The following is a 72,089-nucleotide window of genomic DNA, read 5'->3' as shown; positions in this document are numbered from 1 at the left end:
AACATATTTCAATCTTATTTTCATTTTATCCAGTTTAGTCTTTTCAAAATTAATTGTACAGTCTTAAAATTCATGATATAAATTATGAAAAATGAGCATAGAATATTCACAGATACCATCAAGAGGCAATTTGTCACAGAAAATCTGTGACAGAGATTTTAACATTTACATAACACTTTGAAATATAGTTGCAGTTTGTATCAGAATCTCAATGTCCTGTCACTGATCTTTTTCTAGAGAAAATTGGTAAATATTTTGAAATTTAGTGTTTGGGTTTTTTGTTTTGTTTTGTTTTGTTTTGTTTTTAATTTACTTGCACTATAAAGTCATAGCAGGGGTACAGGGGTGTAGGAGCACCCGGTTCCAGGGGTCCGAAACACACCAGGTTCAACCACTCACCACTGACAAAACCCAAAGGCAGAGAAATAAATAATGATGAAACTAGAAAGGAGTTTTTTTCAGTGCAGCTAGCACAGAGAAGGCAGTGGACTTATGTCTCAAGGATGGTCTCTAAAGTGCTGAAAATTCTTCCACATTTACATAAGGAAAGGGTGGTGCAAAGGTGGGCAGGTCTGAGAAGATGGGCAGAGCAGGTGAGCAGTGAGGTAAAATCTGTCACTGTCTTGAAGCCAATCTGGGGGGGTGGGGCCTTGCTGGCTCAGGGCAGTCCTTATTGTTTAAGGGGGTAGTTTCGGTTCCTGTCAAGGGATGCTTTGCCCTAATGATTTTGAGGTCAAACTGGAGGCAGCCAAAGTTCCCTTTTATCACAAAATGAAGTCTTTTTATCTTTGTTCTCTAAACTAAAAAGAACATTCTTTACTCTCTCTCTCTCTCTCACACACACACTCAAAGCATCACTGAAATGTCTTCTTTCCATTCTATAGTAAATATATTGCAAAAATGGACCAAATCCTTTGCCCTTTTCTTTATCATTTTTGTATGTTTTTCTTGTGGTTTTGAGGTGCCCTAATGAAACTGCTTACAAGCATAAAGTTGAACAAAAATCAAAATAGCAGCAGTAATGCTTCAGCAATCCTCAACTTTAAAGTTACCTTTTTCCTTTCTTTGGCAAATCTCTCCCCCTCCCATCTTAGCCCTTTGTTCCAGGAACCTGGTACCACCATAAGACATGATGAAGAAGGCTGGTAGTATGTACACAATTCTTGTCAAAATGACTAGATCCTGTATTTGTCTATAAAACCTTCAGCCCCTTCTTCCAGTCTAGTTTTTGAAGGACATACCCTGCTGCAGCCTCCTTTGCCCAGCAAAACAAATAAAGCTATTGTTCCTCTTTATCCCAAACTCTGTCTTCAATTTATATTTTGGCTCCAAATCATGGAGGTCAGTTTTTGACAAGACCATCTGACTCTGAACTTGGCCATGGCACTTGCATCATCCATTAAGAAGTTAGTAGATGTGACTCAAATAGAAACTTGTAGAAAGTATGTTTGGTGTTTTCCATTTTGCTCTTGTCCTTCTGCCATTAGCATGAGAAATGACAAGACTAGCTTCCTAGAGAATGAGAGATTTAAGGAGCTCATCAAATTGCCTTAATCATTTCCACAAAGGCCATTGCAGATCAGTATTAGTCAAATGGTCATGAGAAGTGCGTGATCCCCGCCAAGATCAAGAAAGTTGAAAACATGGAGGAAGAAAATAATTTTCTCTCTACTCTTCTAAGTTCTTGGCTGAGAATCCCTCCCCCCTGAAATAAAAGACAAATTAACAGGAAAAAAAAAAAAAAAACAGAAGGTCAGTAACATGTAATATAATAACATGCATCTACAGGGGATGTGGGGGGTGGTCACCAAGTGTGGGTTGACCCAATTGGGTGGAGGCTTCAGGGAAGGTGGTAAAAGAATGCACACAAGACAGAACAAAGGAGATATCAGTTTATTGAATACATCCCAAGGGAGCAGCAGGCAGGACACAAAGGAGAGACTCTCTGCCAGTATGCAGTGGTGAGGGACTATAGTTAAAAGGAAAGTGGGGGAGGTATCAGAATGTATGGAATTTTCCTTTTTTTGGTGTCTGTGTCTGGGTGTAAGTAACTCATTAGTCAGCTGGGGCTTATGGATATTTTGAGGTGGGTCACCTAATGGGCCAGTTTGTTTAGCTGGGGGTAGGAGGACACTGTGGGCCCTTCTACCTTACTCAGATGTCCATTGTTCAAGTTGGTTGCCTGAAAGTGGTCTCTGTATGAAATACCCAGAAAAACGGAGTAACTAACCTACATGCCTTTAGATTACAGCAAATACAATCTCCAACTAGGATAAAAGAAGATGTCAGAGGGTTTGGGAACAAGTTATGGGAGATTTTCAGGCAAAACACTGTAAACAAAGGTCTGACTGTTACACAGATATAAGTCTCTACCTCCTCCATTGGTAAGAGTTTCTAGGGATTTAGTCATCCTCCTCTTCCTGCCAGAGTCTGGAAGACTTCCTTAGGAATGGACATTTCTGTTATAAATGTAAATATCTCTTATAAAAGGTAACTTCTACTTGATTTTCAGAACTTTTCCTGCTCTGCTATCTCTTAAAAATAACCTAAAATAAACCTATGCCAAAGGCATATTTTAGAATGACAAATTCTGCCCTTCAAGAGCATCCTGGATAGTCAACTAGCATACAGAAATACTTAGTTTCTTTCTTTTTTTTTTTTCCTTTCCTTTTCTTTTTTTTGTTTTAATATTTTATTTATTTATTTGTCAGAGAGAGAGAGACAGAGAGAGTGAGTGAGAGAGAGCACAAGCAGGAGGGAGCAGCAGGTATAGAAAGAAGCAGAAGATGTAGGACTAGATCCCAGGACTCTGGGATCATAATCTGAGCTAAAGGCAGACACTTAGCCAAATGAGCCACTCATGCATTCCCAAAATATTGTTTCTATGCTGTTGAGGTTTTATTATCATTTTTTTTAAAGATTTTATTTATTTATTTATTTATTTATTTATTTGACAGTAGACAGAGAGGCAGGCAGAGAGAGAGAGAGAGGGAAGCAGGCTCCCTGCTGAGCAGAGAGCCCAATGCGGGACTCGATCCCAGGACCCTGAGATCACGACCTGAGCCGAAGGCAGCGGCTTAACCACTGAGCCACCCAGGCACCCTTATGATTATTTATGACAATTAATAACCTATATCTGTTCCTTTTACATAATTTGAGGATCTTATTGAAAGAGGACTTCAACTACCTCCATTTTGACCTCAATGTGTACTTTCTTTTTTTTTTAAAGATTTTATTTATTTATTTGACAGACAGAGATCACAAGTAGGCAGAGAGGCAGGCAGGGAGAGAGAGAGGAGGAGGAAGCAGGCTCTCTGCTCTGCAGAGCAGAGAGCCCGATGCGGGACTTGATCCCAGGACCCTGAGATCATGACCTGAGCCGCAGGCAGAGGCTTTAACCCACTGAGCCACCCAGGCGCCCTCAATGTGTACTTTCTAATTAAATTCTTCTTTCCACTTAATCTCTTAATTTAGGAAAAAGACCCAGTGAGCAAAGCGTCCCATGATGGGAACCAAAACTACTCCAGCAAGCAACAACGACTGCCCTGAGGCAGTAAGAGCCCATGTCATTGACCCCAAGATAATGATCAACCTGACCTTTACTGTCCACCTGCATGTACCCACCAACTTTTGTCCCACATTTTCCTTAAATAAACCTAGAAATATTTTCAGCACTTTGGAGACAGTCTTTGAGCCAATGGTCTGATGTCTTCCGGTGCTGGCCTCACTGAAATAAATCCCTTCCTTGTTTTACCACCACTCCTCTCTTGCCTTTGTCAGTGGTGAGTGGCCAAATCCTGTTTGCTTGGGAGCCCCTGAGCCAGGTGCCTTTTACCCCTGTGTCCTGGCTACATTATTATATTTATCTAGGCTATAATTATATTAATAGGAATAATTTTTCACCAACATTCCTCATCCAATTCATCCTTCCCACCACTGGGGTTCATTCTTTTTAGATAAGATGTCCCTGCTCAGAACCTCTAGTAATCCTCTGTGCCTATCAGATCAACCCAAACTCCTTTCCCTGGTATTAAAACCCTTCAAGGTCAGCTCACAAATGCCAATATTTGTGACATCTTTTCCACTAGAATGCTCTCTCTCCTCCACTCCCATATCTACAAATATTCCCCATTCTGGAGAATGGAACGGAAATCCCACTACTTTCTTAGTTAACCAGCCAAGAATAATTTCTTTTTTTTTTCTCTTAAATGATCTCACCTAGTTCTTTGTTCATGCATGTCTTACGGCACTGACCACATTCTTATTTCTAAAATAGTTGACATATGCTCAAATCTCATCTCACCTTATACCGGGCTCTACAATTAAGGGCAAAGATCTGGGTCATCCCTCTCTTTTCCTCAGTCACCCTTTCTGCATGTTCTTTCATCTGTCTTATCAAATCCACTATCAAACTCTTTCCTGACTTGAATTGCAAATGTCCCAATCTCAGGAGACTAGTTCCTTTCTTCCTAGCTCATTTTTTCCGGTCCCAGATCCCAGCAATTCCACCATCTCATCAATCTTCTACTTTTTCACTACCCAGAAACATCTTTTCATCACACAAGCTGGGTGACATTCTTACGTTTTATTCTCTCCTCCTTTGGACTTCCTTTCCTCTCTCTATCTTAATCACCTGGTAAAACCTCAGCTCAAAATAAATCACATTTTCTCGCCCTTCCATGTCTGCATCTTATAGCTGTCTATGGCAGGAGAAATCATATACAACAATTGTGTTGCTTAATTTTATGTGTCGACTTGAGTAGACTATGGGGTTCCTATATATTTGGTTAAATATATTTCTGAGTGTGTCTGGGAGAGTACGTCTGGATGAAATTAATACTTGAATGGATCAACTGAGTAAAGCAGATTGCCCTCCCGTGTGTGGGTGGACCTCATTCAATCCATTGAAAGCCTGAATAGAGCAAAAAAGATGAGTATGAGAAAAATGTTTTCTCCCTCTCTCCCCCTGTCTCTATCTTCAAGCAGTCTTCTGCTTTCAGACACCGACTTGGACTAAAACTTGTACCATCATCTCTTCTGGTTCCAAGGCCTTCAGATTCAGACTCTAGAACTTTCAGTGTAGGCTCTCTTGGATCTCCAGCTTGCCAACTGCAGATCTTGAAACTTCTCAGCGGCCATAATCACATGAACCAATTACTTATAATACAACTCTTTTCCTGTATAGATAGACAGATAGATAGATATCTAAAACATAGAAATAGATATGTTTTTATATATATTATTGGTTCAGTTTCTCTGGAGAGCACTGACTGAAACAACCTTGCTGACTCATCTCACTTTGAACTCATGACCATTAACTTCGATCTAGCTCTTAGTACTACATAAGCATATATTCCCTTTGTTAATTCACTCAGTTTTAGATAATGAAATTATGCCTCCCTCCTCTTTTTAGTCATCTCAAAACCCTTTTCCTGTCCTCATTATCAGTTATTAGCTTTGCTTCTTATTTACTAAAAAAATAGAGACAATCATAAATGAATTTCCAGTGGCTCTTGCTTCCATTACATCAATGTATTTGTATCTGTATTGTATATTTGCCTAAAGCTTACTTTCCCTTCTAAAGGTAAACCCTCTCCATATTCATTGTATGGAAGCCCTTACTCAAATTAATCCTACAAGTAATCTTCATATTTCTTATACCATCAACTTTTCCCATTCTACCAGATTAAGGCCATCTGAGTACCATGCTTCAATATTTATGTTTATTACCAATATTAATTTGTTTTTTTTTTTCCCAACAAGCCTTCCTCAAGTCTCTGTTCCCCTTTACAGATAAACTCCTCTTCTCTGCCCCTAAAACAATGCTATTAGCTAAGAACAGCTTTTCAAAATCTCTGCCTTGGTTTCTTCATCTGAAAAATGTGCACAGTTATAGTCTCTATCTCTAAGAATTCCCGTAACAATTAAATTAATAAATCACCTGGTTGGCACATAGTAAACTCAGTAAGTGTTAGAAATTTTGTAAATAATTTTCTTAAATTTTATTTATTTACTTTTGAGAGAGAGAGTATGAGAGGAGAGAAGGTCAGAGGGAGAAGCAGACTCCCCATGGAGCTGGGACCCCGATGCAGGACTTGATCCTGGGACTCTGGGATCATGACCTGAGCTGAAGGCAGTTGCTCAACCAACTGAACCACCCAGGTACCCTATAAATAATTTTTATACTACATCGTAACATAATAAAATATGATACAATAAAATATTGCCTTCTCTTTCTACTCTCTCTTATTGATAAGAATTTGTTACATGAGTGTGTAAGAGGGTCCTGATCAAGGTCCAGTTAAAAAATAGAGAAACCAAGCTAGATATTTCAAAAAGAATGGGCTTAATATAGGATGTTGGTAATATAGATACTAGAAAACTGAAGGAGTGAAAGGAGGAAGTAAAGTAACCAAGAAACTGCAGGTGACAGCTACCATCCCTAGGGCTACAGGAGAATGAGGAAGAAATAGTGTTACAAGAACTACAACTCGGGAGGAATTGCTAGCTCAGAAGTTGAGAGATTGGAAGAGACACTCAAGAGACACAGCCCCCAAGACAGAGGAAGATAGAACCAGAGATGAAGAACTCTTGGTCTTCGGTGTTTATGCCTTCTGATCTCCCATTAGTGCCTCCAAATGGAGAAACCCAAAAGGGATCCAACAGGAAAAGTCATCTGGGAATTGTTTGCGCATGGATGGTTCCTGAATTTTCTAGCAAAGTAGGAGTTCAGAGACATTAAGTAAGTTTCCAGTTAAGAGGCATTTTGATAACTGTGCTTATACAAAGAAATATAACTTTTTCCTAATTCTAAAGAAGTTAGAAAAAAAATCACTGAAGATCATTTCATGATTTAAGAACTAAAGTTTCACACATTATACTAGTCATCCATATAAATAATGGCACAATGTTATAGTGGAATTCTCTGCATGGAAAATGATGCTATCTCTGGTTGTAAGGACATGGAAGTAGGTAGTATTATAAGATATCCAGAGATGATGGATGTTTCTTGTTTGAACAAGAATCCACAATTGTGGGCGCCTGGGTGGCTCAGTGGTTAAGCCACTGCCTTTGGCTCAGGTCATGATCTCAGGGTCCTGGGATCGAGTCCCGCATCAGGCTCTCTGCTCAGCAGGGAGCCTGCTTCCTCCTCTCTCTCTGTCTGCCTGCCTCTCTGCCTACTTGTGATTTCTCTCTGTCAAATAAATAAATAAAATCTTTAAAAAAAAAAAAAAAAAAGAATCCACAATTGTTTTCTAGGTGGAAAGGAACTTGTTTCCCCTTGCAAGTGGCTGTCACTTTTTTCTTTTTCCAATTGGTTGTTGTAACTGTGTGTGCATGTGTATGTGTGTGTATAGGATCATACAATAGGAGGTCAAACTGATGCCTGACAATTTGGTTTTGAGTCTTAGATTTGGCTTTGTTATCTGTGCAACCTCAGGTAAGTGAATTCATCACTTTTGGCTTCAACTATCTCACACAAAAAAATGAGGAAAATGTTAATACTTACTCATAATGTTGTATTCAATGAGTTGAAGCATATGTAAAGTTGTTTAGATCTATACCTGCCACTGAATTAGCACTACTTAGATGTTACCTATTATTTTTGTTGTTTCTGTTGGTTGTAGGTTTTTAAAGTTTTCTTCTGTTGTCTATTTTATCACTTACAATTTTTTCCAGATTATTTAGATTTCCATAAATTAACATGATATGTAAAGGTTATCAAATATTCCATTCCATGTCTTGATATATAATTTCTTCATCCCGTTATTTATTCTAATCTAAGTTTCTCAGTGGCAACTTAGGGTCACTCAGCTGTAAATGAGCCCATATGAAGTAGAAATAAAAACACAAAATTTGGGGCACCTGGGTGGCTCAGTGGGTTAAAGCCTCTGCCTTTAGCTCAGGTCATGATCCCAGCTTCCTGGGATCGAGCCTCGCATATGACTCTCTGCTCAAGCAGGAAGCCTGCTTCTGCCTCTCTCTCTGCCTGCCTCTCTGCCTACCTGTGATCTCTGTCTGCCAAATAAATAAATAAAATCTATAAAAGAAAAACAACAACACAAAATTTGCACTGATTTGAATACCTGATTGAATATGTCCATCATTCTGTCTGAAGACTGCACCACAGGATACACTCTTCCCCCTAACATCTTGCTCAAATTTTTAATCATGTAACTTAGACATCTTCCTAGGAAACTTCCCTGAGTATTATGGGGCCTGTGGAAGAGGCTATCCCTTTCCCATCAATAATATGCTTCCCAGAAGGAAAAAAAGTGGGGTCCAAATAGAGCTTGTATTTTTGTTCTCTCTTTTATAACCTCTACATGTGTCAAGGGGGCTCTAATACAGTCAGTCACTTCACTACCAAGAACAGTGATTAAAGTATAAATTGCATGAAGTTCACAACTCATCAGAGATTTTCACAGATGAAAGGAATTGATGTTGTATTTTTTATTGGCTAACCTATAGCGCAGGAATAAAAAGTGTGCATACTTCACAGATAGAAACTTTAACAAAATCATAGTGAAATGTGTTTAGATTACTTCTAAGACAATTCTGAGAACATTTGTGTACAGTGTGTGTGTTGTATGTTTTTTCAAGTGATAACTTTCTATCAGAAAAAAATAAAATAAAATAAAACCACCTTCTCAGAATCTTCCTATTCCCCAACCCCTTTCCAGTATAACTCCTCTTGGGCACCTAATTCATAATTATTGGTTATAATAATTAATTTAGCTGAAACCTATTCCTATCTCTCCAGAAGTGTTAAGACAACAATATCCAATAACAAACAAATAGATGTTCAGCCTTTTTACTGTAATCAAAAAGTTATATATATATATATATATATATATATATATATATATGTGTGTGTGTGTGTGTTTTATTTTTTTAATCTTTATCCAACAAAATGCATAGATTCTAAGTGTTCAGTTCAATGCATTTGACAAGACACATTTACTGCAGAGTTTCCTTGTCTCTTTCAGTGGGAGAGACCCATCCACGTTATTGCATGTTTCAGTAGTGGTTTTTCTTTATTGCTGAGTAGTACTACATTAGGCAGGTTTGCAACAGTGTGCTTATTCTCCTGTTGACAAGCATTTGGTTTGTTTCCAGATTTAGATTATTATGATTTATAGTTACTGATTATTGACTATCAATTTGTGGTGATATGAGTGTATTCATATATGTGTGTGTGCTTCCTAATAATGGTTTGCTAAGCTCTAGTCCATTATCTTCATCCTTGGTAACATTTGCTGTTGAATTACCATTTCTTTAAAATAAAACTCTTTATTCTCACCAGAAAAACAAAACAAAACAAACAAATAAAAAAAATCCAGTATCAAATGTATTCTACCACTGGGCAGACTGTAAACTATTGATTCATTTCCTAAAAGAAAAGATCGTTTTTCAAAAGAAATTATTTTTTTTATTTTTTTTTTGAAGATTTTATTTATTTATTTGAGAGAGGCAGTGAGAGAGAGCATGAGCTAGGAGAAGGTCAGAAGGAGAAGCAGACTCCCCGTGGAGTTGGGAGCCTGATGGGGGACTCAATCTCAGGACTCCGGGATTATGACCTGAGCTGAAGGCAGTTGTCCAACCAAATGAGCCACCCAGGCGTCCCATTTTTTCTTTTTTTTTTAATTTGCCATTTTTTTCCCATTATGAGTGGTTATTTTGTATCCTATCTGCAAAACATGTGACTATCCCTATGGTCACATATACTTTCCTATATTTTCTTTTACAAATTTTATGGCTCTTGCATTTATACTTAGATCCATGACCCAGTGTGAAATAAATATTGTTTATAAAATGAGGTAGGGCTTGAAAAAAGTGGTTTATTTGTTCCATGTGAATATCCAGTTAATTTAGTACCATTTGACTTGGTGCCCACAAAAAAAAAAAAAGATTTTAATGATGTTCTAGGCATAACAACTTTGGAGCTTGATGTCTCTTAATTAAATAGGTTAGTTTTGAAAATCATTTTTCATATCCTGGGACAGGCATTATATTACATTTACCTCTAGACTATCTTTACTTAAAGATTATAATATAATATAATATAATATAATATAATATAATATAATAATAGTTGTATGGACTGAACTCTGTCTCCCCAAAATTCATATATTGAGTCCTAACTCAGAATATGACTTTATTTGGAGACAGAACCTTTAAAGAAATAAATAAGTTAAAAAAGTTTGTTAGGGTGGTCCTTACTCCAATGATTAGTATTCTTATAAAAAGAGAAAAAAATACCAGTGATGCACACAAAGCAGAGGCCATGTGAAGATATGGTCAAAAGGTGGCCATCTGCAAGCCAAGGAGAGAAACCTCAGGAGAAACCAAAAATCTTGACACTTTGATCTTGGATTTTTAGCCTCCAGAACTATTAAGAAATACATTTCTGTTGTTTAAGCCATCCCGTCCTCATTATTTTGTTAGGGCTACAGCAACCTAATAAACTAATACATGGTGGTAGCCAGGAACAAATATTCTGAATATAGGCATGGTTTGGCCTGAGAACAATCCGTGGGGAAAATTTGTTCCTTAGATTCAAGTTCTAATTTTTGCCCATTTTAATCATCCAGAGCCAGACAGGCTAAGATAGCTAACATAACTTTTTGTCATTGTAAGAAGCAATGGACCTACCATATTCCTTTCCTGTGCACCCATTGTGTCCTCTTCTTGTTCCCTGCCTCCCTACAGCAGACGCTTAAGCCCAGATTCTGAACATTTGTCTTTGGAAAATTCAAGTTCCAAAAGAATATTTTCCATCATATTCCTGCCAATTGGTTCACTTAGGCCCAAACAAAACAAAGCAAAATTAATATCAATATAACTCTCACATTTTCCTCCATTTATGGCAGATTAAAGGAATGGGGAAACAATAAAGAGAACAACAAAGGAGAGAAAAGTCTTTCCCCCTTCCGTCTTCCTGCACAGCTGATGAAAGTCAAGGAAAAAATAGTAGAGCAGTATAAGCTATGTCAGTTTGTATTCTATTCATGCCAAGTTAAATAACAAAAATTATCATTTCACAAGTGAATATAAACTACTTTGGGGAAAAAAAAGGACTACAGTAACCCAAGAAGATCCTTTCCATGATGGTTCCATTATCCTTAGTAGTGTAATATTTTCCTTTAACAAAGAATGAAGTTAAAGCTTCATTTTAAGCCTTGACTATTAAATTTTATGTATCTTGTATTTTAACTTAAAATACCTTATTTAGGGGAAACAGTATTCCAAGTCCTCTAAAAACATCCTGAATGTCAAGATGCTCTTGAAAAATTAATTCTGAGTGAAATTAATATAAACAAATGAATGTAAAGTGTCAGTTTAATTGGATATCAATTCCAAAATTAAAAGCCATCAAAAATACAGAAGTTGTATAAATTAAGCTTGTTACCTAACTTAATATTTATGACTGAAAAGGTTTAGTGATGTAAGTCTGCAACAGTCAAGATTTTTAGCCACATCAGCTTCTTAAAAACTTTTGCATTGTTTTGATGATGTCTCCTTTTGTATTTGTTTAATAAGTTTCATTTGAAATGTTACCAGAAAATATTATATATGAGTGATATTTTGACATTATGATTTTAGAAAAAAAGCACACATACCAGTTTATCCAACACCATGGTTTCCATTGACACGTTTTATGAAATAAAGTTGAATTGTATTTCTTGTTTGGATGAGCCCAAACAAGTTTTGTGTACTTACATAAAATGGGAGAGATGAAGGGATACCAAATGCTATGACTTTGGTCAATTGTGTGTATTCGTTTCTTCCATGGTTTTCCAGGGCCTCAGTGTTTAACCTTTACCTTGCCCTAAAACCTGAAAGGTATTGTCTCTCACTAATTGTGTGTTTTAAATGCATTTTAGTTCCTAAGAGATTGAAAAAATTTCAAAGAACCTGGTAAAAGAAGAAAAAGGAAAGAATACATGAAACTCTACCACATTTCATTTATGTACAAACTGCATTTAATTTCAAATTACTTATAACTTATATAAACTTATTTTCAGTATTCATTTGATATATATTTCTGTCTGAAAATGCCTGGGAATTTTGAGTTAGGAACTTTTTAATTAAAGTCAAAACATTTTTTTTTTCAGTTAATCTTTTTTTCACTTAGGTACAGGGTCTTCAGGAATGAGTTAAAGTCATAAGAAGAGATATGGGTACATTATGATTTTAAAAAGTAGTTTGACTTTTTAAATATTTCATAAATGGGAACAGAATAATTCAAAACTATCTTTACTAAGTAGTGGAATCCATAGCACTAGTGTGATATAAAACATGTTTGCTATTATTTCTTCTTTGAATGGTCATAGACAGCTGGTGCTAGAGGCATAATTTGGTTCCAGTGAGGTGAAACCCAGCATTTGAATATAGAAATCCCTTGTAAAATGACACCTCCATCAAATCTAAAGGCTCCAAGGCTGTGTTTTATTGTTCCATATATTGTCCTAAGATCTCAATAAAAGACTCTTAGGGGTTTGGATTTCCCACAATTCCTGATGGTGATAGACTAGCACAAAATACACCTGTCACTCAGCAAAAATGTTACTCAATGTTTTTACCTCTTTAGTACTCTTTATGTATGTTACAGATCTCAGTTTTCAATCTTTTATATGACATGCCAGAATGATCGCTTTCATAAACTGGTTAGCACAAGAATCCATAGCATATTAGCTTATCCAACGAAGCAAATAATACAAGTTTATCTATCTTCCTGTTAAAAAATAATTCAAATAAAACAAAATGTTTTCTATTTTAAAAGCTTAACTTTAGACTCTAGCCAACTCTTTTTTTAATAGTAATCTTCAACATAACAGTAATGGTGGTTTACTCTAATATCCTAGTTAAAGAAGACATTTGTTACATCTTTGTGCAGTTTGAGATTTTTTTATTGAAAAAGAATTCTGCAAATACCACTCAGCAAACTTTCAATTTAGAGACCTGACAAAATATTATCAAATTCTTAGATTAAGAAATCTTTTGTTGATTCTTCAAAAACAAAGTAGTATCCAATATGTTTCCTATTTTACATACCATATAAATATGTTTATATACATATCCATTTATATATGCTATATATCATATGCTATAATTACCAAATATTTACTATGCATGTGATAAAAACAAACAAATACTAATAAATTTGAGTGTTTGCATATTATCATAGAAATGAATTAAAGGAAAAACACAATTCCAGATGGTATTTAAGCTTTATTTCTTTTAATAAATGGGGAGAAGCTAATATTAATTATCCTTACTAGGACATAAAATTTTCTTCCAAAGAACAAATGTTTATTTAATCCTTCCTTTTGAAACTGAAGGTAAATAGAGACCAATATTCTGGTGACTTTAATAAATATTTAAAATGTAATGATGTTTTGTAAGGCACAACAGAGTTTGGTGTCTAGTTTTAAGGTCATTCCTCACATCTCATTCAGTTTGAATACCCTCAGGTCTTGTTTGTCTTAATCAACAGATTTTTTTCAGGTTGTTTAATATCTTTATAATGACAGTTATCTGATCTGTAGATTAGTGCCCACCTACAAACCATTATATATGCGTGGGTTTACATGGTTTTACTAATATTAGACTATAAAGAGAAAATAAAAATAGGTCAAAGATATATATCAACATATGCCTAAGTAGTTATATTAATTGAGCATTTAGTTCTGGGCATTCTGGCAAGATAAAAATGGAAACATCATAAATTATCTGTCATGATCTGATAAAAAACAGTATACCTATCCTTCAAAGGAGATCATTTTTCTCCTGGTATTAAATCATCCAGCCAATGTACCAATTTAACAGATATTCTAATGCTAAGTGGAATTCTAAAGTTGTATCGTGATGGCTTATTTGGGGACTCTATCAATATGGAATTGAAGACAGATCAAATGAGTCTATTTCTAATCACTTAAATCCCATGATGGGGCAAAAGAGTGGCCCTTTGGTTTAAGAAACTGATTTTGGAAGGTATTATTTAAACAGAAGTAACTACATTCAGTTTTATTTCTAAATAAGTACATTTAATATATAAATTGACATCTTCAAGTATTGTCAAAAATATTACAATGATTTCCACACTTTGACATTTTGTTTTATTTTGTTTTGTTTCTTTCCGGGGCAAATTTGCAATCTGTAATCTGTTTGATCTTCCTTACATATGTAATTCAATTCATCAAACATTTATGAAGCAACAGATATGTTTTCCAGACACTTTGCTAAGGTCTGAGGACAGCAGAAATTGGGCACTGCCCATTGTTCTTAGTTACGAAGCTAGGTTTGGTTTGTCCTTTGTGCTGACAACACTCACTGTCGCAAATGTGTCTTTGCCAAAAGAGCTCGATGCTAATCTCACTGTGACCACACCCTAACAGAGTGAACATTTTAAAGTGTCATTCTTTTTGCAGGAAAATTTGTAAACACCTACTGAAAAACAACACGTAGTGTATGTTTCTAATTAATTCAATTTCATTCCCAAATAGGAAGTATACTTATGAAAATGCCAACTTGACATTCCAAATGTGCCTTTTATCACAGACTTCACATAGCTTTCTTTCCTGCATTATGCAAATATATACAAGATCTATCAGAATGAATATTTCTAAACTCAAAGCAAAGTTTCATCAGTGTTTTCCCAGTGTCCAGGTGCACAGCTGGATGTATCTGTCATTTCTCTCTATCAAGAATTACTTGGCCTACACTGGTGGTTTCAGTGTATCAGCATCAGTCATCCTTAATCCCCCGTATATAACATTGGGAAGAATGAAATAAATCAGAGACTCTAATCCCTCTTTCTGTAGTATTGGTCATTTTGAGAGTGAGCAGATCAGCCTTGATAGTGGATTACTGGATGCCATATGCTCTCATTGGAACATCACAGATTGAATGTATCACAAAAATATATTTTTCTGATCTCTGAACAGCACCAGCTGAATCCATATTTTCATGAATGTCCCTCCACGACACTTGATGTTCTCTTAGTCATGTAGCCAGTTTATTAATTTCCTTTTAGCACAATTTCCAAGAATTTGCATCTGTCACTTGGAGCTGAGTATTATGAGGCTTCACCATTGTTCTAGGCAGTAGGAGCATGGTTGCGTTATTGCTGTCCTGGATGCCAAAGAAAATGTCTTTAAGTTGCTTTAAGCTAGTTGGCTTCAACTTACATAGAGAAACTGCAACCAGCTATCTTTTGAGAGTTTATCTTAAGCCTCAAATTAGCAGCTTGAGTTCATGTGTTTGTAATAGATAATGACCCTGACTTTTAGAGCCATTTTTGACAACATTCTATCATTATGGCTAGGTGTAAACCAAATGGAATTGGTTAGAATTACTCATTTTCTCAAAGTCATGTATTTTTGGTTAAGCAACAAAGAATTGGGTCCCCCCAAAACATTATCTGACTGATGCAGAGGAAAGAAAACTTCACTTAGTATTATCATTTTAGTATAATCACGCCAACTCAAACTCAAACATATTCAGATGTCTGGTCTATCAAACCCATTTAGCCAGCCAGATACCATTGAGAGAGGTTCTAATCATCTCAACTGAATTTTTTTTTTAAAGATTTTATTTATTTATTTGACAGAGAGAAATCACAAGTAGATGGAGAGGCAGGCAGAGAGAGAGAGAGGGAAGCAGGCTCCCTGCTGAGCAGAGAGCCCGATGCGGGACTTGATCCCAGGACCCTGAAATCATGACCTGAGCTGTAGGCAGCGGCTTAACCCACTGAGCCACCCAGGCGCCCCTCAACTGAATTTTTAAAATTGCCTTTATTCACCTATTCACTCATTTATTTGGAAACTATAAAACATTTTAAGGAAAAGTGAGTTTAAGAGAAGACCTAAAAGATGAGTGAGTCATCATTTCCTCAGTCCAAATGGTCCTACGTTTCAACGTTTCAACGTTTCATCTCAAAAGCAGACGCTATGATAGTTATCTACTCTATATTCAGAGATCAATCAAGTCTACTCAGTATTCTCCAGAATTGTCCCCAGTGACAGAAGAGACAGGTCTCTGAAGAATAACAGCAATGGAATAACTCTTACAATAGAAATATCAGTAAGAGGTTATTGGTGTGCACAAGAAGAAGCACTTCTGCCTTGATGGGACATGGAATATTCGTAGAGGAGGTGACATGAGCTGAGTTATTCATTCATTCATTCATTTTAAAATATGTTTTATGGATGATTTTTCTGTGCCATGCACTTAAATTTTCTCTGATAACCTTCTTTGAAGTGTTTGTTATGTTTACATTATGAGCTTTATTTCTCTCCCCAGGAAAAGGGTAACTATTTCCAGCAGGTCCTTGGGTAACAGTCACTTTAATCTCTTATCCAACAAACACCTCCTACAGCTAAATTATGTTGGGATTTAATCCTAAGAGCCCAACAACCAAGGAAGGAGATAAGGATAGATCTTGAGGATGAGACACACATGTTCCTACAGCAGAGATACTCTACTGAGGAGGAAGTATGCCAGACTTTAATAAGGAAAAGTGGGCTACTTCTTATTTTTCTTTTAAGATTTATTTATTTACGAGAGAGAGAGAAAGAGAAGGTAGGGAGAGCAGCAAGAAAGAGAGAATCCCAAGCAGACTTCCCACTGAGCACAGAGCTTGAAGTGGAGCTGAGTCTCACAACCGGGAGATCATGACCTGAGCCAGAATCAACCGACTGAACCACCCAGGTGCCCCAGGAGTAGGCTGCTTCTGCATGAACAGGTGGTTGGCAGGCGGGCATGATCTGAGAACATAAGATTGTTTAATGTATTAACCCAGATGTTTGCATCATATGACTAAGTCATTTTATTGCTCAGTCAGAGCCTTGACTTCAACATAGAACTATCTTGGTTCACTGTTTAAATTTCTTTGAAGATTTAGTACTTCATTCAAAAAAAAAAAAAAAAAAAGTCTTTGGCCTGTTCTTCCATTTTCATTGTTCTCTGGCTCTAATTAGAGCCTGCTGTATTACCCAAGGAAGTCCCTTAGCTTTCACATTTAATTTTTAGTTGCTGTCTAATCACTGCTATCCTTTAGTTAGCTTTTTTAAAGTATCTACTGCACTTAGCAACAATCATTTCATTTCACTGTCCTTTATGTCAGTAGTTACTTACCCCACATCTCTCAAAGTTGTAAAACATTGCCCTAGCTTTTCACTTATTCCTTTCCACTGATACCATATTTCACCTTCCACTGCCATTTCACTGTGAGAGAAAGTTTTAACAGCAGTTTGACTCCCTTATGCCAGAGTCATCTGTGCTCATCCAATACTAATGATCATACCTAGATGTGAGCTAGCAAAGGATTAAGTTCCTAAATTCTATTTCTTATTTCTCTGAACAGTGCTGGCAATGATGACTGCAGGTTGGGGTCCTGGAAATCAGAATCTAATAAGATTAATATGCAAGAACTTTATCAGAGAGCACATGACTATCTCAAGAAGAAATGCCATCAGCATGATTGACCAGAAGGAGAGGTTGAACTGTTATGTCCTCCAAACAAAACCCTAAGTAGAACCTACAAGGAACTCTGCAGCTATCATGGTTCTTTGGCATTACGTATGTTGTGGTAAGGTATAAGTTTTGTATTATTGCAGCTATCATCATAACATGCAGCTTATCTCTAGGAAGGGGGTGTGACCTTGGCCAAAGCAGCTGATTCCAGCTTGGGGCATTTTCCAGAGAGAGCTGTCACCTGAGAATATTTAGATATCAACATTCTGAGAATCTGAGGGACTCAGTCTTTTTGTCCTGAAGGGGAGTCTACGTGGTGCATCACAAATCCACTCTGGAAATTTCAGAGGTAGTACTAGCCTCTAGTATAGGCAACCAATTTCAATAAGTTAGAGAATAATAGCATGCCAGAAGCTATGACAGACAGATATACCAATCTCAAGCAGTGTACTCAGGTCCCTAATGTTTTCAGGGCATTCAGATTAACTGAATCCTCTGGATAAAACCATAGGCATTCTACAAAGGATGGTAAGTCTGCAGAGATGGAGGATCATTACAAGAACTGTTCATAATTTAACAACATAGAAAATATCATTGCAAGGTCTTCAGGACCAACTACCAAGACTTGGGCCAAACTTCAAAGGTTAAGGGTGCTGTCCTCTATAAGACTACTCTTCATTCAGATACCAGCCATAAGCCTGTGAGTTTCCAGGGCCACCGTCACTTCTGACAAACCGGCTAAAAATTTGAGGATTCTCATTACGCCCTCAGGTTTGATAATTGCTACAGTTGACTCACAGAACTTAAGAAGGTGTGTACTTACTATACAGTTTTATTACAGCAGAAAAGATTCAAATCAGACAAGACACATAGATCAGGGTCTCAGAGGATTACAAACTCAAAGCTTCCAGTGTCTTCTCCTTATAAAAATCAAGATATGTCTCCCTTTCCACACATCAGTGTGTAACAAAGCGCACACAGTGTATTGCCACCCAGAGATGATTTTCTGAGATTAGGTCTCCAGAGTTTATTAGGGTTTCATTATGTAGTCATGATTGATTGAGTCACTAGCTATACAATTAAACTCTGTCTCCTGAGTTGACACCACGTGGCTCAAAGCTGTATTCCCCTAACCATATGGTTGGTCTTTCTGGCCTGGCCAGTCCTTATCCAGAATCTTCTCTCAGTAGCACTATCTAGACTCCTATCGTGAGTCATCTCATTAGCATAAACCATCATGTTCCACTATAAGTAACTCTTAAGTACTTGGAAATTTTTCAAGGATTTAGAAGCTACTTCCCAGAACTGGGGACAAAGGCAAACCAGATTCTTTATTACAGAGAAACCATGCACTCGACTGAGCCAATGTGATCCAAAAGACTTCATGGCTTAGAAGAATACTTTTGTTCATTCTGTATATGACTCAGTACACTCCTTCATATGATTATTGCAAAGAGGAAAAATAGTATGGGGAGTGTGTGAAAAGCAGGAAAGACTTAGAAAAAGTGATCTTCTCCATAAATTACTTTAATACCAGTCCTGAGACCAAATTGAACTTGGAATATATAGTGGGGGAAAAAATAGCCTTTTTTTTTTCAATTCAAACTTAAGTTTGTCTGATATCCAGTGGAATTAAGGTACCCAAGGGAAGTCATAGAAAATGAAGAAATTTGTTTCTTCATTCATTAAAAAATAATATGAATGTATTTGAGATGACATTTTATATTTATTGAATATATATCAGCCACAAATCTAAAAGCTCCAGATACAATTCATGAACAAACTTAAGTTCCCCCTCATAATTTTCACACTCTAGTGTGAAATATAAACTTATATATAGATAGTTATAATAAAGTATGAAACTTCTGTCATAGTGTAGTAAAGAGTCCTATAGGAATATATAGATAAGGTGCCTAACCATTTTTGGAAGGTGTAATCAGCAAGATCCCCAGAAACAGTGTCTAAAATGAGATGTGAAGAATGAATCAATATTCTATCAGTGAATGGGGTCTTAGAATTATACACAAACCAGAAGCTTTAGTGTTTCATTTCAGAGATATTGATTATCTGTAGACTCTGATCCAACAATGGGAAAACATCTGACAAAACTTTCCAAATTACACAGATTTCTCTCATGTATCCAGTTTAAATACACATGGCCAAATGGTGTTAGTATGATTATAGGTCTTCTAATCCAGGACACAAAATTTTCTCCTTGGATCCGTTTAGTTCTGAAGTTCATCAATAATCAATATAAGATTTAGAGAGTATAATACTAAATCTATGATTAGCACAAAACTGAAAAGAATAATTAGTACAGTATAAGACAGCATCAAAATCTGACATGATTTTGAGAGGCTGGAGTAATCTAATAATGAAATAAAATAATTAGACCTTGGTTCAAAGGAATAACAATAGACATAGAAATACTACAACATATAACTTAGCACTGTAGGTGGTGAAAGAATATAGACATTAAGTATTTAGTTAATTATATACTTCATAGGAAATACAATATGTCTATCAAATGCCAAAGCAATCTTGTGGGCTTTATAGTAAAAATAGGATATCTGCAATGTGAGAATGAAAGCTCTTTGTTGTGCTCTGTTTCCAATGTTAGATTTGGTTCTGGCACTATACATAATTTTCACAAATTGGTTCTGCCCTCTGGTTTAAAGAATTAACTACATAAATACAACTCACGCAAGATATGAAGCACCATATGTTGGGTGATAAAGTCAAGAATTTTGTCAATAGCATATTCAGTGGGAGTTCATTAACATAATACACATTTCATGGGGTACTTCCTGTATAAATCACAGCGCCACAGATAGCAGACACACAGCCTCTTGATCTTAAAGAGTTCATATTCCTGTGTATATGTGAAATTTAGCCTGATTATGGACTAAGAGTCAAATATAAATCAGAACAGAAAACTGTCTTTGGAATACTTGGGTCAATATTAAGGATGGCTGCAATTTGAATAATCAGCAGTGACTTATAGATTAGTTAAGCCAGGTAAAAAGCAATTAGAAAAAAATTAAGGGTTTAAGGAAGGTGTAATATGTGTTAATTCTAGATTCTCTACAATGATCACATCCCCTCAAAAGGAAAAAAAAAAAAAACAAAAAAAACTATTGACCAGTCAAAACTCAGTTTATTAAACTTATTAGCACACTTGGAAAACATGACCTTTATAAACTCCTAACAGTATCAAAAGGGGAAGAAAGGAAAAGAAAGGGAAAGGAAAGAGTATTTATAGGTTTTACTTCCTGGACTCCAGGGTCTTAATATAAGACTTACAAGGCAAGAAAAAATGATTGAGAGTTCATGTCAGAGTTCATGACATACTGGCCTAAGATTGGTGGACATAGCAAAACCAAAGTCTTAAAGCAAATCTTGGTGAGCTATTGTCTTGACCAGCAAACTATTTGTCCAAGTGAGCAGACTATTGTGCTGATTAGATAACTATTTGCCCATGTGAGCAAACTCAGGTAAATTGGTTTGCAGATTTCCTGAAGTAAATAATTTTTCACCAGTTTGCCGTCTTATCTACCTAAGAATTTCCTGGTACCCAGATTAGGTCATTTTTCAAGTAAAGCTAGAGAATATATATTTAAAGATTTTATTTATTTTTTTGAGACAGAGAGAGCACACAACTAGGAGGGGAGGGGCAGAGAGAGAGGGAGAAGCAGACACCCCTCTAAGTAGGGATCCCAGCATGGGACTTGATCCAAGAACTTGGAGATGACCACCTGAACTAAAGGCAGATGCTTAACCAACTGAGCCACCCAGGCACCACTAGAGAAAATATTAATGCCATCTTTGGTGGCCGTTCTGTAAATACCCAATGGACCCCACCCAAAACTTGATTTGGGTATCGAAACTGATGACACACACATATGCCAAGAGGACTAAAGGGTTTATGACTTGATTTGGGGTCTCTGGGTAGAATAGAATAAACCTCTTAAACAAGTCTTAAATGTCTTGAAAGAGCAAGGAAAGAAGATTGGCTCAGATATTTTATTGTGGTTAAATAGTAGGGCTGACCCGATTAGATGTTTCTCTAAAGAAAATATATCAGTGATCAACAGTTATATGAAATCATGTTCATTGTCACTAGTCATCAGGGAAATGCAAGTCAAAACCACTGTGTGGGGTGCCTGGGTGGCTCAGTGGGTTAAAGCCTCTGCCTTCGGCTCAGGTCATGATCTCAGGGTCCTGGGATCAAGCCCCACATCAGGCTCTCTGCCCAGCAGGGAGCCTGCTTCCCTCTCTCTCTCTCTACCGGCCTCTCTGCCTACTTATGATCTGTCTGTCAAATAAATAAATAAAATCTTTGAAAAATAAATAATTAATTAATTTAAAAAAAAATACAGCACTGTGAGATATCACCTGACACATGTCAGGATGATTATTATCAGAAATTGTAAAGAAACAAAGATATCAAGTATCGGTTAGGATGTGGGGAAATTGCAATCCTTCCACACTGTGATAGGAATACAAAATGAAAACAGTATGGAGGTTCCTCAAAAAAGTAAAAATAGACCTGTCATAACAATCCCATTACTGAGCAGATACCCAAAAGCATTGAAATCAGATTTCAAAGAGATATTACCATTACATGTTCATTGCAACATTATTTACAATTGTCAAGATGTGGATACACTGTCTATCAACAGATGAATGGTTAAAGAAAATGTGGTATATACCTATAGTGGAATACTTACCTTAACTTAAAAAAGAAAGAAATTATGCAAAATGCAATAACGTGGATAAGCCTGGAAGACATTATGGTACCAGAAACACATCAGTCACAGAAAGACAAATACTGCATGATCCCATATACATGGGATATTTTAAATAGCCAAAATCATAAAGTCAAAGAGTGGAGTAGTGATTGCCAGGGGTTAAGAACAGGGAAGTAACATGGGGAGTTACTAATCAATGAGTGTATAGTTCCAAGGATGTAAGATGAATAAGTTCTAAAGATCTGCTGCCATAAAATGTTGTACCTACAGTCAATAATAATTGCATTATACACCTGAAACAATGTATTAAGATGGCAGAACTCATGTTAAGTTTCTTATCACAGTAAGATAAAGTTGTTTTTTTTTTTTAATAATAAAGAAAGTGCCAAAAGATATGAAAATAAAAATGAACTTAAAGTGAGTTTCCTGAACAGGAGCAGGAAATTGCATGATCTGGATCTCCCTCCAGCACCAAAAGGAGTGAATTTCTTTCTTTTTTTTTTTTTTTAAGACTTTATTTATTTGACAGACAGAGATCACAAGTAGGCAGAGAGGCAGGCAGAGAGAGAGGAAGATGCAGGCTCCCTGCTGAGCAGAGAGCCAGCTGCGGGACTGGATCCCAGGACCCTCTCGATCCCAGGACCCTGGGATCACGACCTGAGCCGAAGGCAGAGGCTTTAACCCTCTGAGCCGCCCAGGCGCCCCAGGAGTGAATTTCTTACCAGTTTGCCTGAGGGCGGAGCAGAAAGGCAAAGAAGGAGGCTTGAGGTTTAAAAGATGTTAGTAGTCAAATACCAAAAAGTGAAGTAAGACTTCTTATTATGTCCTGATCCGTTTTTAACCAACACTGTGACTTTGGAATGTTGAAAAACTTTGTAATGTTTAGGAATTACTCATCAAGAATGGTACAACCCCAGGAGATAATTTCATGGTAACCGTGTCAGTGGAGACATTTAAAGGAAAAGTGGGAGACTGAGCATAACTGGGACATCGTTTTTTGTAAGCTCTATAAAAACAATGCACACCATCAGTTCCTTAATTATCTGCCAAAGTTTGATTTGTTTTGGAATGCACACCATCAGTTCCTTAATTATCTGCCAAAGTTTGATTTGTAAAAGTTTGGTTAAAAATCTGTCAAATAGGAATTTTCCGCATGGATTGTGTCAGTGCAGAAACAAAACTCCCACCTTAGGTATATCATAATTTCTGGATCTCTGGTCTGTTGTGTTTGCCATATGAAAAAATCACTTAGAAAACCTACAGATTTATTACAAGAAACTGGTACATGAGGAAAAAAAAGAAAACACCCAAATGAAAGAATACAAACTTAATAGTCTGTTTCATGACATACTGTAGCCAAAGTGTGAGCAAATACTCTTCAGATATTAAGATGTATATCAAGGAGTTACTAGGGATGGAAAGGCAATATTAAGAACAGGGACTTTATTGGGGCACTTGGATGACTCAGTCTTTTAAGCAGCTACCTTCAGCTCAGGTCATGATCCCAGGATCCTGGCGTGACGTCTGCTTCTCCCTCTGCCACTCCCCTCCTTGTGTTCCCTTTTTTGCAGTCTCTCTCTCTCTGCCAATTAAACAAATAAAAAATAAATAAAATCTTTACAAAAAGAATAGGAACTTTATCATTGCCAAGAGGTATTATGTGTCTATAAAGAAGGCACAAATCTTAAGCAAGCATAAAAACGAAAAAATAATCTTGCCATTTACAACAGCATGGAGTGACCTAGAGAGTATTAACTGAAATAAGTCAGAGAAAGACAAATAAGTAGTAAGTGAAATAAGTCCAAGAAAGACAAATAAGATATGATTTCACTAATACGATTTAAAAACAAGCCAGGGGCACCGGGATGGCCCAGCTGGCTAAGCAACTGCCTTTGGCTCAGGTCATGATCCTGGAGTCCAGGGATCGAGCCCCACCTTGGGCTCCCTGCTCAGCAGGGAGTCTGCTTCTCCCACTGACCTCTCCCCTCTCATGCTTTCCTTCTCTCATTCTCTCTTTCTTTCTCAAATAAATAAGTAAAATCTTTAAAAATAAATAAATAAAAACAAGCCAGAAACAAACTCTTAAATACAAAAAACAAACTGGTGGTTGGTAGAGGGGAAAGGGGGGAGTAGAGAAAGTAGGAGGACAGGTGAAATAGGTGAGGGAACAAGAGGTACAAACTTCCCATAAATAAATAAATAAGTCACTTGTGTGTAACATACAGCATGCGAAATATAGTCAATATCTGAATAAGTTTGTATAATGACAGATGGTAACTAGATCTATTGAGGTGATCATTTTGTAATGTATAAAAATGCTGCATCAGTACTCTGTACCCCTGAAACTAATATAATATTGTTAGGTTAATGCTAATCAAAAGACAGCTTATCTGCAAAAAAAATAGGGATTTTTCACTATTAAGAGGCATTATGTGTCCATAAAATAATTACATTTTTCTAATTTGTCAGAGAGAGAGAGCACAAGCTGGGGAATGGCAGGCAGAGGGAGAAACAGGCTCCCCACTGATCAAGGAGCCCACCATAGGACTAGATCCGAGGACCCAGCATCACAACCCAAGACAAAGGGAGACACTTACCTGAGCCACCCTCATGTCCCAAAAAATAACAAATCTTAAATAAGCAAATGGAAAGGAAAATATCTAAGAAGATATAAAGGGGCACCAAAAAAAAAAACAGAGATTAAGCATAAAAATCAATAGCTCTGTTGATTTTGTTCTATGGAACTTGGGCAGAAATAGTCCACTTCTAGCTGTCAGTCAGCTGCTTGGTTAGTATCAGGCAGAAGCTGTCTCTTTCCTGCTGTCAGATGCTTCTGGAAGCTTCTCCTCAACCCTCAGTTTGAGTTCTTTTACTGACACAGTCTCTGTAATTTGAAAATGACTGATGTCTATTTAATTGAGGGATATGAATCCAAGGATCAACACCCCAAGGACCACTCAAGGTTCAGGGCAGACATTCTTGAATGTGTTTTCCAGGCTGTAAGTTGTGAAGAAATTATTTCACAAGATAATTCACAGAAAAAGTTTCTGATATCTTTTAGTAATATGATCACATGAGGCCTTTAAAATATTTCACAGGATCAGTCTGTATTAAGGCAGCCTCTGGGATTGGAGATGATATTCACAGAGTTCAAAAATTTCTGAAAGTTGGCTCCAGTTTGAAAATTCCATTTGTCCTTTCTAACTTATCTGAAGATTGACAGTGACATGGGCTTCAGAGTTTCTGAATTAAATACAATGACTTGCAAGGCTCCTTAATAACAGTTTAGGGGAAGTGAATGATGCTATCCTCAGAAAAAAGAGCATTGAGACTCCTTAAGAAAGGAAATAAAAATTCAAACACATTTTTTAAAAGTCAAGCAACTTTTTTTCCCCTGTCCCTCTAAAAGCTGAGCCTTCTCTCCACCTTGACTACAAATATGTAATAAACAAAATATATTCATATCCCCATTCCTGTAGTCATGAAGACATTCTTTGGAGAAATAACATAAAATCAATCCAGGAAAATATACTCAGTAATTACTCTGGGGATAAGAATAGGTTGCATATAATAAAAACACTGAAAAAATCCCCAGAGCCTTTATACCCTAAAGTACATTATGAGTATTTTTGGTTAATAAGATCACTGAAACCTAGGGTCAGATGCAATGCTGCTGAAAGCAAAGTTTAAAGAAATAGATGAAATAAGAAGACAGTTCTTAAAAAAAACCTAAACTAGTTTTTTTTTGCTTTCAGCAGCATTGCATCTATTATACAGATCTGTCCGCGTTCAACTCTAGTCATGATCTCAGGGTCCTAGGATCAAGTCCCTGTGTGGGGCTCCCTGCTCAGTGGGGCATCTGCTTCTCCCTCTCCCTTTGCTCCTCCCACCATTCATACTCTCTCTCTCTCTCAAATAAAGTCTTTAAAAAAATCATTGAAACCTAGAAGAAAAATTGTAGACTATTGTACCAATCTGCATGTTTAAATTTGAGTATATTTTTAGCCTGAAAATGCAACCACTGAAATATATTTACATTAACACATTTTCTTATCAAAATTAATCTAGAAAAAGTAAGCTTCATTTGAAATTTGTTGTTTTTTTTAAGCCTAAATTCTTTAAACAAAAATATGGGGAATGTCAAACAAATCTACTTATATTCGTTATCCATTATTTTTAAATGTAAAGAGGCAAAGTTTTGTATTTTTTAGTAGCATTCTCAGAAAACCCAAAAATAGTTTAAGACCTTAATGTATAAAGATCAAAGATACCTTAATAATTTTATTATTTGGAATTTGGGACATGAGCGAGGAGTTGTCAGAAGTAAAAAGTTACAAATGTAAATTATAAGTATCTAAAAGGAACAAATAACTAAAGGCAAAATTTAAAAACCCATAGCAATAGCAATGATTATTACAAACTTAATATTTGGGGGCACCTGGGTGGCTTCATCAGGTAGGCGTTTGACTCTTGATTTTATCTCAGGTCATGATCTTGGGGGTCGTGGGATTGAGCCCCTTGATGGGCTCTGAGCTCAGTAAGGTGTCTGCTTGTCCCTCTCCCTCTGCTCCTCCCCTGGTCACACTGACTCTCTCTCTCAAATAAATAAAAATATATATTTTTTATAAAAGGAAACTTTTGCTTGTCTTCAAGAATAAGAATTTTTTTTTCTAAAATAATTCAGAAGTATGTCAAAAATACAAAGAATAGCAGAAGTATTTTAAATGAAATTGAAATGATGGGAGTCAGTATGTAAAGTTACCTGGATAAGTTTAGCTAACTAATAACTGATGCTTATGGTCAATCCAGTTTAGGTTTTTTTTTTTTTTTTTTCATTATTCAACAACCACCATTTGAGATGAGCACTTGATTATTTTAGTCATCTTTATAATAAATGGGTATAATCAATAAGTGAGATGGTAAAATTCAGTAGTAGTCGATTTTTTTCTTCTGCCAAAACACTAGCTAATCCACTGGATCTAGTTACATACTAAAGAGGAGTCAATGGAATAAGAAGAAGGAGGAGGAGGAGGAGAGAGAGGAGGAGGAGGAGGAAGAAGAAATATTGCAGCTCTTAAAAATAAGGAGCTTGGATTACCAAAGAAAAGAGGCTACCTTCCTTGATTTTTTTTTTCATCCACTAAATTTTAAGAACTGTCTTCTTATTTCGTCTATCTCTTTAAACTTTGCTTTCAGCAGCATTGCATCTATTATACAGATCCCTAAAATGAAGGGAAAGCAAAGAAGTGAAATATTCTCTGGGTGCTAAAATTCAGTCTGTGGAAATGTATCTAGAAAATGTTGATCAACCAAAAGAGCCCTAAAGTGAAACCAATCAAGTGAAGTGGTCTCTTATAGCTTCTGCCTGGCCTTATCATAACATTACTGATGCTGCAAAGTGAGTCAACTGGCTGGGACTTCCCACGGTCCATGAAAGGACACCCAAGGCTACTTGGCCTCTACCCTCATTTACTATATCTGCAAGGAATTCTATCAATTACTCATTCAGCCCTTTTGCAAGCATCCTTTAAGTCCTTGCATGTGCCTCTACCTTAGCTGTTGAAGGAAGATATGAACAAAGATACCTCACTCTTGTTTTCAAAGATTCCAGTAATCTGCTTTTCAAACATGTAAGCTGCTGTGATGTGATGTGCTCAACCTATAATAGAAGTGGACAGAGCGGAGAGGGCGAGGGGCAACCAGTCTGGAGTGTGGATGAGGGGAGTGCTTCAAGTGAGTCTGAACCACAGGCGCTGTCCAGGAGGCACTGGAGAAGGAAGGTCACTCAGCGCGAATCCCACAAAATCACACAGGCAGAGGAGGTGACTGTCTCACTGCTGAAAATCAGAGACTGTCTTCAGTCCGGTTTCTCTTAATTAAATAAGGTTCATTTTAGGGGCTGAAATACAGGTGAAGCTGCAAGTGGGCGATGAGTGTGAGGAAAGCCGGGAAGCAAATGACAGGGTCTGATTTTATCAGTATTCCTAGAAGAAGCTGGTCTTTTGTGTGTTTTTTTTTTTTTAACATAATTATTGCTACTCCAGATCATTCTTCTACAAAGACACAAATTATCAAGTGGCTGTAAAATACTCTCCCTAAGTATTTTAGACGGAGAAAAACAGGAAATAAAGAAGGTGCATGTTCTGCCTGAATATGTCACGATGCCCTTACCAAAATCTCGTGTTTTTTTAAGTACCAGGAATGTATCTGCTTTTTCACATTTAAATATGCAAAAAGAAATGCAGAGACTATAGTGGTAGGACAATAAAGTCATGTTGAACTTCTCACACAATTGCTTTTGTTATGTTCAAAGCAGTTATTCTTGCTGTCAGCAGGAATAAAATATACTACCATTAAAGAGTGTAAAAAAAATCAAATTGTTCCTGGGAATTACAACATAAGCTGCATGCAAATAACCTCACAATTTCTAAGGCCTGTCTCCTATTTGGTACTGATGTTTCAGTTTTAATTTGTTGAGGTTTTCTGGTTTGTTTTTAATTTCCTAAAAGCTGAAGCAAAATCTATTTATCAGCTTAAGTCTAAACTGAGTTAGGGGTGCCTGGGTGACTCAGTCAATTAACTGTCTGCCTTCGGCTCAGGTAGTGATCCCTGGGTCCTGGGATTGAGCTCCCTGTCAGAGGACTCCCTGCTCAGTGGGAAGTCTACTCTCCCTCTGCCCCTCTCCCCTAAACATGCACACACTCTCTCTCTCTTTGTCTCAAATAAATAAATAAAAATCTCTAAAAATAAATAAAAAATAAATAAATAACTGTAGACTTATCCATTACCTTTTTTATATTTATGGAGCACATTCTCTAATAGCTTTTTAACCACAAGTGCCTAAGAGGTTATAGCATGGGAAGAAATTGGCATGGGATCAAATTGTCAACCAGTAGGCTTTATTGGAAGGTAATCTTGTGGCAAGTAGGCTTTATTTGTGGATCACCAAATATCAAAATCTCACAAATTTTCTCTACAACTAGTTTTTGTGCAAAATAACATACAGTGTAAAAGAAATAATATCTGACTGCATGACTTCTAAGATAAGGTGGAAATAGAGACTGAAGTTTCCACCAATCTGTAATCAGACTTTCATTTAATTCACTCACTTTCAGCAACCTAACTTATTGTTGTCTTCCATGATAACTGGTGTTCCCGAGTTGTCCGTACTGGTTTAATTTCTTTAAAAGACAGAATTCTGTCAGAGGCTGGGAAGGGAATGGAGTGAGAAAACAAGGTGGAGAGCAAGTTTTGTTTATGGGTTTGAGAAGGTCTCAAGCGTCCACTGCTCTTTATATAAATTTCTACCATCCACCAGTTTTCATTCCACAATTTACCATGTTTTCTGTTTCTTCGGTGGTAAAACTTGTAACAAATCTAGAGCTCTACTGTCTTGCATTCTGCAGGGAAAGTGAGTTCATTCCTTATTAATTTCCCTTTGGATTGTCTGAGTTGGTTAACAGCTCCTACTCTGCTCAAACAAGAGATGTGGTCTTGGATTCAGAGTCTAAAAGTCACAAGGCACAGTAGGTACAAAATACAAAGTTTACTTAGGTTTAAGAAAGAATAAAGGTGCACCTGGGCGGCTCAGTCGGTTAAGTGCCAGCCTTCACTTCAGGTCATGATCCCAGGGTCCTGAGATTGAGCCCTCCATCAGTCTCCTTGCTCAGTGGGGAGTCTTCTCCATCTCCCTCTGTGCCTCCCCCAAGTTGTTCTCTCTCTCTCTCACTCGCTCTCTTGTGCGCGCTCTCTCTCTCTCTCTCTCTAAAATAAATAAAATATTTAGAAAAATAAAGAAAGGGAGGAAGGAAGGAATGAGGAGTCATGGCAGGAACAACAGCATAACCACCAAGGTCTCATGACTCCCAGATACCGTTACAAAGATGATACTGAGTAAGAATCACCTCAGCTGTGGGAAGCCATCAGCTCTGGGGTCCCTATGACTTTTCTATATTGCTAGTTATCCAGACACTTGCATTCTTTGATGCTTCTGAAACTCATTGCTTGTAAGTCACTAATAAATTAGTGGTGGGGAATGAATTAGATTTTCACACAGCCTGTCTGTGCCCTAATCTCCTCTTCTTAAAAGTACACCAGTCATATTGGATTATGAACCACCTTCATAACCCCATTTAACATTAATTCCCTCCTCAAAGATCCTATCTTTAAATACAGTCACATGTTGAGTTACCAACAGTTCAGACTTCAGTATATGAATTTTGGAAGAACACAGTTCAACCTGTAAAGCCTCCAATACTTAGGCATCCCAGAGGCCAAAGGAAAGGCTCAGACAACCTATTAAACTTCTTCTTTGACCATTCATCTATGGTGCATGTTCCAAAAATATTTATCCCTTCATCTCTCCCCTCCTAGGAGTAGAAATAAATGTGTGTATTTAATATTTGTGTTTAATTAAGTGTAACCAGAAATACCCACTCCCAGATTCAACCATTTTTGAGCCAAATAAATAGAAAAGATTTCATTCTCCTGAATAATATTCTAGAATCTAAGAAAAAATTGGAAGCCTAGGATAACTATTTAACAGTTGTTCAGTTTTGATAAATAAATGGCTTAGTGTTTTTCTGGAAACTAAATCTAATAGCCAAAAATGGCAGAACAATATTTCAACAGGAATTCTGAAAGCTATAATAAACACAGCAAATGACTCAATGCTGTAACTCAGCAGGAAAAGAGACAAAAACACATTTTAGGTACTTAGTATGAATTCTTATTTGGTAGTCTCCTGAAAGGTATGGTAAAAGCAATGAAGCATTTATCAGTTTTTCTGTCTAGAGATAAATGATAATCAAAGAGCATTTTTTTATTCATTATGACTTGCTGTGGGGAAAAAATAGTAATATTGCCTTTACATGCTTTCTAGTAATAACAGATTCTCAGGGTGTGGGAGATATCTCAAATGTTCATAACATTACCTCTTTTGAAAATAAAAGCGTAAGTACTAAAAATTATTTTCTCTTCCATTTTTGACCTAAATCTTCCTGTTTAATCAAGAATTCCTTATCCAAACATTTAACCTGGCCAGTTTATGTGTGAATTTGTGACCATTTGGGAGAACATAAGTCATAAAGTTTTCATTCCTTGATTGAGATTTTGAGAGTGAAACAGAAACAGTTTCTGGTTTGAAAGCATAAACCATCCATACAAAGATTTACATTAGAGAACCGGGAAGAAAAACATTTAAATATCCCAGATGATAATTCAAATCATTAACTCTTAGAAAACTCCAAGCCCAGTGATCTCAAATGTGTCTGGGCAATTTAGCAAAACATACCAAAGCTCTGTTAAATAGGTAATTTTATTGTTCCAACATTTTATTAGTTTAACTGATCTGTTTGTTTGAGAAGACCCTGAAGCCTTATAAAAGACATTTCATTTTGTTTACTGTAGCTGACTGTCATTATGCAGCTATTAAATTTTCATTTTTATCTAATATGCATTTTATCTGATAAATATGAATTATAGCAATAGGTAAATAGCTGTAACTAGTGGGGTGTTCAACTTCTCTCATAAGAATACAAGAGTAACCAAAAGTCATACTTGGATATATAATATAACTATAGAGTTTTTCAAACCCTTATTTTATTCAGAAGGCATGACAAAACATTTAACAAGATAGTGAGAATTTTTCAGCCACTCTATCAAGAAGGATCTGGCTCATTCTTAAAATCCAGTTTAACTATAAAACTGGATTAACTAAAAATGAGTCAAAATTATGCAGAAAAAGAGCCAAAAGCAAAGTAAAAAATATCAAAGTCTTTTTTGTAGTATCCTAGAGAATATAAAATAAAATTTGTGATCTTACCACTGGTAATTTTAAGACCAAATCTATATAATGTGCATATTAAACTATATTACTAAAGATTTTTCTTTTTATTCTCTTTGTGTAAATAAAAAATAAATATTTTCAGGGTGAAAAGGAAGAAAAGACAGAAGTTGAAAGCAAATGTTGAAGCAAAGTAGTAATTCTTGTAAATTTCTTTTTTTTTTTTTAAGATTTTATTTGTTTATTTGACAGAAAGATATCACAAGTAGACAGAGAGGCAGGCAGGGTGGGGGGAAGCAGGCTCCCATCTGAGCAGAGAGCCTGATGTGGGACTCAATCCCAGGACCCTGAGATCATGACCTGAGCCGAAGGCAGAGGCTTAACCCACTGAACCACCCAGGCACCCCTTTTGTAAATTTCTTAGTGTTAAATATGCAAAATAAATCCTACATTTATTATTTTATACAATGAGAGGGAGGTTGTGTGAAACTCAATCTTAATCCTTTCCTGAGCAAGATACTAACCTTGCTGTGTGGACATTTCTTTATCTGTCAAAGTGGGACAGTAGTAGGATCTACTCATAGAGGTGAAGTGAGTATTGAATGAGTATAAATATGTAAGACAGTTCAAGCAGCATTTGAAGATTAGTGTCATTTAAGCATTCAATATAATTTAATCCTCACAAACAAAATGAATTGTAGAAAATATAAAATAGATGAATATAGAATCCTGGAATTCTGATATACTGACATTTAAGCAAGTAATAGCTCATGGACATAACCAGAAACAAGTTATTGAGAATATTATTTACTCAGTATCAGAAATACAATATTGCTATGTATTTCATTCATCATATATGAATGTTTATATAAATAGACATTCACATATATCATATATACCTACACTTCCTATATCTGTACATAAAGACCTAGTAACAGTAATCTCTGAGATCTCAAATATTCCAGAGCACTCAAAAGACTTATTGATAAAAAGCTACTGAAAAACATCAGAATTGAAAATTTTAGAATAGGTGTCTAAGTGAATTCCATTATTACCATATCAAATCCACCTTTATTCTCTGAGCTACTGCTATATAAAAATTTCCTAACTAAAATTCATGTCAGCCATAGCATAGTACTTTTTTAATATTCTCAACTATTGAAAGAGGAGCTAAGGACTATAAATAATTTTGAGCCCAGGTAAATGTAATACTTTTTAAAAAATTTTATTTATTTATTTGACAGAGATAGAGATCACAAGCAGGCAGAGAAGCAGATAGAGAGGGAGGGGGAAGTAGGCTCCCTGCTGATCAGAGGGCCCAATGAGGGGCTGAGATCATGAGATCATGACCAGAGATGAAGGCAGAGGTCCAACCCTCTGAGCCACCCAGGCACCCCTACTTTTTGTTTTTTGAGGCAATATCAAGAAAGCCACTATTAGATTTAACTGCTAATATCCAGAAACATAAAATCCTTAGGTAGGTATAAAGAGGAGTGGAAGCAATAACTTTACAGATAAAACCACTATTAACCCTGAAAAGATTTAGTAAACAAAGAACATCTCTACCTGCTCATTAGTTATTGATGACCATATGATGTGAATTTATGAACAATAAGCCAGAAGCACAAGTTTACTTGGTTATTTATTATACTCATATTAGTTCATATGTCAAACATAAAAACAGAACATAATTTAACTTTTTTACCTTTATAGAATATTGATAAAAGATATTATGATAGATTGGAGGCAAGATTACTCTATCTATCTGATTTTTGGTTTATGAAAAATATGTTATTATTCTGATAACTTCAGGATTCCTCCAGCTTTGCTTCCTCTTAAATATTTACATAATTCTTTTACACAATGCTCTAAGAAGAATATATCACTAATTTTCTTTATCCAGATTAGCTGCAACCTTACCTGCTGTATTTGCAATGAACATTCTGAATACTTCAGACCCAACATATACTTCTCCTCAGTCATCCTTCTCTTTTATAGACAGGTAAGAATGACCAATGGGGGATGCAACATTCAGCTAATCCCAAGTATTCTGGAGGTTTATAATTCTATGTAATGACTTCTTTATACTACAATAGTACCTACATCTTGGAAAATTGCTCATTATCTATTTTAGATTTTGACTAATCTTCGTGTAATACAAGCACTTTATGCCAAACAAACAAAAGCAAACATCACGTAGATCAAATTTGAGTATATCCCAAACAAACTTAGAAAGCAATATAACAACTAATCTAGTCAAGAGGGTTTCTTCTACCATAGCACCTTTGAGAAATGAAAGTAAATCTGCATTCAAGATTATTGCTTTAGACTTATATATTTAAATAATCTATTCTGAAAGACATTTGGGATAAGTTACAACAGGTTCTCTAAAACTTTATTTCCTGTGATGTGAGATGAGAATCATTGACTACATCCTTGCTCCTCAAAGGATTAACAACATTGACACCAGCATGAAGATTCCTAAAGATAATCTCATGCTCTATCCAAGATCTAATGAATCAGGACTTTTACAATATCTATGAATGATTCACACAAACCTTAAGATTTGAAACCTTAGAGTTGAAAATCACCAGCTCCTTAACATTATATATTTATATGATTCTTTGAATTTCTAGTATAGAGAGTTATAGGAAAAAAAAATAATCTCCTTCTAAGATGATGTTGAAAAAAGATGGATAACAAGTTTTGCACCAATAAATATACCAAGTTGTATCGGGGAGCCTTGGGTTCAAGCACTTTAGTCAACATGTGATTTGAGGCATACATCTATGCAATAGTACCTACATTATTTTAAGGATAAGAGAATCTTTTGTGGAAGAGGATATTCATTTGTAAGGAAAAAAAAAAAAGCTGAGAGACTTTGGATATATTGATTTTCTCTATTTTATTCCTGTTTTTAACATTATTGATTTTTGCTCTAATTTTTGTTTTACATTTTCTTCTGCTTGTTTTAGTCTTGTTCCTCTTTGTCTTGCTTGTTAAGACAAAAGGCAAAATGGATTTTACATATTTTTTCTTTTCTAATATATGCATTGAATGCTTTAAGATTTCCTCTAAATAGAGCTTTTACTACATATGACACATTTAATAAATTGTATATTCATTTTGGTTTAGTTCAAACTATTTTTCTTGAGGGTTCTTTGACCCATGTGTTATTTAAGGAGATATGTTTTTAATCTCCAAATATTTTGGTATATTTCATCTATCTTTCTGTCATTGATGTCTAGTTTAATTTTTTCTTTACCTGAAAATATATTTTGTACAATTCCCATTTTCTTTAAATTTGTAATAGTGTGTTTAATGCCTAGAACTTATCTTAATGGATATTCCATGTGAGGCTGAGAAAATACATCTGCCACTATTACTGGATGGAGTATTCTATAAATGCCAATTAAAGTCTTATTAACTATATGTCCTTACTAAAAACAAAACAAAACTATATGTCCCTCCTAATTTTCTTCCTGATTGATTTATTTATTACTGAAAGAAGAGTGCTGATAATTTCAACAATGGTAGTAGGTGTTTCTATTTTTTCTTAGACTTCTATCACCTTTTATGTTACATATTTTGATGATCTCTTGTGAGATGGATACACACTATTGACATCGTGTTACCTGTGAAGTCTTTGTTTCTATAGGTTGTCTCCATAAATTTCTGTTCAATGATATTCTTGGGTTTTTTATCACTCTCAATGTGAATGGCCTAAATGCACCCATAAAACAGCACAGGGTTGCAGATTGGATAAAATGACAGGACACATCTATATTTTGAGCCTAAGGATATATCCAGACTAAAAGTGAAGGGATGAAGAAGCATCTTTCATGCCAATGGGCCTCAAAAGAAGGCTGGGGTAGTGATTCTTATATCAGATAAATCAGATTTTAAACTAAAGAGTGTAGCCAGAGATACAGAAGGAGATTACATCATTTTTAAAGAGTCTATCCACCAAGAAGATCTAACAATTGTAAATATGTATGCCCCCAATATGGGAGCAGCCAATTACATAAGACAACTATTAATCAAGATAAAGAGTCATATTGATATGAATACATTAATTGTATGGGATCTTAATGCTCCATTCTCAGTAATAGACAGATCATCCAAACAAAGAATCAATAAAGAAACAAGAGCATTGAAAGACACATTGGCCCAAATGGACCTCATAGATATATATAGAACATTCCACCCTGAAACAACAGGATACTCATTCTTCTTGAGTGCACATGGAACTTTCTCCAGAATAGACCACATACTGGGTCACAAATCAGGGCTTAAATGAAACTAAAAGACTGAGATTATTTTCTGCATATTCTCAGATCACAATGCTTTGAACCTGGAGCTCAACCACAAGAAAAAGTTTGGAAGAAATTCAAACACCTGGAAGCTAAAGACCACCTTGCTTAAGAATGCTTGGCTTGACCAGGAAATCAAAGAAGAACGTAAACAATTCATGGAAACCAATGAGAATGAAGACACTTTGGTCCAAAACCCATGGGATACAGCAAAGGCAGTCCTAAGGAGGAAATGCATAGCCATCCAAGCTTCCCTCAAAAAAACTGAAAAATCCATAATACACCAATTGTCTTTACACCTTAAAGAACTGGAGAATCAACAACAAATTAAGCCACCTACACACACACACAAGAAGGGAAATAATCAAGATTAGAGCAGAGATCAATGAGATAGAAAGTAGAGATACAGTAAAACACATCAATGAAACTAGAAACTGATTTTTTGAAAGAATCAATAAGATCGATAAACATTGGCCAAACTAATCTGAGATGAGGGAAGACCCAAATTAATACAATTAATGAATGAAAAGGGAGAGATCACAACCAACACCAAGGAAATAGAAACAATCATCAGAAATTATTATCAATAGTTATATGCCAATAAGTTAAGCAACCTAGATGAAATGGATGCATTCCTGAAAAACTATAAACTTCCAAAACTGAATCAGGAAGAAATTGACAACTTGAATAGACCAATATCTAGTAATGAGATTGAAGCAGTCATCAATAACCTCCCAAAAAACAAGAACCCAGGACCTGACAGATTCCCTGGGGAATTCTACCAAACTTTTAAAGAAGAAATAATACCTATCCTCCTGAAGATGTTTCAAAAAATTGAAGCAGAAGGAAAACTTCCAGACTCTTTATGAAGACAGCATTACCCTGATCCCCAAACAAGGCAAAGTTTCCACCAAAAAAAAGAATTTCAGGCCAATATCCTTGATGAATATGGATGCTGATTCTCAACAAGATTCCAGCTAATAGGATCCAACAGTACATTAAAAAGATTATCCACCATGACCAGGTGGGATTTATCCCTGGGTTGCAAGGGTGGTTCAACATTTGGAAATCAATCAATGTGATGGAACAAATCAATCAGAGAAGAGAGAAGAACCACATGGTCCTCTCAATTGATGCAGAAAAAGCATTTGACAAGATACAGCATCCATTCCTGATTAAAATTCTTCAAAGTATTGGGATAGAGGGAACATTCCTCAACTTCATAAAATCTATCTATGAAAACCCACAGCATATCATCCTCAAGGGGGAAAAACTGACAACCTTCCCTTTGAGATCAGGAACATGACAAGGATGCCCACTTTTACCACTTTTGTCTAACATAGTATTAGAAGTCTTAGCAACAGCAATCAGACAATAAAGAGAAATAAAATGTATTCAAACTGGCAATGAAGGAGTCAAACTCTCTCTTCGCAGATGGCATGATACTTTATATGGAAAACCCAAACACTCCACTCCCAAACTACAAGAACTCATTCAGCAATTCAGTAATGTGGCAGAATACAACATCAATGTACAGAAATCAGTTGCTTTCTTATACACTAACAGTTAAGATACAAAAAGAGAGATTAGAGAATTGATTCCATTTACTCTAGCACCAAGAACCAAGATAACTGGGAATAAATGTAACCAAAGAGGTAAAGGATCTGTACTCAAGGATCTACAGAACACTCATGAAAGAAATTGAAGAAGACACAAAAAGATGGAAGACCATTCCATGCTCATGGATCAGAAGAATAAACATTGTTAAAATGTCTATACTTACTAGAGCAATCTATACTTTCAATGCCATTCCTATCAAAATTCCACGGACATTTTTCAAAGAACTAGAACAAACAATCCTAAAATTTGTATGGAATCAGAAGAGACCCTGAACTGCTAAAGAAATGTTGAAAAAGAAAAACAAAACTGGGGGCATCATGTTGCCTGATTTCAAGCTTTACTACAAAGCTGTGATCACCAAGACAACATGGTACTGACATAAAAACAGACACATAGACCAGTGGAACAGAATAGAGAGCCCAGATATGACCCAACTCTTTGGTCAACTACTCTTCAACAAAGTAGGAAAAAATATACAATGGAAAAAAGACAGTCTCTTCAATAAATGGTGCTGGGAAAATTGGACAGCTACATGTAGAAGAATTAAACTCGACCATTCTGTTATACCATACACAAAGATAAACTCGAAATGCATAAAAGACCTCAATGTGAGATAGGAATCCATCAGAATCCTAGAGGAGAACATAGACAGTAACGTCTTCAACATTAGCCACAGCAAATTTTTTCAAGATGTGTCTCCAAAGGCAAAAGAAACAAAAGCAAAAATGAATTTTGGGAACTTCATCAAGATCAAAAGCTTCTTCACAGAAAAAGAAACAGTCAACAAAACAAAGAGGCAACCCATGGAATGGGAGAAGATATTCACAAATGACAATACGGACAAAGGTCTGATATCCAAGATCTATAAAGAACTCCTCAAACTCGACACCCATAAAACAGACAATCATATCAAAAAATGGGCAGAAAACATGAACAGACACTTCTCCAAAGAAGACATACACATGGCTAATAGACATACGAAAAACTGTTCATCATCAGTAGCCATCAGGGAGATTCAAATTAAAATCACATTGAGATACCACCTTACATCAGTTAGAATGGCCAAAATTAACAAGACAGGAAACAACATGTGTTGGAGAGGATGTGGAGAAAGGGGACCCCTCTTACACTATTGGTAGGAATGTAAGTTGGTGTAGCCACTTTGGAAAACAGTGTGGGGATTCCTTAAGAAATTAAAAATAGAGCTACCCTATGACCCTGCAATTGCAATGCTGGGTATTTACCCCAAAGATACAGATGTGGTAAAAAGAAGGGCCACCTATACCCCAGTGTTCAGAGCAGCAATGGTCACAGTCACCAAACTGTGGAAAGAACCAAGATACCCTTCAATGGATGAATGGATAAGGAAGATGTGGTCCATATATATTATGGAGTATGATGCCTCTATCAGAAAGGATGAATACCCAACTTTTGTATCAACATGGACGAGACTAGAAGAAATTATGCTGAATGAAATAAGTCAAGCAGAGAGTGTAAATTATCATATGGTTTCACTTATTTGTGGAGCAAAAGGAATAACATGGAGGACATGGGAAGGGAGAGAAGAAGGGAGTTGGGGGAAATTGGAAGGGGGGAGACAAACCATGGACTCATGGACTGTGGACTCTGAAAAACAATCTGAAGGTTTTGGAGAGTGGGGAGATGGGAGGTGGGGTGAGTCTGGTGGTGGGTATTATGGAAAGCACATATTGCATGGAGTGCTGGGTGTGGTGCATAAACAATGAATTCTGGAACACTTAAAAGAAATTTAAAAAATAAATAAAATTTTTTTAAAAAGATGTATGCACACTAATAATTGTCATATCTCCTTGGAAAACTCTACTCTATCTCATTATGTAGTTCCTTTCTTTATTTATGATCATTTTCTGGAATATAGCTATTCCATCTCTCTTTGAATGGAGATACCCACCCTTAGAGGAGAAATCATAATTCCCCACTCTGTTAAGTGTGAGCAGTGTATGATTACTTCCTTTCAAAGAATAATATATAGAAAAGTGATGTGGGAATAACTTGATAGTAAAACAATCTAACAGACTCCACTGGGTGATCAAGGTTCATGTCAATAGTAAGAAATCAAGTTGACAATATGAACTCTTGATATGAGCTAATGGAAATAACACCTTACCTGGTTGTTCTTCCCAAAATTCATAAATTCAGTCTATCCATGGAAAATAATTCCAGAAAAATTTCAATTTTCAGTGTACTTGACCGGTATTCCTCAATGCCATTTAGGTAATCAAAAATAAGGAAAGCCTGAGAAACTGTCACAATGAAGAGGCAACTAAGGAGTTCTAATGACTAAATGATAATGTGGTATCCTAGAATAGGTTATGAAACAGTAGAAAGAATGTTAGATACAATGAATAATGTTAGATTAAAATGAATAATGATTCTTTAATCATAACTAATACACCACACCTTCATAAGTTGCTAATAATGGAGGAAGCTGGATGTGATTATTTGGAAACTCTATTATCATCATCTTGTGTTTTCATACAGCTTGACCTATTTTAAAGATAAATTCCATTAAAAATAATCAAACTGGAAAACTAATACCTCTTGGGATAAATTGAGTAAAAGATTATACATATATGGAAAAGGGGCTTTGAACAACAAGTTGGAAAATTTCACCAGGAGTCTAGGAGGCTGCATTCATATAAAGATATATTTCATGTAAGTAAATAAATAGGGTAGGAGATTTTTTCCAAGTCCGACACAGGTTCTTGTATCAAATCAACCTTCACATGGATTACCAATCATAACTTTAGAGGAAATATGAAAGACAACAATTGGAGCTAATACAGAGTTGCTAAAACAAACAGAAGTTCGAGAAGGGTAGAACCTTGAAAGAATGGACCAGTACTAGTAAAATATCATGTTTTTATATATATTTTTTCCTAAAGTCATTCCTCTCATTAAATAAAGCATAGAAGTAAAACCAAAGGAGAAACCTGTCATATTATGTTTCTGAGGCATTAAGGAACAGAATTCAAAACAGCCAGAGAACCTGGAAGTTAGAGATGTCACAGACTGCAAGGAACCACAAACACTGTGCTTAAACTCTACAAAATTTTTGGCTGATATTTGAGCTATGTATGCCTGAAGGCATTCCAAACAGATGAGTTAGAAGCCAACAGGTAGAAGGATAGAACAACTGAACAGAAATTTAATCTCCTGTTCACTTGAAAGGAAACATGTTTTATAGTTTCAGTCCAGCTAAGTTAACTATCTACAAGAACAATAACAACAATAAACACTCTCCAATAGGAAAAAAAAAAAAAAAAAACAGAGCCTTTACAACATAGTGTTCCCAGTGTCTATGCAATAAAAATTACTAAACATGTAGAAGAACAGAAATATAGTCCAGGAAAAAGGTTGTTAATAGAAACCAATCCTGATGTGACCCAGAGTGTTGTTTAGTAAAAACAGATATGGTAAGGATTTTCAATGACTTAAGGAAGAGTTTGCTATTAATGAATAAAGACATGGGACATCTCAACAGAATTAAAGAAAAATTCTAGAAGTAGAGAGTAAAATACCTAGATTCAAAAATAGAGCAATGTCTGAACAGCAAATTGAGATGACAGAAAAAGAAATTTGGTGATCTTAGGTATAGATATATAGAAATTACCTAATCTATAAAAAAGAAAGCAAAATATTTTTTAAAACAATAGAGAGTTGATGGCATATAAAAAATATCTAATGGTTTCATATATGTGCAATTGTAATTCCAAAAAAGGGAAACTGGAGAGAATGTTGAAATTAAAACATTTGAAGAAATAATGGCCACCTATATCCCAAATGGGGAATTAAGAAACTCAAAAAACCCCCAAACATGGTAAATACAAGCAAAACACACATATGCACATATTACAGTCAAATTAATACTTAAAATTAAGCATAAGAAAAAAAACTCAAATACCACATTACTTAGTAAGAAACAATAAGATTAATAATGATAACTCCTCATCAGAAACCATGGAGTCAAGGAGACAATAGAATATAATCTTTAAAGCTCTAAAATAAAGCTGACAATTTATAATTCTGTATTCAGGAAGTTAAATTCAGAAATTAAGGTAAAATGAATTCACTCACAGATAAGCAAAAATAAACAGTGCATTGCTGGTAGACCTGCAGTATAAGAAATAACAGTTCACTGAAGGATAATAACTTCAGAGGAAATCAGATGAAACTAAACCAGACATAACACAAGATTACTGGAAATAGTAACTAAGAGTTTACTTTTTAAAATTATCTTTTTGTCTTATGTCCTTTATAAGACACATCTGTTTAAAAGAGAAAATATATTTTTGTTCTGTGTTCATAATATATGATGATGTATTATATATGACAACTACAACATAAAATATTGGGTAAATTAAATATAATACTCATATATTTTACATAAAATTGTGTGTAATATTAACTCTTAGATTGTAATACCATAAGGTACATGTTTTAATTCCTAAAGTGACAAAAAATAATGAGAAAATTATATAGTCTGTTGGGACACAGTCAAAATCGGAATATAGTTTGATAGGAAAATCAGGTATTTGGGATAAAATAAACCTGATTTTTAAAATTGCCTATTCTTAAACTTTTGGGACTTTATCAGGATAAAAATCTTTTGCACATCAAAGGAAACAATTAACCAAACTAAAAGGCAACCTACAGAATGGGAGAAGATGCTTGCAAATGACATATCAGGTAAAGGACTAGTATCCAAAATCTATAAAGAATTTATCAAATTCAACACCCCAAAAACAGAAAGTCCAGCCAAGACATGAGCAGAAGACATGAATGACATTTTTCCAAAGAAGACATACAAATGGTTAACAGACAATGAAAAAATGCTCGACATTACTCATCATCAGGGAAATAAATACAAATCAATATCATAAGAAGCCATCTCACACCTGTCAGAATGGCTAAAATTAACAATCCAGGAAATGACAGATATTGGTGAGGATGTGGAGAAAGGAGAACCTCTTGCACTGCTGGAGGGAATGCAAACTGGTGTAGCCACTCTGGAAAACAGTATGGAAGTTCCTCAAAATTTAAAACTACAACTACCCTAGAACCCAGCAATTGCACTGCTAGATATTTATCCAAAAGATACAAAAATAGAGTTAAAAAGGTACATGATCCCCAATGTTTATAGCAGCAATGTCCACAATAGTCAAAATATCGAAAGAGACCAGATGTCCATTCATGTACGAATGGATAAGGAAGATGTGGTATATACATACAATGGAATTTTAGCCATTAAAATGAATGAAAAAAACCGAAGAGTGAAATCTTATCATTTGCAATGACTTTGATGGAACTAGAATGTATTATGCTAAGTGAAATAAGTCAGTCAGAGAAAGACAAATACCATATGATTTCACTCATATTTGGAATTTAAGAAAATAAAGATGAACATAGGGGAAGGGAAGGAAAACAAAATGAGATAAAAACAGAGAGGGAGGAAAACCCTAAGGGATTCTATTATAGGGAACAAACTAAAGGTTGCTAGATGGAAGGTGGGTTGGGGGATAGGGTATACCCATTGGGTGAAGGACATTAGGAGGGCACTTGATAAATGAGCACTGTGTGTTATATGCAATGATGAATCACTAAACTTTATATGTAAACTCTAACATATAATATACTATATGTTAACTAACTTGAATTTCAATAAAAATAAGATAAAATGCCCTACTCTATCACTCCTTAGTTATGTGATTTTTAAAAAGTATTCATCCTCTTTGAGGGACAATTTTAGCAGGTAAAAAAATTATCTCATAATTGTTATTTAAGGAGTAATAAGGTAACGTTTAAAAGTACCAACTGTAGTCTCTGTGGATCATAAATAAACTTTAGTGATAACTTCCCTCTCTACTCCGCAAACAACTAAGGTTCACTTCAGTACAAATAGAAGCAGTTCCTGAAAGATATCTTTTAGAAGTATCTAAATATATTGAAAAAATAATAGTAGTACTAGAAGAAATATATGGAATTATGCATAGGTTAATGATCAATACAGCAAAAGAAAGCACATGTAAAATTGTAAAAACACATCACTTAATCATGCTGGAAAAAATATAAAGCTCATCCAAAGGAGTGAGAAAGTGAGACATTTATCTGAGAATAAACACAATGTAGAGAGGAATCTATGAAAGAGAAAAATCAGAAGCAGCATGGAGATGCAAAAGCTGTTAAGAGCCTGGGAGAAAGAGAATTATATCAAGTCATCTCCACTTAGAAACAGGTGCAAATAGGAACACTGCAATGTCTTTTCATCTTTCAGTCTTTAGAACTAAATGATGGACTTTGTGAAGAATCAGTCATAAACTTGAGATTGTGGCCTCATTACCCAGTTATCGGTTTTATTAAATATTAAATTCTACCTTGTGGTAACAAAACTGAATTGCATGTATATGTAAAATATAGCTAGGTATTTTTAAGAACATAGTTAAATTATAATTGTTTATCTACAAATTCATTATGGGATAAAGAAATAACCCTAAGATTTTAAATCCTAAGAAAAATCCTAAAATTTGAAGGAGAAACTAGAGTATTTTGTGAGCAAGTTATATAACCACTTGAGTTTTGATAATTAGATTATTATACAGTTTTGCTTAATACAGTCATATATCACCTTTAGAATATGGTGAATCTCAAAATATTGTGAAAAAAGTTTTTGCTTTCTACTCATCATACAATTTTCAACTTGTTACTATTTTATTCAATGTTATTATATTTGTTGTAGGTCTCCATAATCAGAGACAGATGACAGAGTAAAGTACTCAAGTCAATGAATCAACTGTAGTCGTTGCTTTCTACGTGTGGTATATTCTTTGAACCACTACTGAGGAGGCTCAGAAGTGAAAAAAAACCTACCAACTCCAGTTTCTGGGAAGCATAAAGACATGACATATAGGAATTGCTGCCTCGGATGAATTGTTTTGCTTAAAGTATTGTCGGAAAGACTGTACTTCCCTTGCCAATTCATAGAATTTCTTAAGAGATACATAACAATTACAAATTTGAATGAAAACAACAACAACAACACCAAAAGGATAACAGACAAAAGAAAAAAAGAGTACAGAGCATGCAGGAGGAGAAAAGAAAGGAAGGCAGAAAGAAAGGAGGGGTGGGAGAGAGGGAGGAAGGAAGGGATATTTGAAGGGAAGGAAGGGAGAGAAAGAGGGAAGGAGGAAGGAAAAGGAGTGTGATTCCATTTGGGTTGTTTACTCTTTCTCTTAGGCTCATACATGAGCATATTGAGAAGAAAGCTTGGGTACTTCCTTCTCAGTGTCATCAGGAGGTTCAAACTGTGCAAGCTCCTGTCTCGGGAACTCTCATCCCTGCTCCCACCACCACTAAAAGTCCAGTCAGTCTTCTTTCTCTGCTCTCTCAAGCTTTTTAAATTTTTATTTATTCTTACTTTTTTTGGACCAGCTTGGGAAGCCCCTCTGCTCGCCAACACAAAGCTTCGTTATGAGCATATAAAAAATCATTTTCACCCCAAAATCATTAGGTGCGTGCGATGTCATCAATCTAGAAATTGGAACCCAATTTAGGTGAAAATTTTAGGGTAGTCTTACATCTGTGAAGTAATTACAACAGAAAGGAAGGAAAGAAGATGGAAGAAATGAAGAAATAAATAAATATTGAGCCATATAGAGAAGGAAGTCAAAAGCCAATGTTTTCTAAATGAGCTTTCCCGCCCAAGCAACAGAAAATTGGTCCTAACCATTTTTCTTCCTCAAATTCAAGGAATGGTCTGAGCCCTATGCATAAGAACTAACTGTGGACTTAGTAACAATACGAAAGAGAAATTTAAGTCATAATATTATGGGATGCTTTTGACTTAGAGAAATTAAGCCAAGTCAAAAGGTAGAAAAGCCCTTTTTTATCATTTATTGCCAAGTGCTTAAGTAAGGTGAGTTTGGTAGCCAAAAGGAAACACAGTTTGTGTCCTTATAGAATTATCATCAAAGACATTTGAATTAATTGGTTATGTTTAATATTACTACTTGAAAAATAGTGATTACTATCTTATCCATACTATGTGATGGGTTATTTTCAGATGAGCTTTTCCATAACCAATTCCCCACCTAGGAATCCCATCAGTGTGCTGAATGTGTCTAACATTATGGATATTTGGGTTACACAGAATTGATAACTATACTGCAATATGCAAAGTTACTTGCAACATTACCTTAATATTTTTTTGCAAATGAACAAATAAATCTATCCTCACAGTACCTAGTATAGTGTTTTGCCTCTTTGGTATTCAGTACAATTTTTTTTTTTTTAATAAACATGCATTGCTTTCTGTAATCTAAGTTCTTTGTGTCAATTTTGATCACCGAAAGGTGACAACCTTGACTTCATTGTTTTTGGCAGCCATACAAAGTCAGGGAAAAAATCCTTTGTTCATTTTTATTTAGATTTTAGTTCTTTTAGCTTCTATCATAGTTCATATGAAAGGTAGTCATAAGAAAAACTGGTATCTCTTCAAATCAGCTGTAATAAATAACTTTACTATTTTATCCAATTTTCAAATTATAGGGACATTTGTGTTTTTTAATAGGGATATGTTTTAATAAGGATATATTTATACGCCCAAATATTTTCATATTAATTACATAAATATTTATATTTTTATTCACTAAATGAATATAATCTATTATGTGCCTCTACATCATAGTGTGGTAAGCGCTAGGGATAAAAAGTGAGCTGAAAAAAATAGAAAGCCTTTATCTTCTTGGCATTTATAACCAGTGGGATAAAAACCACTATAAAATAAGTGTATTTTTTACAAACTGTGAAAAATGCTAAAAAAGAAATGTAAGGGGCGCCTGGGTGGCTCAGTGGTTAAGCCGCTGCCTTCGGCTCAGGTCATGATCCCAGGGTCCTGGGATCGAGCCCCGCATCGGGCTCTCTGCTCAGCAGGGAGCCTGCTTCCTCCTCTCTCTCTCTGCCTGCCTCTCTGCCTACTTACAATCTCTGTCTGTCAAATAAATAAATAAAATCTTTAAAAAAAAAAAAAATAAATAAATAAATAAATAAATAAAAAAGAAATGTAAGAAAGATGTATAACAAGAAACGTGACTGGTAATTGAATTGAAATCTGAAGGCTAAGTGTGTGTCATAAGGTGAAGGAAAGTAATATATTGAGGGACAGGTAAAGACCATTGCAGGTGTGGGTGTTGGGTCCCTTGCCAAGGAAAACATAGTTTATTAGAATAATTGAAAGAAAGCCATGAAACTGAGAATTCTGTAAGTTTCTATATTTTCTTTTTGGTGTGCCCATCTATGTGTAAATGTGTATCTACAAGGCAGATTTCAATTTAGTTAATACTAAATCATGAATATTATGTAATTCTAGGGGTTTTATATATTTACCATTCCCTTCCTTCTTTTGGAAATTTTTAAGCTAAATTTCTCTATATTATCTACTGAGTTTTACACTGTCACCTCTATTACCCTTTAGAATTGGTGGGGGAAATGAAAAAGGAAAGTAGATGTGAAGGAAGGGGAAAGACAGACATGGAAGAAAAATTATAAATTTGATATTGTTCTAGTTGGAAAGAGAAACAAATGTTTTAACACATAATCCTAGCACATGCATAATATTGTCTTCTAATATTTATACTATAAAACAAAATAAAACTAATTACACTGAACCATATTTTTCAAATAAAAAAATATGTTGGCTGAACGATTTAGTTTAAAAAAACTGATTTTTCTGGTATGCTCTATCTACTTTTAAGATCTGACTTAAACATCGGGAATTAATTTTAGGCTACATATATATTGTATCATTGAGTCAAAATTCTAAAGTGTGCCTCAAAGGACTAAAATTGGCTCCTTAGTTTCTTTCCAAAGGAAAAGACCAAAAATACTTAGAACCTTACAATTTCTTATAACAAAGTAACCTTCAGTCTGATTGGCAGTTTAACACTGCTAATAAAAGGTAAGTTTTAATTTGCTGCTCAATAGGAGTTGTTGGAAAATTAAACCATTTCCACATTTGCATAACAAAATTTATTATCTGTAATTAACTAACCTTTAGGAAATTTATTTTTAATTTCCTCCTGTCAACATATCTGGAAAATGCCAAGTTAACAAGTGTTAGCAAAAAAGCAACTAGATTAATATAGAAACTACAGCAAGCATTAGATGGATGGAGTGGTCAATCCTAAGGTAATTAAAGAGCTGTCATCTGATTGCATTGTTCACTTGAAAACATATGGAGAAATATTTGGTATCATTACTATGTGACAACAAACTAATAAGGTACTATCTTTTACACACTAATTAGCTAAAGGAATCTATCTAAACAGTACTGTTTACTTGAAATTCCTTTATAGTTATAGCACTATGTTTCATACCAAAGCAAAACCAAAATATGAGAATCCAATTTTCCTAATTCTAATTGTTCTAATTTAATTGCAATGTGTGCATATTTTGTGATTCGATTTTAGAGGCAACGGTTCTACAGTAGTATTTTTTAAAAATCTTCACTATTTTAGAAATCAATTTCTTGTCCCTTTTCAATCTTTAAGGATTTTATTTATTCATTTGAGAGAAAGAGAACATGAGTGAAGGGAGGGCCAGGGGGAGAAGCAGACTCCTCACCCATCAGGGAAGGCCTATGCAGGGTTTCATCCCAGGACCTGGGATCATGATCTGAGCCCAAGGCAGCCCCTCTCCACTCTTCATATAAGGAATGGTAAGAGAGAATTAAAATGTATATTCCTTTATCATAAAATTTGGTCTATTGTAAATAGGTCCCCTTGTAAATATATATATGTATGACTATAGAATTTTAAGAGACTTTTAACAATAAACCTCTGTTTTTTCCTAGAGTTTATCAAGCTCTGCTAAATGCTCTATCTAGCCATTACAATTCATAGAAAAAAGCGGTGGTAGCAGGTGGCATTATGAATTTAAATTAGATCCAATGTGCAGAAGGACAGCAGGGGGTTCTCTGTATCAGTTTTCTGAACACATGACTCCAACAATATTATATGTTTTCCAAACTAGTCAGGCCATTACCGTTCCACAAACATTTTTTTTTTTTTCTATTTTACTAGAGTGCTTCATTTCCCTCAAGATACTAGTTTGTAACCTCATCAGGCTCTTACCCTGACACAAGAAATCTAGGATACAAGTGATGAAACACAAATTATGAAACAAAACATATGCCTTTTAAGAAAGCTCTAGGTGGGCAAGTCATCTTAAGCTATCTCCTTTTTAACATATACAGATGCATACATACACACACACAAAGCCAATATCTAAATTACACATTTTGTCAACAAAATTAGATATGTAATATACTTAAAATTACATGAAGCAGTAAATTATATTACTTTTTAAAATTCAGAGTATTGACAGATTAGAACTTAGATTTTTAAATATATGCTTTAGAAAATTTAAAGAGACGACAGCCTCTAAAGAATTCATTATCTTTTCATCTACTATTTCCAAACCCAAGAATGGTCAACACCATCTATTTAGATATTAAAACCAGAAGCTTTGGATTTATCCACCAGCATATATACCCATGTCCTTCAGTTTTTACCACCTTAAATTCTTTCTAATCCTCTCGCTTATTTTCATTTCCATAAAGTCCATCTTGATGTAAGCTAACATCCTCTGTGGCTGCTTACTGAATTAATGAAATATAAATCATGGCTATATCAGGAAATTTAAATTGGTCAAGAGTTAAATTGTTTCTCACCTTTTTAAAAAATGGTATTGCTCAAATCTCATAGATTATAAATGAGTGAAATAAATAATAAAACGAGTGTTATTTACATCATAAGACAATTTGACAAATATACCAAATTATTCAATATTATTATTCAAATATACCAAAGCACACTCTTCTCAAGACAACATTTAGTCTACTCTGTCATAAAATACTAACTTGTAGAATGGAAAAATATATATATATCTTGTGATTTTTACTGTTTCATTAGCACAGCTGTCACCAGGCAACTCTTATTTATACAAAAACTATAGGAAAATGGTCAAAATTAGTAAACTGTATTTTCAAATAGAATAAAGAGGATTTATCTCTGCTTTCCCTACTGGCTTCTTTTCCCCAATGCCTCATTCATTTGGCAAAGTATGACTAATAGAATTAATAAAAAGACTTTGTGGCTAATGAATGTTATTGAAGACCTAATAAATAATAACACAGAAAGCAAAAATCCAATCACAGCAAAAATATACCACTGAATACCCAGCCATAGTTCTCACAGAAAGTTCTGTACAGCCTCTCCTCCTTCAGACACCCACTTCCCATCATGCCTTACACAAATCACTATTTCTTTTCCAATCTCTTGTCTTCTCAAGGGCCAGAGACTCCTCTAACTCCTATCTTCTCAGTAGCAATGAGAAACAAAACATTTCTTCACATGAAGAAGTCTCAACCCAAGAATGCCCCATTTAAATTTATTATGCAGAGTAATTTACCATTTTATTGCTTTGACCATCTTATTTTCTTTGAACAAGGGCCAAATATTTTACCACCACATACTGAAAGGATCCATTAAAGTGCTTTTGTACAGCAAATGATCATATCTTTCAGCCACCTCCAAATACAGAAACAACTGCCATTATTTTTAAATATTTGCTTTTTGTTTCTCCAAATTCCACCATTAAAAAAATATTTAAGGTCCTCATATTTAATTTCCTTTTTTACCTTTATTCTAGAATTTCTGCAAGACAGTATGAAAAGAAAAAAAGTCAGTCGGAAAAAAGACAAAAAATAGTATTATATAGTGTTTTGATTTTGTAACTAAAAGTCAAGAAAATCATCTAAACACAATAATACACTAGAAAGATTTTACCCAGAAATAATCAAAGTGTTAGGTGTTTATGAAGAAAACTATAAAACTTTGTAAGTATATGTAAAGAAAAACCAAAACCAAACAACAACAACAAAAAAACAGACATAAAAATCATGTTCTTGGATTAAACTATGAAAAGACCAGTTCTTTCCAAGTTAATGAGTAGTTCCTTTCTTTCTTCCTTTCTTCTTTCATCCTTTATCTGCTACATAAAATAAATATTTAATGTGGGTGACTACATCACTTACCACAATAGATGGTAAAGTCAGTAACATAGATAGTTATCTTACCCTAATTAAAAGTGGCAAATACATGCAATTAAACAGTATGTAGAGTAAACGCTAATGTATACCTATATACATGCAGATATACATACATGTAAGCACATACATATGTGCATATGTATACAGTCAAGTATGTATTTCTTCTCTTTCTTTGAAATAGCTACAAAATGAACAAAAAAATGCAAGTAAAGATTGAAAAGACCAAATTGTTATTTTGAAGAGATGTGAAAGAAGAAACCTATTAAACCTTAGAGACTTTTGAAAGACTTAATAAATGGTTATTTTACTGAATAAGTACATAGACTATTTCTCAGATGCTAAATCTATCCAAATTTATGCAAATGTATGCATTATTTTAGCACCATAGAGTCAAATTTCACTAGGAATCTTCTTTGAACTTGACAAAGTGATTCTAAAAATCCCTCTAGGCATTTTTCACAGGAAAAAAAAAAAACAAAAACAAAACGAAAATTCATGTTTAATCACAAAAGACCCTGCATTGCCAAAGCAATCAGGAGAAAGGAAGAGCAAGGCTGGAGGCAACACACTCCCTGATTTCAAACTATATTACAAAGGTATAATAATTAAAACAAGGTGGCATTGCCATGAAAAACAGACACATAGACCAACAGAACAGAACAGAGAGCCCAGAAATAAACTCATGCATACAATCAAATAATATTTGAGAAAGGAGACAAGAACACTTAATAGCAAAAAGATAGTCTCTTTGGTAAATGGTGTTGGGGAAACTGGACATTCATAAGTAAAGGATGAAAAGATTTACATCTTCAAGAGACTGAATACAAGATTTCTCCTAGGAGTTTTGGAGCATATTTCTCTATTGTCAGTAGTCTAGGGTAATTGATATTTAAAGTTTCCTTTATATTTGAGGTCAGATGGCTGCAGTATTTAATCCATTCCCTGGTCAATCACCACAGCATCCTCCTCTCTCTTTCCTCACTTTTTCAGGGATTCCACCCTTAACAACTCAATCAGGCTTTGTCATAAACATCTGAGTCTTAATCCATGGCAGCTTGTTTCCTCTAGCTTTGTCAAATTGCATCTTCAGGTCTCAATCTTATTATCCTACTGTCAGCCCTTGTCTGCCAGTTCCAATCCTGGCAGAGTAGAGGACAACCACTTGGTCTTCTCTAATCTCAGCTCTTCCAATTTTCTAACTCCATCTGTGGTCTCCAGTTGGCCATCAGTGGCCAACGAACTGCCCACAGAGACACCAGGCCAAAGCAGCAGCCATTCATATCCGATATCTTCATTGTCACAGTCTGCTGTGTGTAGCTCCTCAAACACGTGCATCAGGGTGGTCTGCATCTTGAAGGCATCCCTAATACTCACAGTGATCTTCAAGCCAGCCCTTCCTATGTAGAGTTCGATAGTCAACTCAGGATTTCCCCCACAAATGTCTCATTTCCCAAGACTTGTTTCTTTAGTCTCCTGGCTGACTTGCCAATTGTTGATTCACAAACTTTGGAATTTTCTGGATGAAATCTGAAATTGATTACCATATATGGAGAACAAAGAGAGATGGAAGAAAGAGGCAGATCATTTCACATTGGTAGGTGACAGGTTTAATAAACAAAGGAACTTACATACGAGGCTTGTCATGAGTGGCTGCAAGATGAGTAAATCTTCATACCTGCTGCCAGAATTCTAAAAGTTACATTGAGGTTAGTCATATATTCAGTGTAGATGGTCTCAACACCTTACTCTCAATGCTATGTCCATAACATGGCTGCTAGTATGGGAATAGTAGGTAGAACAAATATTCCAAGGACAGAGGAAGGGTTGAGGAGCTTCTGTTTGCAAAGGTCCAGCTCATAGGCCAATCAGTCATCGTGTCCTCTCAGTGCTCCACTCCAACAGCTCCCTATCTCACTTTTTCCCCACTCGACCCTCAGTGTTTTTCCCCAGGCTCTTTATAAGCTCATGCTTATCTCTCTCTTTGCAATTATTCTGTTACTCTGTCAGTATCTGTTTAAATGTTTACTTTACACACTACACAGCAAATTCTAAATGTTAAGGACTTTTCATATTCTATTATTTTTTAGGGTTTTATGATGTTCTTAGTATATAGGAGGGGATTAGTTAAATGCTGGATGAAATCACGAGTTAGCTCCATTATTTCCTTTTGTGGTACATTTGATACAATAAAATATATTGAAGTCACAACAACAGTCTTATTTTTCTCAAAAAAATGACTAGAGTTATCAGGCAAACTATTTTATAATCTTTAATTTCTTAGAGATAAGAGAGGTTTTTCCTCATACTAACTAAATACCAAATTAGTGTCTTATACCAATTCTCCAGTTCTCCAACACCAACTGGGTACCCAACAATTCAATTCAATTTTGACGTCTAAAACCAAAATATGTTTAACATCTAAAACCAAAATGTGTTTATTTGGTCAGCTTGTCTCCTAAACCTCCACTCCCTCCTGTCTTACCCAGAAAAGCCTCATTTTTGCCTGGACAACTACTAATTCAAGAATTCCCAGGTTTAATAATTCATTGGAATGACTCCTAGAATTCAGGAAAACACTTTACTCTTATTGGTTTATTATAAAGGATACAATTCAGGGACAGCCAAATGGAAAACATTCATAGGACATAGTATGGAGAAAAAACACAGACCTTTCATGCTGTTTCTAGGTGTACCATGGTCCCAACTCTCTAATGTTTTCCCCAACCCATAAGCTCTCCCAATCCCACTTAGGGTTTTTTTAATAAAGGTTTCATTACACAAGCATGATTGAGTAAATTATCAGCCATAAGGGATTGAATTCAATCTATAGCTCCTCTACCCTCCCTGGAGGACAGGGAGTGGGACTGAAAGTTCTAACCAATTACATGGTTGGTCTTCCTGGTGATCAACCCTTATCATAAAATTGACCAGGGCTCTCACCTTTAACCTTCCCCCACCCACCAAGTCCCTTATTAGCATAAATTCAGGAATGGTTGGAAGAGCTTATTTCAAATAACAAAAGACTATTTCACCACTTCAGGAAATTCTGAGGACTTTAGGAGCCCTGTAACAGTAACTGGAAACAAAGACCAGTGTGTGAGTGTGTGTGTATGTGTGTTTGTATTTTATATTATAGATATAAAACATCCTGCATACAAGCAACTCATTTTACCTAAGATCTTTTATTATAAGCTTCTCTACTTTTATTTTCTGTTCCCTCTTCCTTTTTCTATATTTATTTTGTTGTTATAAGTATAAACAATTATGTTAAAATTAAAATAACTAAAATTAAAAAACATTTATGTAGAATAAATAGGCCAAACCTTTAAAGGAAAAATGAATGTGCAAGATAACTACATTAACAGAGTTCATTCAAAATGTTTATTTATTGGCTACCTTGAATGATCTTAGCTCTATAAACAAAGGAATGAAATAGTCTCCAAAAGACCAGTTAAGCATACAGCAAAATCAATTTATGTGGATACTATTTAAGTGTAAGGATAGAATTCTATCAATATTTTATATACAGCACATACCACAAGGCTTGGCATAGAATATACTTAATAAAGGTTGACTAAATAAAGGAATGTATTTAAACTTTTATGTATAATTTTGACTATATGTGTATAATTTAGATACAAATTCTCTCCATTTCCATTTTCTGGGCTCATAAAAAAGTTCAATTTCTGGGGCACCTGGGTGGCTCAGTGGGCTAAACTCTCTGCCTTCGGCTCAGGTCCTGATCCCAGGGTCCTGGGATCGAGCTCTGTGTTGGGCTCTCTGCTCAGCAGGGAACCTGCTTCCTCCTCGCTCTGCCTGCCTCTCTGCCTACTTGTCATTTCTGTCTGCAATAAATAAATCAAATCTTTAAAAAAGAAAAGAAAAAAGAAAAAAGTTCCGTTCTCTGCTTTCCTTGGTTTTACCTTAGGATTACATGATGAAATAGGTTATCCAAAGAATGTGGGCAAAAATTATGAACATCATTTCCAGGTCTGGCCTTGAAAAGGTCTGTGATCCTTCACTGTCTCAAATTCCTCAATCTCTGTAGCAGGAAGCAAAGGACTCAAAGAGAGGAGAGCCATATGATAGAAAGACACTGGATCTTTGAATAATTTATTGGAGGAAAGAAATGTAGGCAAGTTGTTTGACTTTCACCTGATTGTGATAAGATTTTTTTTTTTACATCAATCATGGTGGTCTATCATGTGTTTATGACATTGGGTTGAGAGTATGGGAGATAACTTCTTTGACTTTCAAGCTGAGAACCTGATCAAAGAAGCAATAAACGAAGTATAGTCAATACTATTCAGGTTATGTTTAACTCAAGATTTATTTATATATTCACTTCTCTTCGTCCTAGGAAGTCTTTATTATAGTTCCATTCTAATTGTTAGTACATAGAATCTTAATATTTGAAAAGGTCTAAGAGGCTATTTTGTCCAACTATTATCTATGCAAGGACCATGTTTTTATCATGCTAACATGAAGTCTTCCAAATGCTATTATGCAGCCTAATATTCATTGTGAAGGTCAATTTTATAACTCTAGTTGCTACTTGTTCAATTGATAGAGGACAGACATAGATCATGATAGACAGATAATAGATATGATAGCTGATATCTATCTTATCAAAAGTCTGATTAAGGGGCACGGGGTGGCTCAGTGGGTTAGAGCCTCTGCCTTTGGCTCTGGTCATGATCCCGGAGTCCTGGGATCAGACTCTCTGCTCAAGCCCAAGCTTCAGGCTCTCTGCTCGGTGGGGAGCCTCCTTCCCTTCCTCTCTCACTGCCTACCTCTCTGACTGCTTGTGATCGCTGTCTGTAAAATAAATAAATAAAACTTTAAGAAATAAAAGATCTGATTAAAAATAGAAAACTCACAAACTATTTTTTTTAATATCTGGATGTTAAGATTATACAATAAATGAATCAAACTTTTTCTTTTAAATTAAGTCCACACTTTCTTTGGAAGAAAACAGAGAATTTAAGCTTATTTTCTATATAGGGATATTACAAATAATGAACTACAACAATTACTGCATATCCCAAGTTAACCTTCTCCAAATTAGGCTTCTCCAAGTTAGTCATAACTATTTTCTTCTCCATCTACTCATGGATTTACTTAAGGTAATGTTGAAGTGGCCAGAATCATCTAATGGACTGTCCATTTTTAGTAACATCATTTTTTTAGAAAACATTTTAGCTTGCTCTAGGAAGTATAAACATTTTAACAATGTCTATTCTTCCAATCCATGAGCATGGAATGCTCTTCCATCTTTTCTTCAATTTCTTTCATGAGTGTTCTGTAGTTCCTCAAGGACAGATCCTTTACCTCTTTGATTAGGGTTATTCCCAGGTATCTTATGGTTCTTGGTGCTATGCTAAATTGAATCAATTCTCTCATTTCCTTTTCTATATTTCCCTTGTTAGTGTATAAATTAGAAAGCAACTGATTTCTGTACATTGATTTTGTATCCTGCCACATTACTGAATTGCTGAATGAGTTCTAGTAGTTGGGGCTGGATTCTCATACGTTTTCCTTATAAAGTATCATGTCATCTGCAAAGAGAGAGAGTTTGACTACTTCTTTGCCAGTTTGAATACCTTTTATTTCTTTTTGTTGTCTGATTGCTGTTGCTAGGACTTCTAATACTATGTTGAACAAGAGTGGTGAGGGTGCACATCCATGTCGTGTTCCTGATCTTAAAGAGAAGATTGTCAGCTTTTCCCCATTGAGGATGATATTCATTGTGGGTTTTTCATAGATATATTTTATGAAGTTGAGGAATGTTCCCTCTATCCCTACACTTTAAAGTGTTTTAATCAGGAACAGATGTTGTATCTTGTCAAACGCTTTTTCTGCATCAATTGAGAGGACCATGTGGTTCTTCTCTCTTCTCTGATTGATTTGTTCCATCACATTGATTGATTTCCAAATGTTGAACCAGCCTTGCATCCCATGGTTAAATCCCACCTCGTCATGGTGGATAATGTTTTTAATGTACTGTTGGATCCTATTAGCTAGGATCTTGTTGAGAATCTTGGCATCCATATTCATCAGGGATATTGGTCTGAAATTCTCCTTTATGGTGGGATCTTTGCCAGGTTTGGGGATCAGGGTAATGCTGGCTTCATAAAAAGAACAGCAACTTCCAACAGATGAATAGATAAAGAAGATAGGAGACAAACTATGAGAGACTGTGGACTCTGAGAAACAAACTGAAGGTTTCGGGGGCTTGGGGGCGGGATGAGCCTGGTTGTGGGTGTTATGGAGGGCACATATTGCATGGAGCACTGGGTGTAGTGCATAAACACTGAAAAAATAAAATAAAGAACAGCAACTTCTTTTAAGACATGTCCCCAAAGGCAAAGGAAATAAAAGCAAAAATGAACTTTTGGGACATCAAGATCAAAAGTTTCTGCACAGCAAAGAAAACAGTCAACAAAACAAAGAGGCAATCAACGGAATAGAAGAAGATATTCGCAAATACACTACAGACAAAGGGCTGATATCCAAGATCTATAAAGAATTCCTCAAACTCAACACACACAAATCAGATAATCATGTCAAAAATGGACAGAAGACATGAACAGACACTTTCCAAAGAAGACATACAAATGGTTAACAGACACATGAAAAAATGTTCATCATCACTAGCTATCAGGGAGATGCAAATCAAAACAACATTGAGTTACCACCTTACACCAGTTTGAATGGCTAAAATTAACAAGACAGTAAACAAATGTTGGAAAGGATGTGGAGAAAGGGGAACTTTCTTACAGTGTTGGTGGGAACGAGAGTTGGAACAGCCACTTTGGAAAACAGTGTATCAACAGAGATGATTCCTTAAGAAATTAAAAATAGAGCTATCCTATGACCCTGCAACTGAACTACTAGGTATTTGCCCCCAAATTACCGATGTAGTGAAAAGAAGGGCCATCTGTACCCCAATGTTTATAGCAGCAATGGTCACAGCCACCAAACTGTGGAAAGAACCAAGATGCTCTTCAGAGGACGAATGGATAAAGAAGATATGGTCCATATATACAATGGAGTATTATGCCTCTATCAGAAAGGAAGAATACCCAACTTTTATATCAATATGGATGGGACTGGAAGAGATTATGCTGAGTGAAATAAGTCAAGCAGAGAGATTCAATTATCATATCACTTACTTGTGGAGCACAACATGGAAGACATGGGCAGTTGGAGAGAAGTGAGTTGGGGGGAATTAAAAAGGGGGATAAAAGATGAAAGACTGTGGACTCTGAGAAACAAACGAGGATTTTGGAAGGGAGAGGGATGGGGGTTGGGTGAGCCTGGTGGTGGGTATTAAGGAGGGCACATATTACATGGAGCATTGGGTGTGGTGCATAAACAATGAATTTCGGAACACACACACAAAAAAAATTAAATTAAATTTTAAAAAAGCATTTTAGCAATATATGCTCTGAAAAGATATAAGGATTAAAGTGCAAAAGCTTAGATAAATTATCCATCCATTAGGAATTTTCCCAGTATAAATACCCTATTATTTCCTGCAGTATTTAATATTATCCATAATTATCAGCAGCAAAATATTTAATTTGAAAGGACAGTTTATAGAAATAACTGTCTGCTTCAAATGTATTCTAAAAGTGAGGTTTCAAAAAAAAAGAATGAAAAAAATAAAACTAAGGTTTCAAAGACTAAAATAAAGACAAATTATTAACCAAGTTATTAAAATTGCCTCGAGAATCCAGGAGAAGAAAATATTTATTATTTCTAATAAGAATTTATGCTTGGTGGGCATTAAGGAGGGCACCTATTGCATGGAGCACTTGGATGTGGTGCATAAACAATGAATCTTAGGACACTGAAAAAATTTTTTTAAATAAAATTAAAAAATAAAATAAAGTAAATAAAAATTAAAAAATAAAAGAATTTATGCTTGGGCTCAAAAATGTTTTGTGCAAATACCAAGTAAGTCTACCTCCATATTAAAAGAGTAAATTATAAAGATTACATGTTCAATTGGGAAAGGTATGTGCTATGGTGAATGCTGTGATATGTTAAAAAAAATAATAAAAAATTTAAAAAAAAGATTACTTGTCCATGTTAAACTGAATCACATTTTTTTCCTATAAACAACATACTTCAGCCTGGAATGATCAAGCAAACTTAGTCTCAACCAGACAAAAAATTATGCTGACTATGATGAACAAATATGACACTACAAAATTAATTTGCTAGCAATTTTTTATAACATCTAACATTCTTTATACGGATTATACTTATCAAAACATTCTATTGGTTGTTAAGGTTACTACTTATAGATATTCAGAACTATTGAATGTCATACATGAAAACCAGGTGTGAGAAATTTTTTCTTCATGTGTATATAAATTATTTCCTACTTATTCTTATATTTATTTAATTCATATGACAGTTGATTTGCAGTATTTTTCTTGTTACTAAATTAAGTCTGCCCAGCTAAAAAAGAATCAGCTGGAACAGCTACAGCTAATGAATAGCTAATGCTGTTTACCATGCAATTATCTTGCCCAAAATAACAGGATTATGTACAGCAGCTGATAGGATAATTTATCAGATATTATCCCTCTTTTTAAAGGTTTCATCTTAAATCATGCAAAATACATTTGACAGCATCTTTAAGTTTCTAATTAACTTATAAAGAACTTTTGAAATATCTTTTCTCACCTGTCATTTTTCCCACATTTTTACCAGTTGCTATTAAGGTTTTTTCGTTAAATCACAGGGGCACTACATTTTAATTTTTGAGAAAATTATTTCTGCAAAGAGACTGGTTACATCTGTGAATGAGGTGTGGTGAAACAGATTTCACATGGTTTATTCACTCCTTGGATACTCAGACTTTATATGCAGAAACTCAACTGAGAGTTTATCCATTGATGATAATAATGAATGTTCTGTGGCCCTGTGAATGCCAGCAGGCACATGTGGTCCACACAGGGGTATTTCTTAATCACTGGGCTTTCGTAGCCAGGGTAGCTAATCTTCTTGTGTCCCATAACACTGTAATAGTTAAAGAGACAGACCTTGCAGCCTACTACCCCAGATCACTGCACAGACAGCAGACTAAAACACAGCTGCAGTATTTTGGTGAAAAAGGCCTACTTACTTGTTCTGGAGCTTCAGCCTAAAGGCAAACTTCAGATTTGTCAAACATCTAGAAGCTGCAGAGGTGCTTTCAGGGAATTTTGGCTCAGGGAGACCAGCTTTGTTCTCTCCTTCGACCTCACTATAGCTCCCATGAATACCTCTCAGAAGGGATACACTGGTATGAAGAAATAGGAATAGAAATTTTCAAATAAATCTGAGTAGACTTATTTAAAAAAACCTCCTAATAAACAAAAGTCCAGGAAAAGACAACTTCACTGGTACAAGGACACACACACACACACACACACACACACACACGAAAAAAAAAAAAAGAGAAAAGAAGGGAAGGGCAGGAAGGAAAGATACAGACCAATGTTTCATGATGAACATGGATGCAAAAACCATCAACAAAATATTAGCAAACCAAATTCAATAATACAATAAAAAGATTTTACACTGTGATCAAGTAGGATTAATTTCAGGGATTCAAGGATGATTCAAATTTTGCAAATCAATCAACATGATACACCACATTAACAAAGTGAAAGATAAAATTAGATGATTATCTCAATAGATACAGAAAAAGCCATGTGGCAACATTCAACATCAATTTATGATTTTTAAAAAGTGGGTACAGAGGGCATAACTCAAAATAATAAGAGATATATAAGACAAGTCCACAGCTATTATAATACTCAGCAGTGAAAACCTGAAAGATTTTCCTCCAAGAACAGGAACTAGACAAGAATGCCCACTGTAGCCATTTTTATTCAACATAATATTGGAAGTCTAGCCAAAGCAATTAGGTAAGAAAAAGAAGTAAATTGTATCCAAACTGGAAAGGAAGAAGTAAAACTGTCACTATTTGTGGATGACATAATATTATATAGAGAAAACCTTAAAGACTCCACCAAACAATGTTTAGAACTAATAAATGAACTCATAAATTTTCAGGATACAAAATCTGTTGCATTTCTATACAAGAGAAATGAAGAAAACAATCCCATTTACAGTTGGGAGAAAAAAAAAAAGAAAAGAAAAAAGAAAAACCTCCAAAACCTAGAAATAAATTTAACCAAGAAGATGAAAGACCTATACACTGAAAACTATAAGGCAGTAATAAAAGAAACTAAAAAAGATACAAGTAAGTGAAAAGATATTCCATGCTCATAGACTGGAAGACTATTGCTAAAATATTCATTCTACTCAAAGCAGTCCACACATTCAGTGCAACCCCTATCAAAATTTCAATGTCATTTTTCACAGAAATAGAACGAACACTAAATTTACATGGTACCACAGAACACTCCAAAGAGCCAAAGCAATTATGAGAAAGAACAACAAAGCTGGAGGCATCATGCTCTCTGATATCAAGCTATAACAAGTTTATAGTCATCAAAATACTATGGTATTGGCATAAAAATGAATATGTAGACCAACAGAACAGAATTCAGAGTCCATAAATAAGCCCACATATATGGCCAAATGATGTAGGGAATAATGCATAATAATAAGAGGGAAGAATACACAATAGGAAAGGACACCCCCTTTAATACATGATGTTGGAAAAACTAGACAGCCACATGCAAAGAAATGAAACTAGACTACTATCTTATAATATACACAAAAATTAAGTCAAAATGGATTAGACTTAAATATAAGACCTGAAACCATAGACATCTTAGAAGAAAACATAAATGATAGACTCTTTGACCTTGGTCTTGGCAATGATTCTTCTCCACAGTAAAAGAAACCATCAACAAAATGAAAAGACAACCTACTGAATGTGGGAAAAAAAATTGTAAGTCATATATTTCATAAGGAGTTAGTATCCAAATATATGAAGAACTCATACAACTCAATAGGAAAGAAATTCAAACAATCAAATTTAAAAATGGGCACAAGATCTGAAAATTTTTCTCATAAAGATGTATGATGGTTGGGGGCACCTGGGTGGTTCAATGGACTGGGGCCTGTGCCTTCGGCTCAGGTCATGATCCTAGGATCCTGGATGGAGCCCTGCATTGGGCTCTCTGCTCAGGGGGGAGCCTGTTCCACTCCCACCCTCTGCCTGCCTCTCTGCCTATTTGTGATCTCTGTCTGTAAAATAAATAAATAAAATCTTAAAAAAAAAAAGATGTATGATGGCCAACAGACACATGAAAAGATGCTCCATCCATATCACTAACCATCAGGTAAATGCAAAGCAAACCACATCACCTCAACCTATCAAAATGTCTATTATCAAACAGACAAGAAGTGACAAGTGCTGGCAAAGCTCTGAAGAAATGGAAATCATCTGTTGTGGGGGGTATGTATACTTATGCAGCCACTATGGAAAACAGTATGGAGGTTAATCAAAGAATTAAAAATAGACTACCATATGATCTAGCAACACTACTTCTCCATATTTATCTGAGGAAAATGAAAATAGTGATTCAAAAAGATATATATACCTTTATGTACATTGCAGCATTATTTACAATACCCAAGATGCAGAAATGATCCAAGTGTCTATGAATAGATGAATGGAAAAAGATGTGGTGTGTACACACACACACACACACACGTACACACACACACATAGAATAGTATTCAGCCATAAAAAGAATGAAATATTGCCATCTGCAACAACATGGATGGACGATTAGTGCATTACACTAAATAAAATAAGTCAGACAGAGATAGACAAATACCACATGATGTCACTTATTTGTGGAATCTAAAAGCAAATGAACAAAGCAAAACCCATAGACACAGAAAACAGAATGGTAGTCGTCAGAATGCGGGGGTAGCAGAAATGGGTGAAAAGATTAAGAGGTACAAACTTTCTAGTATAAAATAATTTAATCATGGTGATATAATGTAAATCATGGTGGCCATCATCAATATCACAGTACATATTTGAAAGTTACTAAGAGGGTGAATCTGAAAATTTCTCATCACAAGAAAAAAAATTTAGGGGCGCCTGGGTGGCTCAGTGGTTTGGGCTGCTGCCTTCGGCTCGGGTCATGATCTCAGAGTCCTGGGATCGAGCCCCGCATCGGGCTCTCTGCTCCGCAGGAAGTCTGCTTCTCTCTCTCTCTCTCTCTCTCTGCCTGTCTCTCTGCCTACTTGTGATCTCTGTCTGTCAAATAAATAAATAAAATATTTTTTAAAAAAATTTAGCTTTCTTTCATAGATGATAGATGTTAACTAGACTTACTGTGAAAATCATTTTGCAGTGTATATAAATATCAACTCGTTATTTTATGCTCTTGAAACTAATATAATGCTGTCAATTATAACTTGATTCAAAAATAATAATAATGAGAATATATTGATTGCTTACATTTATTGAATCCTCACTATTCATTCAATGCTTACTATGCCAGTCTCTGTTCTAAGCACTTTGCATTTATTAATTACTTACCAATCAATTTGAGAAGCATTGATCTAATCTGGTTAAACACCTGCATTAAGACAACCAGATAAAACTGATAATCTGTCAGTAACTTTTGATACTTGAAAAAAAAAATACCACTTCAAAGAAAGATTGGGCTACTTATGCCCCTAATCCTGATATTCACCGGAGGTAAAGCACATCGTGTTGTTTCTTCCACTTCCAAGAATTTGTTTGCCAAATTAATGTATTATTTTAGATCAGACCATTGAAATAATATTGTAGGATCATCAGAGATTTTAATTAAATTGTGCAAAATGTGATTTCTCCTCTTTCTGTGGATTTTATTCATTTTCTTAATGTACAAAATAATGCACATTCAAAAAAGGCTTAGGGAGCAAGGGTTTGTCCTGGACAATATGATGCAGGTTTGCTTACCCAACAAACTCTTTCTCATCTATTTTGCTTCCAGCAGTTAAGATTTTGTTAATGCCGTAAGCCAATGCTACTTTTCATCCCTGTTCTTATGAAAGCAGAGGACAATAGAAGGAGAGGGAGCACATCAGCAAATCATGCACATTCAAAGAAAATATTTGTCTGTGTGTATCATACAAGTAATAACTCCTAGCTTCAATGAGAACTACTCAGAGGCAAGCTGAACTCTCAGATTTGTTTGAACCTTTAAGAAATCAGAATATTTCCTTTAATACTCACCATAGTTTTTTTTTAAATCTATCAAGAGGTTTTCTTTCTTTTTTTCCTCAACTATGACAATGCTTTTTTACTAGAAAAGACATAAAAATGCATCATTCTTAAAGTCTCAAATATTGATCCCAAAATACTGAGTCTAGAATTCTAAGAAATTAAAAAGACTCACTCTAAATGGCACATAGCTGTTTAATAAAATTTACAAGATACTTTCATTATTTTAAAATTACTTTGGTCCATTTATTTCCACAAGCTTTCATGTCATAATCTCTTCTTCCTTTCAAAAGTCTGCTATGACTTCAATTTTCCTTCACAGTTGTTAGTCATTCTTCTCAAGAAGAGAAATGATTTGGGAAATGATGTGGAATAGGATTCCCCTGCTGCTTTCAATCCAGAAGATGCTATGGGGTGGAACCTGCCTGGGGGGTCCCTGCTGACCCTTAATGTTCCATCAGCATTACCAAAGAGTCACCCTAACCAGCAGTTTTATCTATTACTTTCCCCATGTAGGAAATACAATTGTTGTCTCTGGATGAGATTTCCATACAATAATAAGACTGTACCCTAAAACCTTCTGAAGATTATGATTAAGAAGTTATTCACTTAGTCATTCATTAATTCTCCTAGTTGCCCATATATACAAGGATAAATACATTTATCATGGATTTGCTCTACTTGCACTTATGTGAAAATAGTGACACATCTTTTTATGAGACTGGCCATCTTTATTACACACTGAAAATGTGATTTTAACTATTATGATTGGAATAGATCATGTTAACATTGAAATGGAGATGACTATAACATTTACATCAAAAAACCATTAAAAAAAACATAAGAAACTCACCAACTTACATTTCACAAATTGTGTTTTCAATATTTTTAATATCTGAGAATAAGGCAACCTTTAGAACTATTTAATGGTAGCGCATATTACCCTACTTAAAAGATTATAGGATAAGAAGTGCACATTTGCACATATGGTGATGGTGCTGATGAACGAATGGTGAATGGTGCTGAGTCATTTACTTTTTAATTCTTAATGATTTCAGCAAGTTTGTGATAAAATGAAGATAATTCTCTCCATTTTCTCTTCCATTGATTTCTATTTCTTTCAGACCACGTATCCCCAATATGCCCAGTAATGTTTGAAAAATATGTGATCATCTGAAAATATATACATATATTAAATCATTATTTATACACCTTAAACTAATTTTATATGCCAATTAAATCTCAATAAAAACTAGATAGAGGGGCACCTGGGTGGTTCAGTGGGTTAAAGCCTCTGCCTTCGGCTCAGGTCATGATCCCAGGGTCATGGGATCGAGCCCTGCATCAGGCTCTCTGCTTAGAAGGGAGCCTGCTTTCTCCTCTCTTTCTCCCTCTGTCTGCCTCTCTGCCTACTTGTGATCTCTCTGTCAAATAAATAAATAAAATCTTTTAATTAATTAATTAATTAAAATAAAAACTAGATAGATAATCTCTGATACACTCAATTAAATTTAGTTGTCAATACCAATGTATTTTGCCTTGCAAAGCTGTCTACATTTTAAAGAGATTCCTAATGAATCTCTAAATGCCTAAAGACTGTCAAGTCTCAAGGCACTTTTGAGGGTCAGTGTTTTAGAAGATGAACAGCCTGTAAGATGAACTATTAGAAACTGTCGCTGTAGTCCATAATGAGGCTAGTTATGAGATGAATGTAAGCAAGACATTGCATAAGAGCAAAGAATCCTGACACGGAGATGATTGAATACATGTGAGCTCCAACTCATAAAGTGGATTGAACCCAAATCAATCCAGCAAAAGTCATAAACTTGACTTTTGCAGCATTAGAATTTTATGAGACTGACGTGCTGCCTACTGCGCTAATGAGGCACCTGCAGCATTAGAATTTTAGATACAGTATGATATAGTAGAAAGAGCCTGAGCTCTAAAGTATGAGTGATTTTGTCTGTCACTTATTGGCTATCGAGTCTCAAACAACTAACTTAAACTCTCTTGCTTCAGCTTTCCCACATTTGGCCCGAGGCTCGTATTTGAGCCACTTGTTCTTGCATGAAGAGATCTACTGGAGCACAGGCACCCTTGTAGATCTATGTATTCTCCAAGACTGCTTATGCTCTAATGACAGAGTTGAGTTGTTGCAACACAGACCCTATGATTTTCAAAACCTAAAACATTTACTAACTGGTACCTTATGGAAAAAGCTGGCTGAACTCTCCTCTACTTTCCTTACAGAAATACTGAGAAATAAATACTGAATACTAAGCAATACTTCCTTACAGAACTTGCCCTCCCTCCAGCAGGTTGTGTTATTGATCATTACCTCCTTCTAGAAGTTTCTTTGTCTTTGGTTTTTTTTTTTTTTCAAGATTTTATTGATTTATTTGAATGCGAGAGAAACCATGAGATGGGGGAGGGTCAGAGGGAGATGCAGACTCCCACTGAATAGGGAGACCCACACGTGGCTGGATCCTGGGACCCTAACATCATCACTGGAGCTGAAGGTAGTCACCCAACCAGCTGACCTACCCAAGTTCCTCTGCCTTTGGTTCTTGAATTCCACGTTCTCCTGTCTACCTCCTATCTCTCTTAATAGTTTTTATTCTTTTTCTCTATTCATTCAATTACGGTGATCCCAAATTCTCATCCCTACCTCTCCAATTTTCAATCTCACCTTTGCTTACATAATCTCCTTTATCCCTCTAGACTACAATAGTTCCTCATAGGTCTACGCATCCCATTCTTCTCTCAACATATTTAATTCTTAATGCACAGGAAAAAAAAAAGATTGAAAGGTATTTTTTGTTTGTTGGTTGGTTGGTTTTGTTTTTTTGTTTTGTTTTGTTTTGTTTTGCTTTTCCCATTTAACCGTGTATGTAGTACCTAGTCAGCAACCAAAACACATAGAATGCTCAGTAAATATTCCTGGAACAAGCAGACTAGATCTTTACTTTCCCTTTCATTCTCTCTCCTGAAACTCACCTGTATATTAGACTCTCCCCGTCCACGGTGAGTTCCCATCAGTGTCATATACTATAAGTCAAATAAAAATGTCCTAATAGGGCTGATTCTCTGAAACACTGGAACTAAGAGTATGGTTAAGTTTCTCTCTCAGGAATTAATCAGATAAATACAACAATTGCACAAATACACCATACCAAAGTGAATTCAAAATGTTCTAAGAACAAAAGAGAGAAAACGGGAGAAATCACCATGGGGTAGCATAAGAGAACTAAATACTATGCATTTTGGATAATAAAGAGGAAACAATACTAACCAAAACAACTTAGATCTCAGCGTCTATACTTAATCAAGGAAAATAACACAGCTGCATAATGTTAATTGTCACCACCTCGGGTAGAAACAAACTATCAAATGTGTAGGTATGAAATAGCTCAATTTTCACCTTCCCTATGCCACGATTGCAAGCCTTTTACTGCTTTCCTGGAGAATATCCTACTGCCTTAAAGCATAACTAAAAACAGCAACAAAAAAAAAGTATGCTTCTTGTGATACACAAGACAATTTCCAGCCAAAGAACTTTCAAGAATGATCACCGAATGTATAAAAGCTCCCCGGGCAACTGTGAAGGGACTCAATCTCAAAACCAGACTGAGAGGCAGTTCAACATTGCAGCTGGCGTTTGAAATAAAGTTGCCTTTCTTTCCCTCCTTTTTGTTTTCCTGAACAAATTCACAGAGCCTGGATTATGAATGATTGGGCTGACTCAGAAACACCAGCCTGGGGCACCTGGGTGGCTCAGTGGGTTAAAACCTCTGCCTTCGGCTCCGGTCATGACCCAGGGTCCTGGGATGGAGCCCCACATCCGGCTCTCTGCTCCAAGGGGAGCCTGCTTTCTCCTCTCTCTGCCTGCCTCTCTGCCTGCTTGTGATCTCTGTCAAATAAATAAATAAAATCTTTAAAAAAAAAAGTAGGTATTTAAGAAACACCAGCCGGGTCAGAATTACAGTTTGCATTGCTGAGTCTGTTAGAAAATAAAATAAAAGCAAGGAGGAAAACAGAGACATAATTATGAAAGACACTAGAATATGGAAAAGAGATTAAACCTTATTAAAATATCATCCCTAGGCATTAGCAGCAGTTCTATAATTAATAATATAACAGTTGACTGCACTAAGCACTGTAACAGAAATTAAATTTTCATTTATGAACAGGAATAATGAGGTAACATAAAAAGATTGGGCTTGAGTTTTTCTGCCACTGAAGATTAATAATTGCCTAAGGTCTATATTCAGAATTAAGACACACATTTGGTCGTAGAGAAAAATAATTCATAGGGTGTGCAAACACCGTCACCCTGGACTGCAGTCACACCATGAGCCAGAAGCAATATCCATTTCCCATAAACGCTGTTGTCAGATTATATCCACGATCGCCTAGTTCATTCTATATACTAAAGAAAAGTAAATGTATCCTTTCTGATGGAAAAAGCATCAAGATAAATGGAAAAAAAAAATTATGGTTCTCTTGGTACTTACTTAAGATTTTATTTATTTATTTATTTATTTATTTATTTATTTATTTATTTGAGAGAGAGAGCGCATAGGCACGGGGGAGGTGGAGGAGGGAGAAGCAGACTCCCCACTGAGTAGGGAGCCTAATGTGGGCCTGGATCCCAGGACCCCAGGGTCATGATCTGAGCTGAAAGCAGATGTTTATCTGACTGAGCCACCCAGGCACCCCTACAGTTTTCTTTTTAAAAAAGATCCTTTGCCAATATAAACATTCAGTACAGTGTTCTTTTAACTGTTGATGGCAGACTTTAACATTTCTAAAAAGATTTCGATCTCTTGGGAAAAAATAAATGACAGCAGAAAATAAACAAGATGTGTGGAATTTCTTTTAGAAACTATTTAAAGATGGCTGTAATGCTTTACCCTGGCTTTACTTTTAAAATTTGTGTTAAAGCATTTAAATTCTGTATATGTAAACTAGATATATTTATCCTATTATTTGCACAGCTTAGCATATTCTTAGCTTAGAATAAAAAGTTAAGAAAGTATCAAAAAACACTGTTTTTATTTATAATTACAGTGTTTATTTTATAAAAGGGAAATCAATTGGTTACTTATATCAGAATTTGAGAATAGAAATTATAATTGTCCCAATTTTTTCATTTTATTTTTGTTTATAACACTGTATTAGTTTTAGGTATATAGCATAATAATTTGATATATGCATATATTGTGAAACTATTACAAGAAGTTTAGTTAACATCCATCAACACACAGTTACAAGTTTCTTTCTTGTGATGAAATCTTTTTAGATATACTCTCTTAGCAACTTACAAGTATGCAATACAGTATTATTAACCATAGTCACCATGCTGCACATTACATCCCCAAGACTTATATATAACTAGAAGTTTGTACCCTTTAACCATGTTTGACCACATTTTCATTTTTAATTCATCAAATGCAGTATAATTCTCTGGACTCACTTCTTGGTTTTATTTAGATACTCCAGGTCAAAAAATAGAGAGAGAGTTAATATCCATTCACTGTCAAATATACAGCAGACACTTTTGATATGGTATAGCATCATATCTTCAAATATTTCTATTTGTTGGATGTTTCTACCCTCCCTTTATAGATGAAGAAATTCAATCTAAAGGAGACAGTGCCACAGGATTTGACCCTTGATCTGTTTGAATCTAAAGCGCTAAAATACTACATGAGTCTGTTAGCCCTTAACATTCCTAAACTAAAGTATGAATGATTGTAAGATAATTTCAAAAACAAGGTTTTGTTATTTTTTACATAGAAAGATAACACACACACACACACACACACACTCATACACACACACACACACACAAACCCCAGACCCTAGGTTGCTGGAACCTATACGGAAAAAAGTTTTATTATGGTTGTTGTGATATAGCATTTTGGGATTTGACTGAAGAAAAGTAATGATATTGGATTGGGCAGCACTTCTCACTCTAGACTCTGATCTAAAGAAGCATTTTCCAGGTGTTTGAAGTCATTTACAACTAAATTTAAAGACACTTAGGAATGGGTTTTTTTGGAGAAGTGGATAGTGGAACCTAGATGCTTTTTATGCTGATTTTTAACTAACTCTCCTTTTTTTCTGTCTTCCCTTCCTGTTTGTCTTTTTTCCATGATGGACCCAATTTCTGGGTTTTGCCAGTTCTTTCTGGCAAATGTTTATGGAGCTTCTCATCGCCCTGTCTAGAGAAACTGAGGTTTTCATTTCTTCTGCTCTGCCAAGTCTAGGCTCACCTTCCATTCAGCCAACATCTATCTTCAAACATCTGTTGACTGCTGTTTCATCCTCTTTGTTCTTATAAGCTTGTGGTTTTTAAAAATTTCCTCTATTTTTCATTTTAATAAGGTCTGCAAAGGAAACAGAGCAAAATGCATGTACTTAAGCCATCACGTTTGACTCACTCCACCCACTCTCCCACCTGTTCTACTCTACATTTTGTTCCTCTGAATCTTTTCCACTCAAGGTCATGCTGCTAAACCTATTACATGTACTTTTATCCTCAACTTGCTTGCCTTCTCATTTATACCGTCGGTAACGGTCTTTTTCTTAAAACATGCTTCTTTTTGAGCTTTAGTAGCGCTGTTAAATCGAGTTTTTCTTTTACATCTCGAGTCATGGTTCTCACTCTCCCTGTTGGCTCTCCAATGAGAGAAAAGTCCATGGTTACAATGATCAGAAAGTTCTTCAGACAACTGGACAATTCAAGAGAGATTTGTCATACTCCAAATATGGCAGATACAGGAGAAGTAAATAATAATAAAAGAAGAGATAAAGATAATGGGTAAACTAAATTTGCATATTTATAAATAAAAAGCAGGCCACAATTGCTTCGAACTATGTAATTGTTAACTGATTTTTTGTTGTTGTTTCTTGTGTTGTATTCCTGCATTCTGAAGCACTTCCTTATTATTTCACTCAGTCTCCTAGTCAAAATTTTTATTCTTTACCTGAAAATGTCTTTCCTTCACAGTTACTCAAAAATGATAGTTTAGGTAGAAATGGAATTGCAACTTAAGAATTATTTTTTTTTCATAGCATTATGAAATTTAGTCCAGGGATTCTATTGTTACTTTTAAGAAACCTGATGTCAGTTTTAATTTTATTTTTTTAAGATTTTATTTATTTGTTTGACAGACAGAGATCACAAATGGGCAGAGAGGCAGGCGGGGTTGTTGGGGGGCGCAGAGCAGGCTCCCTGCTGAGCAGAGAGCCTGATGCAGGGCTCTATCCCAGGACCCCAGGATCATGACCTGAGCCGAAGGCAGAGGCTTTAACCCACTGAGCCACCCAGGCACATCTATTTTCCTTTTTAAATACTATGCCTTTATTTTCTAATGGTTATAAGACATTCCCTTTGTCTTTGATTACCCCCCCAAAAAAGTGAGAAAATGTTAAAACCCATAAAAAGTTTAAAACACAGAAAGCCATGCTTTATATTATTTGTGATTGATGCATAACTAGATTCCTTCCATTCATTCATCAAGTAGCTATACACCAGCTTTTAATCAGCACATAACAAAGTCAAATCAAGAGAGATTTTGTGGTTCTAGACTGTCAGTCTATTCAGATCATTACTTCAGCATGATTAAATTTTCACAGGGCCTTCCCTCATAAGGAAAAAATTTGCAAGAGTTGCACATGATGTCCTAAGCCCAGTCGAGGGAGCCATACTTAAAGCAAAGACTTACCATTGAGATGTTGGCAAGGAAAGTATTGCAGGTATACTTTTAATAACAACAAAATA

This window comes from Mustela nivalis (genome assembly GCF_964662115.1).
Source record: "Mustela nivalis genome assembly, chromosome: 1".
Lineage (NCBI taxonomy): Eukaryota > Metazoa > Chordata > Mammalia > Carnivora > Mustelidae > Mustela > Mustela nivalis.
Note: the sequence above shows the minus strand (reverse complement) of the source record.